The sequence below is a fragment of the Ictidomys tridecemlineatus genome, chromosome 9 (genome assembly GCF_052094955.1).
Source record: "Ictidomys tridecemlineatus isolate mIctTri1 chromosome 9, mIctTri1.hap1, whole genome shotgun sequence".
In the NCBI taxonomy this organism is placed as follows: Eukaryota; Metazoa; Chordata; class Mammalia; order Rodentia; family Sciuridae; genus Ictidomys; species Ictidomys tridecemlineatus.
In genome coordinates, this window is record NC_135485.1 from 115,356,773 (window position 1) to 115,428,861 (window position 72,089).

The window sequence follows — 72,089 nt, forward strand, 5'->3', positions numbered from 1 at the left end:
GTTTGCTAAATGGTCTCAACATGCTTATAGATTGTAGTTAGAAACTCAATGGCTTTGAAGAACAAAGTGTTAACACTGGATGGTATTAAATACAGAATTAATTTAAAAATAACATTGATTTACCATATTTTCAAATAATTGGCCTCTGATACTCCTTACATTTCTAGCAATTATTTTAATAAATTTTAACTAAAGTTTGAAAGTGTTATTTGATGTGTCATATGAAGAATATAGAAATGTTGGGGCCAGGGTTGTGGCTCAGTGGTAGAGCACTTGTCTAGCATGCGTGAGACACTGGGTTTGATTTCTGGCACCACATAAAAATAAACAAATAAAATAAAAGTATATGTCCATGTACAACTAAAAAAATTTTTAAAGAAATATAGAAATGTTTCAGTAACCCTGCAAATTGAATTATTCAAGATTTTAGACCATTAAAAATATTATTGAGAAAATAATATTTATAAAAGACAACTTTGTTTAATTCAATACATTTTTCTATATCAATACTGTCCGAATTAATAGGAACATAATTAGTCATAAATGAGAACCAGATATGTAATTTTAAATTTTAAGGTAGCTATATTAATAGAGTTGTAACAAATGGTTGAGACTAATTTTAGTAATATATTTTATTTATTTCAATATATCTAAATATTTTATTTTAATGTGAAATCAATATAATACATTAAACAGGTATATGGTATTCTTTTTCTATACTAATTCTTTAAAATCTAGTTTGCATTTTGCTTCTAAAGCATATATCAATTTGAACTAGCTGTATATGAAACACTTAATCATCTTTTTGCTAGTGATTGAATGTATTGGACAGCAGAGATTTATATTTTCTATAGTTCAATGAGTTTAATTTCTATCCTTCAATATATAAATGTTTCCGTTGTGATCGAACATACAAATTCACTCCACATTTTCCATTTATAACCAAGCACAGATATGGGAGAATATTTCTTGACAAGAGTGCTGTTGATAAAAATGTCAGAACTATTTTCTTTCAGGTTATAAATTTCTATCATGCAATAAACAGGTAATACAAAACAATAGTTTAGGCATTGGGACCACAAGTACGAATAGAAGTTCTTATTATGTATCAGATGAGATAGGACACACAGTAATATACCTAGTACACAATAAAAGTGTAATACTGTTAGATAGGGAATATAAATTAAGCCCAAAAGAGGAAAAGTACAAGTTTAGTTAGGGGTGCAAACTTGGAGCAGATAATTTCTTATGAAGAATTCTTATTTCAAAAGATTTCCAAGGTTTAAAATTTGAATAGCTTTGACCTAATTCTCTGTTCTCATCCAACCCCGATTTACAGAGGCTACCTGAAGAAAGTCACGTAACATGGAATACAGTACCAATTTAAAATCAGAGTCAACAATTTCAAATAGAATCTCAAGGATATAAAAAACTCAATCAGACAACACTCTCTCCACACTCTTTCAAACCTTCAAATTCTTGAACTCCAACTCATCTATTCACCCTTTTCAAAGAACATCTCTTCCTCTATTATGATAAAATAGAAGCCATGGTACTTCACACAAGTGTACGAACACACCTGAAACTCACACACCTATTTTATTTTTCTTCACATTTATTGGTGAAGATATGTGTGTGCCCTTTTCTGCTGAAATCTCAATTCCCCAACTTTGCTGTTCTAGTAAGCTTTACCTCTAACCTATTCCAGAATTATGTTCTAACAGTTGTGTAATTTGTACTCAATCTCCTCTCTGTAGCAATGCATTTTTAAACCTTTTCTATCTTATCTCCACCTATCTTTAAACATGTTAGGTTAAAAACAAATGAATAATAATACTAAATTCTTGCTTTAGTATTGCACTCTTTCCGACATCCAACAATCTTAACAAATAAATTTTTAAATAATTTCCATCTACATTTTTCATTTCTCATTTACCACACAATGCTTGGCAAACTCTTTTCTGCCCTCTTATTCCTTATAAAATGTTCTTGCTCAGGTCACAGATCACTTATGTTCCTTCCTCATTCTCCATGAAGACCATTCATTATCTTCATTGTCTCTTTCTGTCCTGAAACCATTTGTTCCCTTCCTTTTCATTCTACTAATTACTTACTTGACCATTGCTACTCAGCTGTCATTGCTGGCTCATGTTCTTCCTTATATCCCCAAATAGATTTCTTCACTTCAGCCTTTCTCTCAAACTATCTTCTCTCCTCATGTCATCTCAGAGTCTTTATCAGGATTATATACAGTGGTATGCCTTCACTTACCATAAATTCTAAATCTGTTTTCCTAATGCAAATCTTATCCTGCAAATCCAGGCCATATATCAACTAAATTATTACGTTTCTTTTTCCAAATTCTCTGTAGTCAATTAAGTTTTAACACAATCTGTTCATAACTTTTTATCTTTTTCCCTAAAGTTTTTACCTTTCTCTGTTATTAATTTTGCTTTCTAATCACAATTTAACAATTGTTTCTAAAACATATATAATTTTGACTTTTCACTCTTTGGATAATATCCATTATCTTCCATCCATTGTTATTAACCACATGCTTTTCTCTATGCCTCCACTATATCTACCATTATCCTTGTGTTCATTTTATTTGCAATGCCACTTTTCTAGTTTAGGGTGACACAATCTGATTAGAAGCCTAACAGCTGTTACATGGAAAGCACACTGTAGAAGTCTACTATTATAGGTAAGTTTCTATTAAAATAATCCGAGGGAAAAATAATGATATGATATCCACCTATATTTCACTTCCAGAAATGTGTCACATGCCCATCCTTAGCTGAAGGATAATTAAGGACAAGGAGGAAGTGATGTGGATATATTAGGATATAAGAGTTTCTCTGTCAATTTGTGTTTGTATGTGTGTGGCTTTGCATACCATAGGATGGTGAATAAATGAGCATAAAATTTTGGAGGTCTACTTCTCATGATTAAGTGTCAATCTAACCATATATATTCAAACCAAATTATAGAAATAAAAAATCTGGGCTCCCATATTTCACACCAAAGACTGAGAAAAAAAAGTATTGAAAGAAAGTGATAGTTAGATAGATAGATAGATAGATAGATAGATAGATTGGGTCAGGCATGTTGTCAATGTCTATTTCTGTAAGCATTAATTCTGTCACTTCTACCATCCTCTTTCTAAATAAAATTTAGGCTACCTTCTCTTCTTTCTTTAAGACAGAGCTCACACATAATCTTCACCCTTTCTTTGGCAACATCTGTCAATATAAAAATATATAAAATAAATATAAAAATAATAGCAATGATGATAATAGTGACTGTAATTATTATAATGCCAAATTTTAAAAATCCTATGTTCCAGTATGTATTGAAATTATAAAGTACCTGTATTTTCAGTATAGGATGATATTGATTCTATATATTCAAAATATATGAAATCTAAAAATTTAACCTTTGACAAGTATACATCAAAATTGTTTGTCAGGAAACTGTGCCTAACAATATCAGAATCTATAAAGAACAGATAATATACAATGTGTGTTGCAAGATTAATCCTTTTTCCTGTATAAATAAAAAGAAAAGATAATAAATAATGTGTTTTGCAAGAATAATCATTCTTCCAATGTAAAAACTTTCTTAAGTGAAAAATAAACATGATAATATTAAGATATAGTAATTAATTCTCTTTTGAAATATTTATCTGTACATAATGAATCCAAAGGTCTCAAAAGTGTTAAGAAAAAGATAGGATTGTTTGAAAATGAGAATCAAGGAGAGAGTATTTAGAATTAGGTTATAATACTCCTTCATTACCATTAAAAAGAATTTTTCAGCTGTTGGAAAATTAGAAAAAAATATCCAGATCTGATTTCGACATAATTGACAAATATATTTTCAAAAATTATAATAAAATTTTCTATTGTTTTACTTTAAATATTATAATTGACTAAATATTTGTTACTTCCATGGCATTTGTACTTTATGTATTTTTCTACTAATAATTTATATGAGAGTTAGAATGCAATTTGACTTTATATTTCATATGTGTTGTCTAATGTGATATGTTATTTTAAAAACACACTATATTTAGTAAGTGTTGACAAATTCAAATTACACATGATATGAAAATTGATAATTTAATTTTTCTATTGTTTTCATCTGGAAGTAAAATTAAAACTGTAATAAAATATTGTTATTGCTATTTTCCTCTGGAAGTATAATTAAATAATAGTAATAGAGTCACAAAATGGAAAAGATTAAAAAACAAAGAAGAGGAAGGATGTGAGTTACAATATAATTTTACATTAACATTTAGAAAACACGTAAAAAAATAATTTTTGTTAATAAATTCTTAAGACAAAATTATGTAATAACCAATCCACCTTAGAAGCCCCTGGCAGAGCCATGCATTAAACCCTCATATCACACAAAACTTAAGAATGCATAACGTAAGTAGTAAGTAATAAACACTGGTTCTGAAGATAAAAGTACTTCACTATTTAGAAAAGTACACCATGCGGAAAGATAAGCATGTTGAGAAGAAGATAAAAGATGAAAAGAAGAAAGAAGAGAATTTAACCTTTCTAAATGTCCATGTGGAGATGAAGAGTAAGAGACAAGAATCAAGTGTTCAAAGATACAACTCATTGTGAGGAGAGGTGTGTAGAATATCAATGAAGAAAACAGTCGGTATTTCATTTTCATATTAAAGCATAAGAGTTACAGACAGAAAAGTATAACTAATTAGTTCCATCACCAAGGCAAAGGGAAGATGAAAAGAACATATGCATTCACACACATTTCATGCATAATGTAATCCAAAAGAAACATGTTGATCCTATTGCAGAAATGAGAAGAGTGAATTTTACAAATAAAGATAAAAACTATCAAATTGAGGCTAAGAAATAATAACATCTATGACATTTCAAAAAAAATACCTCAAAATCTTACAGTAAAGAAAGGTTGTATATGAGGAACACAGACATTAAGTTTTGTTTATTTTGTTCATCCCTCACCCCATCTAGTCCATTCCTTCACGTCATAGCAATGACTGGAGTGTGAGAACACACTTCATATCATCTCTTGCAATTAGATTGTACTAGATTCTATGAATGAAGTACAATTGTAGAAAATTTAGAGGTACAGCAGTTGCTATCTTCCTGCAGTTGTGGGATCTGGCAGGCAAATTTTATTTGTGATTACTGAGCTCCACTTCCAGTGTCCATACACCTGGACCATGATTGTGCAGTTGCAGCAGTGAAAGTCAATACAGGAGAAGTTTTCTCAATTCTGGATTACCACGAGGGTCATATTACCTAGGAGTTAGTGGGGTGGTGATTCCCTGACTTTCCTGTACCCAGCCTTTCCAAACACAATTGATCATCTAATTCCCTTGAAATAGCGATAGGAGTTTTATGTGTTGAACTATGATTGATATAAGGAGAGCACAGATAGACCAGGAAAGTGCAAAGTAAAAGAAAGCAAGGGATAAAGAACTAAAGAAGAAAAAGATTGGTATTATGTAGTAGAATTACGATACCATTGTTTCAATTATGCAAGGTTAAGAATACAAGATGACATCTGCCTCACTTGCCAATTCTGTGCCATTGAGAGTTATAGAAGCTATTCCCAACTTCAACAGAGGAGGAAATATATTTTTAATTAAGGATATTTTTTTTAGAAAACACATTACACACTTGTTTTATGTTTGTAACATGAAGTCTCCACTAGAATGCAAACCAAATAAGGCAAAAGAATATTTGGTTTATTGATATATCCTTGGTACAGAGAAGAGTGCCTAGAATATGGTAGATACTCAATAAAATTTAGATTTCTTAGTATTTAATAATATAACTCTAAAATGAGAAATTTGTCAATCTAAAATAATTAAAATATTTCATGTAAAATGTCAATTATATTATATTATAGGAAGTAATTAATTTTAAGAGAATAGTTCATGCAGAAGAAATTATTTTAAAAGTTTAAATATTTAATGATCCAAAATGAGAACTTTGGAGAGCTAGAAATATAGCTCAGTGATACAGCGCATGCCTAGTAATATGCAAGGCTTTGAATTCAATTCCCAGCAGCTCAAAAATCAAAACCAAGAATAAAAGTTAAAAGTTCTAGCAGCCTGTTAAATAGACACCCAGAAACTCCTCCCGCTGCAAAGGCTTGAAATTTTAACATTTCTATAAATGCATAGTTTAAAATAAAATTAAATTAAAACTCTTTATTTTATTACTTTTAGATTAAAACTCTTAATGCCACTAATACAGTAGACCATAAACAAGTTCACTCAGCACATGACTGAAAGAATGTATTGGCTGCTCTGAGATGAAACAAATGATTTTCTAGCAGCAAAAGGGTCTTAAATGCCTATGACATAGGAGAAGGCTATGAGATCTCTGCACCATGGGAGATGGAAGTTGAAAGTAGATTTCACATAAATCAGGAATCATCAAATGATATCATAATTAGTAAAAAGGTAGAGAAAGAATAAACAAAGAAAAATCTAACTGCAAGGGAAGGAAGATAAAGAAGCACCTCTTTAACTACCTGCATTATTGGTTGGGAAAAAATAATCTCTAGATAATTTGGAACCATAACCTGTAAAACACATGGCTTTGAATTTGGAATTATATGGTACAAAATGCATTCTGTGATTTGTATATGATCTAACTGTGTCCCCCTAAACATTCATGTGTTGGGAGTTTGGTCCCCAGAGTGGCAGTATAGGGAGGTGATGTGACTCTTTAACAAGTGGGATTTAGGGCTGGGGTTTTGGCTCAGTGGTAGAGCACTTGCCTAGCATGCCTGAAGCACTGGGTTCTATCCCCAGCACCACATAAAAATAAACAAATAAAAAATATTTTTTACAAAGAATGGGATCTAGTGGAAGGTCCTTAGATCACCGGGGACTCTTCCCTCAGAAGAGATTAATGAACTTCACATACAACTCCTTAGTAAGTCTTGCAGGAGTTATTGTAAAAAGCTGATCCTAGCACCATCAGTTCTCTCTTCTTTCTTTTCTGGGATGTGATCAACTTGCTGATACATGCATTCCTGTCATTACCATCCACCATGACTTAACACAGCCAAGAGGACCCTGAATTGGCATAAGCCTACATAGGTGCCATGTTCTTGAACCTCTAGAACTATGTCCTGCATAAACCTATTTTCTTGCCTTAGACATTTTGTTATAGACATGAAAAGCTAAATAACAGTGTTTAACTTAAAATTTTCATAAATGTTAGTCTCTGATTATTGACACTGTCTGAATTCATGGAAAAACGAACACATAACCACTCTTCAGAAAAATGTTCTTCACCAGGATTTTATATGATCCATACATTAATTCATTTAAATGTGCTCATGTTGGCTAGGGATATAACTCAGAAGCAGAGAACTTGCCTATCACATGTGAAGCCCTAGCAATGCAAAAAAAAAAAAAAAAAAAAAAACAAAACAAAACAAAGCAACAACAACACCAACAACTACAAAGTAAAGTTGGATGAAATTGCTCATGTTATTATAATATTATGAAAAACATGAGTAAAAATCAACATGCCCAAGAAGTGTAAATTTTAATTCATATGTGTTTATTCACACTTGCACATGATTAAATGAATTGAATGTGAACTTCTTTAAAGCTTTTTCTAAAACTCACAGAGGTAATTTTTATAGCTTATTATTCAATGAAATAAAATTTCAGTTTATTAAGTTGAAGCATTTTTAATGTTTTATTTGGAACCAAAGTAATGATAAGCAAAACAAAAATTGTCTTTTTTTAAACTAAAGCTCAAACAAATTGAGGTACAACATTAATCCCCATCATCTGCATATCTAATTTCCTTTAATCTTACCTCCAGCCCCTCATATGGACCTACCATGTAGGCTGTCTCTTTTTAGAATATTTATGGTTTTATTTCAAGACAAAGATGAAATATTTTAATAGTAAGTCTTCTATATTCTTTTCAAAAAAAAGTAAAATAAAAAGAAATCTTCCCAATTTTTCAGAACCCTTATTCCTACAAATTTTGTAAAATAAAAAACAAATGTACAGCTTTTATAGAAAGTTATACCAGGAAAATTTTGTTGACCCAAGCTACTTTCATATTTAATTAGATGAGATTTCCAAACAGAAGTCAATTTATGTAGTGAATGTTTCTTCTTAGAAGGTGAATAGCTGAGAAATCTTGGTTTTAGCTTTATAGGGAAAGCAAATATTTATCTTATTTTTCCTTTTGTTTCTGTATCTTTTCTGTTTTTTTGATTAAGAACCAATTTAAACCTCACATCCTCCTTCTCCTTCTTCCTTCTTCCTTTTGAATGGGTAAGGGCTCTTGGAGAAATCCAAAAAATTGTAGCAATAACTTCTGCTACATTTTCTTGGTTTCCATCCTCTATCCATTCATTATAGATCTATCTGCCAAACTACTATTCATTTCTAATACTGCTTTTCCATGTCTCCACAATATAAACCCATGTTTTCTTTATATCCCAGCTTAAAATCTCCTACTTGTCATATTTCATAAATTTTCTTTGTATCTTGCAATATATCATACAAGTAAAACGGCAAAAATTAAATATTTGTATATTAATCCAAGTGTTTGTATTTTATTTGAGTAAAAATCTTTATGAAGCATGGAATTTTATTGGCATCAGTTTTCTAAATGTCATAAAAAATTTCAAGAATTTAGAGATAATGATTTATATTATTAATATTACTTAGACATTCAAATTAAGAATTATAACCTCCAAAAATGATTTCTATAGGTCAAACTAAACAGACCTAAATTTTTGCTTATATTAATCTGATACTTTAATGTACTTTGCAATCTTACTGATGATACATAGTTACACATTGCTGTTTTTTTCTAAATAGTTTTCTGATGATTTTCCTTAACTTCCTTTAGGGCTTCTTTACTCTATATAACACTCTAAAACACAGGAAAACACACACACACACACACACACACACTTCTTCTTTATGCTTATTCTGTAAGGAAAAGAAGTTAATCCTCTGTACTATATGAGCAGAATAAGTTGATGTGATGAAATCCTACTGTTACTAGTTGGTTGAAACATAATGAATCTATACCAGATCTTACAGTTACAGCTACTAAGATCAGTACCCCAACAACCCTGTGCTATCCAGTGTATCCATTTGTAAAGCAAGCTTACAAAGGATCAGCTACAACTTGAGGATGATAAAACTGTCCTTTTGACAACCTCCTAAGGGAAACTAAACCAGTGACATCTATTATTCTATCTATTATTGCTCAGGATTCCATATTATACAGAAGCAGCTAGGAGGTTATGGAAAGTGGATTGAATGAGTTTGTTGCTGATCTCAACTACAGAGGGGAAGGTTGAAGATTTCCCAAAGGCTACCTTTAGCAAATACTTCTTCTGGTCTAAAAATTATGCAAATCCTTTGTGTTTTTCTGGGACCTTTCTACCCAAAGACAATTCTCTGTTCCCAAGACTTAAATTTTTGTACCTAATGGAGAGAAGAAGGAGGTAAGACAACGTCTGTTACCCTCTTGATGGAGGATTTTTCTTCAAATATTTTCTTAGATTTTTTTTATCTATTTCTTGCAATATTATAGACCAAATATACATCTACTTTAGCTCTTCAATGTCTGTTTCTGAGGAGAATAATCTGAGGGGATTACTTGAACACAATGAGATATAGGGTCTATAATTATTGCACATATTTAAGTAACATTTTCTTTTTATAGTTGATGGATGTATTGTAGTGTTTTCAATCACTAACTGTAGGTCCATAAAAGGGCTTGTCTATGTCTTAAAAACATATGGGATCTGCTCACTAGATATTCATTGACTTGATTTCATTACCAGTTTTTGGAAGAAAGGCATCAAATTAATCTCCAAGGATATTTTCCTTCACAACTATTAGATTTCAATATAAATATTTGACATTATTTTAAATTCATATTTATTCATATTAACTCTTCTTACACATATATTTATTATAATGTAACTTTTATTAATATTAAAAAATTATGAAAAATATATAATTTACTGATGGAAGGACAATTACAGAATCTTGGTAAAATCACTTTGCTCTGAAGGAAATTAAGACAAAGAAGAAGCAAATTAATCAAGATCAAAACCCAGTTTCCTGCTGCTGGGTGCCCTTTCTGGTATAAGCTGTTACTTTTAGCATAGCTATCTGCTATCTATTTATTCCAAAATTGCTACCTTATAAGTAGGTGTGTTTATAGTTAAAGTAGCACTTCAGCAAAATATCAGCACCTTTTATTAAACAAAGTCCAATTAAAAATTTGAGAGAACTTTCAATTAAATTAACAAATTATTTATCACCTAAGCATGTTCATTGTTTATTTTTTCCAAATTACTTGAAAATATACTGTCAAGTGGATATGAAGAACTCAATTCATTGTTAAACTGTATTTGCAAGAAATGAACAAATTTCATTGATAAAATTAAGCTTTCATTCATATTTTAAGCCCATTTTTTGCATATTTCTATGATGAAGTCTTTTTCATAAATTAAAGCTTGTTCAACTTGCAAGAGTCCTGTGAAATCATAAGTGATCATGTTTTAAGCTATTTTAAAGTCCCAATTTTCCAGGTGGCATGTTTTATTTATTTTTAATTGAATCCTGTCCAGGAGAGTTAACAGTATTTTTGTTTTATTCTCTCTCTTTCTCTCTCTCTCTCAATAAATAAATATATATGTATATATATGTGTGTGTGTGTGTGTGTGTGTGTGTGTGTGTGTATGTAAAGGCTGGCTAAGATACACAAAAACAATTTTAGAGGCACTAAACTAATACTATGTTGGAATAATCAATAAATTTCTGCAATATGAACAACTTACACATATGTTTGCTATTATATACCCATAGCTTTCATATATTAAGGTGGCTAGCATCAAATTGACACAAAATCAGAATCCCAAGGATAATGTTTAAAAACTGATGAAATAACTACTCAGAAAAATGATTTATGTAATATATTGCATTATTATTTTGCAGACTACAGAATTATAATGTAAGCAAAATTTCTATACAAACAGTGGAAAATTTTAGGAATTTAAGAAATATAATAAATATTAAATTAAAAATATGTGAAGTAAAATATAAGATTTGTGATTTATTGTTACTGAAGTTCAATCTACACTCTCATACAACTGGTCTTGAATAGAATATAAAGTCATGTTGATTACTGGTTTGAAAACAATTTCCATAAGATTACGTGTAGAATCTTAAAGTTGATTTTGCATTTTTGGTATTGGAGAGATATTATTATTATACAAGTAGATACTTATCTTTAAGTAACAGATCAAGATTTGGCAAATATAGTGAAAGAAGTAAAATTAGAGGAGTGGGGGGAGGTGTGGAGGGTAAAAATCATATATTGGGATTTTGAACAAAAAATAACATTGATTTTATCAATAGCATTTGCTTAGCTAAATAATATTTTTTCTAAAATAAGGAAAATTTTATTAGAAAATAAAAATATAAGTAAGGAACAAATGCTGACTGCAATGTACTTCAGGATTTTAGTGGGTAGTTAGAGTTTTCAGGTGTCTAAAAACAGGATAAATAGAATGATCATTAATGTATAATTAAGTAAAAAATAAATCATATATATAGTAGCTATCAAATTTCATAACTTATTAAATCAAAACTATCAAACATCTTCCTGCATGATATTTCAAGAATAATTTTAGTGACCCTAGTATTTCTAAGATAAATTTGCTGTTCATCTTGTTTCATTCATATTAATGATGAAGAAGAACATGTGGAGCTCTGAGGTTTGTATTCATTATAAATTCCATTCCAGGAGGATAATGAAACATTTCTGGCAATATAATTCATGGTCATTTCACTTTTTGTGTGTTCAAAAAGTCACTTGGCCTGTAGAAGCAGAGCTTATTAGATCTTGCTTGAGTGGTTGTTACAAGAATACTATTCTCTAGGGTCATGTATACAGAGCTCAGTTGTATTCAATTATGCTCGATTATTTGAACCATAACTTCCCTCAAATATCTCACTGTTTTCCATGTGGCAGAACAAACTGAATCACAATTTTAGCAAATATGTCAGACACAGAGAAACACTAAATATATATGTATATGTATACTATTTAAATAAAAATAAATTTAAATAGTATCTACCATATTTTTCATAAATTGACATTTTTACTGTGTGTGATATCTATAAAACATAATCATGAGAGAATTTTTTTCCACAAAAATAAATATTCTTAAATTATTACATTAAAAAATCAATTCACATACACTTATTTCAATATGATTGTTGTTTCAAGTTTTGAACAAAAATGACAAAATACATAGTTCTTTGTTCCTCATGCTAAAATATTTTCACTTTAGCAATAATAAGAAAAAGAAAATAAATAGAAATATAAACTGTAAATGCTTTGAATTGCCTTGCATTGCTAAAACAAAACAAAAACAGAAAGTAAGCATTCAATTAGTTAAATGAAACACTGTATTGCTTCATTTAATGTTCAAGATAATCATGTATATTAGATGATATTCCTAGTACAAAAATGGAAGGCAAAGATTATATGTCACATATAAAATGTAAAATGTTTTAAAAAATCCAAATCATCTAACTGTAGAGTAACATAACAGGATATATATATATATGTGTGTGTGTGTGTGTGTGTGTGTGTGTGTGTGTGTGTGTGTGTGTATATAACATAAACAGAATATATATAAAAGAATATCGTTATCTACAAAAAAGTGCCAGACCTTTTATTATACATAAACATCTTGACTTAACAATGAGGTTATATCTTGATAAAACTTTTTTGTAAATTACCAATTAAGTGATTAAAGTAGAAAAAGATTTTCAGGCAGAATAAAAACAATACAGATCTTTTAAAGAAACAGCAAACAGCAAAACTTAACAGCACAGTATACTGTGCTCTTTACCCTCAAAACCTCATGGCTGAACTGGAACTGGGCTTCTTACCCCCTGTTCAATATCATAACACTACGGAAGTATATGTGGCTGGTCCAGGAAAAGAAAACAATCCAAAGTTTGAAGTATGGTATTTTACTGAATGCTTATTGCTTTTATATCATCACCAACTCAAAATATTATTACCTAGAACCACTGTTAGTGGGAATCATGTGTCTAACTTAATTCCTGACATCCATAAAAAAATAATTAGACTGCTGTAATGTGAGAATTGTAGTAGTCTAATATTTTAAGAAAAAAAATACTAGGTAGTATCTATTATACTTTGTTATAACCGAAACTTTAGACTAACATTTTTTTTTTTTTTTTGACAAGGTCTCATTGTGCTGCCTAAAGTTGGCATGGAACCCCTGGCCTCAAGAGGTCCTCCTATCTCAGTCTCCTGAGTAGCTGGGACTATAGGTGTGCCACTGTGCTAGCAAGGATGAGTAGTTTATAAATTTAAATTTTAGTTTAGGAATTTATTGCTCACAGTTTAGGAGTCTGGGAAGTCCAAGACCAAGGCAACATCAGATTCAGTGCTCACTGAGGTACTCTCTACTTTGTCATTAGTGCCTTGTTACTGCATCCAATGCAGAGGGGGCAAACAAGCTCCCTCAACCTCATTTATAAAGGATCCCATCTCATTCCTAGGGCTCTTCCCTCATGACTTTGTCACCTCTGAAAGGCACCATCTCTTACTACCATCACCTTGATTATCAGGATTTCAGTATATGAATTTGGAGGAGACAGATATGTTCAGACCACAGTATTGATTAGTTCATTCATTTTTTTTTGTAAGAAGCTGATATGGAAGACAAACTATTGGAAATTAAAAAAAAATGAACAGAGTGATATATGTTTGACATGAAGAAGATAAGTAGGAAAGGTAGCAGAATACAACAGTTACTAATAGGGCATTATGTAAAAATATGGATGTGTAACCGATGTGATTCTGCAATCTGTATTTGGGATAAAATTGGGAGTTCATAACCAACTTGATTCTAATGTATGAAATATGATATGTCAAGAGCTTTGTAATGTTTTGAACAACCAATAAAAAAATTAAAAAATAAATGAAAACATTAATTGACTTCTGAACTCTAAAAAAAAAAAAAGAGTTTAAATGAGGGCTGGGGATGTGGCTCAAGCGGTGGCGCTCTCGCCTGGCGTGCGTGAGGCCAGGGTTTGATCCTCAGCACCACATACAAAGATGTTGCGTCCGCCGAATACTAAAAAATAAGTATTAAAATTCTCTCTCTCTCTCCCTCTCTCTCACTCTCTCTTTAAAAAAAAATAAAAAAGAGTTTAAATTAAACATTACAACCTATCAAGTTAAGGCATTGACATTATCAAATAATAAAAATTAACCAATCTGAAGAAAATCAGTATGAAAATATTCTAATGCAGTCCTATCTAGAAGAACTTTGTGAGGTACGTAAATATTCCATATCTCTGCAGTGTTCAATAAAGAATCTATTAGTCACATGAACACTTCCAGTGTAGCTAATACAACTGAGGGTATGCATTTATCATAAAAGTTTTAATAGCTACATGTGGCTACTAATTGAACAGTGAGGTTCTAACATTGGGCCAAAACCAGTAGTTTCTTTGGAGTGTTTCTCTAATCACAAAAATTTATGGAATTTTTCATGAATTTTCAGGCCCTCCTTGCTTAGCGGTCATGCTAGTCTTCTCTGTATCTTCCTAGTTGTAGTATATGCATGGCTAAAGCTAGCACTTATGCTCTGCCGGTGCTGAAAATATTTTGACTTCCTGTAAATATATGTACATTGTTACCTTTTGTTCAAGTAAAAAATATAAAAACAATTCTGACACATTTTATTTTAATGTAAGAAAGGTATTGACAGGAAAAATAATTAAGAAGCATCAATTTCAATATATCTATAAACAAAAATATTACATTATAGCTTAACTTCATGTTGAAGTCACAGAGAACTGAGATATATATATATATATATATATATATATATATATATATATATATATATATATATATGCCTGATTCTGAAATTCGGTGAACATGAGACTTTGGACAGTGATTCAGCTGATCTAAATTATAACATTCTCATCTACAAAAAGGTGTTAATTAAAACTATTTCCTAAAGTTGTAGAGACAAATTTTTTAATAATACAAAGCACATAGTATGTCAAGCATTGTTATAGTTATTAGTATAAGTAAAATAACCTAAATTTACAAATATATTTAATGAAGTAATAAACAAAATGCAATGCTTTTTATCTAAAAATGATGAAATTAATGAAATATTTATTTTACATAAAAACTTACTGTATATGGGTATATTGATACATTTAAAGAAAAAAATGTAAAGGAAGAGCAAATATTTCTGTTCTAAGAATCATATAACTTCTTTAAAAGATCTAAACATGGGGGATTTCATCAAAAATATTTTATGATTTTACTTTTGTTAATTTATTGATATCTGAATTATGAAACTATATTGATAGAAGTATTCTCTAATATTATTTCATGTCAAAAATATATTATAATAATGAGATACCAGAAGGTCATGGTGGCACATACCTTTAATCTCAGTAGGCTGATGGCAGGAAGATCACAAGTCCAAGGCCAGCCTCAGCAACATAATGAGATCTTGTCTAAAAAATATAAAAAGGGCTGGGGTTATGGCTCCAAGGTTGAGAGAACCCCTACATTCAATCTCCACCTCAAATATAATAGAAATAAGTTAATAATAATAAGGCACATAAAAATATCTTAGTTTTGGATGCAGAAATTTCTGTCTAGAATTAAGATATATTTTTAAAAAATCTACATTTGTTAGATATTATAAAGGCATAAATGTTTAACTAAACAATTGTAATTTTTGCAAACATTTTATTATTTCTATATATCTATATATTCCTATTTATTTGTGTTTATTTGGTGACATTTTATTTCCTCTAGCTAAAATATTATAAAACATTCTCTAATTCAGAGATATTTCAAATATACTGCATAAGAAAACAAAACATTTTAAACCTCCTGAATCAAACTTACTTTAAGTCATAAAATTGGTGAACTCATAAATGCATTATTTTTAGGAACATTAATATTTGGCATATTTATGCTTCTGATATATTAGATACATTAGATTGAGAATAATAAACTCATTAGTCAGCTCCTGTTCATCATAAATGGTCCTCAGACAGCACAAACATTGCAAATAAATGTAAGTCATAATGTAATTACAAAGGATGGAGATTCAATCAACAAAGAATAAGTGAAAGGCCTTGAATCCAAGAGGTAATTGTGGAAATCTGTCCCTGATTCAGGGCAGAGCAGTAAAGGGATTTATTTTTTTCAAGATTTTTCAGAGTATGAGCCACCCCAAATCATGTCATTTACTTTATCTTCAGGATAAAGTATTATACCTGTTTTTTTCAAAGTGAAGACCCAAGAAAACTACTGAGGAAGGTAACCATTTTTAATACACTCACAGCAGTTTTCATAGCAAAGCCCAATTCAACAGGGACAAAGACATAGTAGGACTCTTACTCAATTTCAAGTACTTTCCCCATACATTCAAGCTAATGCTCCCTCACATGCATCCACCACATCAACAGTTGCAGTACAGTAGCTGCAACAGCTGATAGAGCTGAAAGAGCAGAAAAAATAGATGTTACGTGTAAATAAGGAGTTTTTAGGAGATTTCCATTACACTAAGAGAGGAAAAGAGTGTTCCAGAGGAATTCAAGCCTTGTAAAACTAATTACAATAAATATTAAATACAAAATGGAAAGACAGTGGAATGAATCGGACATAACTTTCCTATACATATATATGAATACACCACAGTGAATCTCACCATCATGTAGATCCACAAGACTGAGGTCCTAATTAGAATAAAACATATTCCATGGTTGCATAATTATATGAAAATGGACTCCATTGTCATCATTGTCATGTATAACTAAAAAGGCCCTATAAATTTTTTTAAAAATTAAAAACAGTACAACATCCAGCCAGATTGGCATAAACTTCACCAATGCAACTCTATGTCATGGATTGAAGGCCACTTATAAATACTACCTGAGCTTCAATGGTAATAGATACCTTACAAAAATCTATTCCCACTCCTCCTTGCATCCCTTTTGATATTGTTGTTATTAATTTCACTTATTATAATATGAGAAATTATAATATAATATTAATATGAGAAATATGTTGCTACTTTTATAGCAAATAGTTATAAGTTAAAAATTAGGAAATTATGGGGCTGGGGATGTGGCTCAAGCGGTAGTGCGCTCTTCTGGCATGCGTGTGGCCCGGGTTCGATCCTCAGCACCACATACAAAACAAAGACATCGTGTCCGCTGATAACTAAAAAAAATAAAAAATAAATATAAAAGTTCTCTCTCTCTCTCCTCCTCTCTCACCTTCTCTCACTTTCTCTTTAAAAAAAATAGGAAATTAAATCTTATTTTGCCTTTCTTCTCTCATGCTCTTTCTTTAAAGGATCTGTATCATTTTTATTCTACCTGAAAATCTTTTTCTACTTTAACCATTTAATTGGTAATCTTAAATTGTTATTGGAGATTACCCAAAAGAAAACAAAGAGAGTAAAAAAAAAAAATAGGCTCGCTCTTCACACTTTTGTTTTCTTTGCTATACAGAAGCTTTTAATTTCATGCCATCCCACTTCTTGATTTTTTGTTTTATATATTGCTCTTTAGGGGTCTTGTCAAGGAAGTTGGTTTCTGTGCCAACATGCTAGAGTGTTGGACCTACATTTTCTTCTAGCAAATTCAGAGCTTTTGTACTAATTTCTAGGCTTTAATCCATATTTAGTTGACTTTCATGCAGGATAAGAAATAGGAGTCAAATGTTATTTTTCTATATATAATTTTCAGTTTTGTCAGCACCATTTGTTTAAAAAGTTATCTTTTCCCCAATGTATGTTTTGGAAACTTTGTCTATGAACAAATATTTATATAGGTTTGTCTCTGTCTGTTCTATTATTCTATTCTATTCTATTCTATTCTATTCTATTCTATTCTATTCTATTCTATTCTATCCTATTCTGTTCTATTCTATTCAGACTTTATGGCTGTTTTGGTGTCAGTACCATACTGTTTTTTTGTTACTCTAGCTCTGCAGTATAATTTGAGATTCAGTATTGTGATGCTTCCATCTTCATTCTTCTTGCAAAGGATGATACAGACATTTCTCAAAAGAAAAAATACAAAAGTTCAACAAATTCATGAAAAAAATGTTCAACAACTCCAACAATAAGGAAAATGCAAATCAAAACTGTACTGAGCTAGGCACGGTGGTGCACATCTGTAATTCCAATGGCTCAGAAGCCTGAGGCAGAAGAATCATGAGTTCAAAGCCAGTCTCATCAACTTAGTGAAGGTTTAAGCAACTCAGCAACTCAGCAACACCCTGTCACTAATAAAATACAAAAAGGGATTGGAATGTGGCTCAGTGGTTAAGTACCCCTGTGTTTAATACCTGGCACTAAAAAAAAAAAAAAGAAAAGAAAAAGGAAACCATATTAAGATTTTATTTTACTCCAGTCAGAATGGCAATTATCAAGAATACAAATAATAATAAGTGTTGGCAAAGATGTGGGAAAAAATGGCACACTCATATATTGATGGTGGGAGCGCAAATTAGTGAAACTACTCTGAAAAGCAGTATGGAGTTTCTGCACAATAACTACGAATAAAATTAATATATGATTCATCTATGTTATGGTATGTATATGTATCCTTGGTATGTATCCAAAAGATTTAATATCAGCATAGTATAGGAATATAGCCACATAAATATTAATAGCAGCACAATTCACAATAGTGAAGCTATGAAACCAATCTAAGTATACTTCAACAAATAAATGGGTAAATAAAATTATATATATAAAGAAAATTATAAATTACATGTGTGTGTGTGTGTGTGTGTGTGGATGCGCGCACTTGCGCGCACACACACACACACACACACACAATGGAGTCTTTCTCCACCACAAAGAAGAGTAAAATTACTACATTTGTCAGTTAGTAGACAGATCTGGAGACTATCAGCTAAATGAAATAAACCAGTCCCCCAAAAGTCAAAGATGAAATGTTTTTTATAATATGTGGATGCTAATGTAAAATAAAGAAGGAACAGAAGAAAGAGAGAAATGTGAAAAGGGGGAGAAGAAATTTCATCAAGATAAACAAAAAATCAGCAAAATAGAGGATGGGATAGAGGGGAAGAAAACAGGACCGGAAAAGTGAAGAACAGTAAAATAAATCTGACCAAATTTTTGTACCTACATATGTGACTATACCACAGTGAATCCAAATATCAAGTATATTCACAAAGCAGCAATTCAAACAAAAAACAAAAACCCTAAAAAAATTGCAGAAAAATCAGTAGAGGGATGGGAGCAGGGAAGGGAAAAGTAGAGGAGGGAGGAAGTGCTGGTGACTGAATTAGAGCAAATTACATTCCATGCTTTTGGGATTATGTCAATTTATATCCTAATGTTATACATAACTAAAAAGAACTAATTAAAAAAACTACCTAGCACCCCCCCAAAAAAAACCAATAATAGAGGAGTAGAACAGAATATCCAAAAACTGTGGAAGAATTATGAAAGATAATATATCCATAATGAAAACAACAGAAAAGAAGAAGAGAGAAATAACTTTAATGTTATAATGGTTTGAATTTTTTAAAAAATAAAGCCATCCACAAAGTCATGGATGAAACCCAGAGTAAAGAAATTAAAACTATATATGCCATGTTCAAATTTCAGCAAAACAAAGAGGAACAAGGAACAAGAGCAATAATAATATCAGATTTCTCTTATCAAGCCTTGAAGGTAAGAAGACAGTTGTGTAACTATTTAAAGTATTTAAAGAAAAAAAATCATTAGCCAATAATTCTATGTCCACTGGAAGTATCTTTCAAATAGAAGGAGCAATAGACTTTGTCAAAAAAACAAAAAACCGAAAATATTAACTGCCACAATTGTGTCTCAAGTTTAGGTTTGTGCAGAATAAAGTTGGGAAAATGTCTTCAGATAGAATAGAAATGATATAGATCTATTAGAGAAAGAGCATCAGAAAAGGAATAAAGGAAGATAAATTAAGGTTTAATTTTTATAAGGTTAGGGATGTAATTCAGTAGTAAGAGTACTGGCCTAGCATGCATGAGGCCCTGAATTCAAATCCCAGGACCACACATACACATACAAAAAGAAGTGTTTTTAAGCCCATTAAAAAAATTAAATTTTCAAATTCTTAACTGATAACTATTTGAAAAAACAGTAACATATATTGGGTGATTATGTAATATAAATAAGTGACATGAATAACAGATTTGCCATAGGAATGGAAGAAGGAGTGAAAACAGACTATTTTATAAAGTACCTGCATTATTTTTAAAACTCAGGTAGTATTTATGAGTGTCCTTCAGTTAGTGACACATGTATATTAAAAACTCTATGGCAACAAATGAAAATTGACTAGGAGAAAAATCATAAAATTAAACTAGAAAATTAAATTAAAATTAGAAAAGATAGAGTAAGCTGGAACAAAAAAGAGCAAATTTAGGAATTAAAAACCCATTCTGAGTATGGTAAATATGAAATAAACCACAAAAATAATCAATTTAAACATTAGTAATATAAATCTATCAATTAAAAGACAAACTGGAGGAGTAAGTAAAACATATTTGGCTATATGTTTTTTTTTTAATGAACAAACTTTAAAAATAAAACCACAATTAGGTTAAAAGTAAAGGGAAGAGGGACTGGGATTGTGGTTCATTGGTAGAGTGCTGGCCTAGCATGCATGAGGCACTGGGTTCTATCCTTAGCACCACATAAAAAATAAAATAAAGGTATTGCTTCTATCTACAACTAAAAAATAAATATTAAAAAAAGTAAAGGAAAGAGGAAAAAAGCTTTGCTAAGAAGCTACAGTCGCTATAAAATAAATATTTTTAAAAAGTAAAGGGAAGAGGAAAAATAAGTTATGTTAGGAAGCTACAGTAGCTATATTAATTTGAAAGAAATTTGACTTTGGCTAAATGAAAATTATGAAATATAAGATGGCTATGACATAAAAAGTTGGCCAATTCTTCAAAAAAACACCATATCTTCCATGTGTATCTACCTACTAAGAGTGTCAAAATAAGTAAGACAAAAACAGAACTATAGGAAGGAATAGACAAATCCATAATTTTCCATCAGTCTTCAAAAACTCCCTTCTAAAAATGAATAGATCAAGCAGACAGGAAATCAGTGAATATATAGTTGACCTGAATTACCCTTCAATCAACTTGATCTAATTAACATTTATAAAACACTTCAATGGTATTTCTTCAGCAGTAAAATTCATGTTTCTTAAGATTGCATGAAGCATTCACCAAGAAAAGAAGACAACCAGGGCACATGTTAAAAAATTGAAAGGAACCATGCTAAGTGTATCCTCAAATCACAATAGGATTAAACCAGAAATAATAGCACAATGACAACTAGAAAATCCTTGAGTATTTGGAGATTAAACATTGTACTAAATAACAGAGTGTGAGGAGAAGTCTCAAGAAAAACTTAAAAATATTTGTAAATAAATAAGAATATATTACAAACTGTAGAATACAGTAAAAGCATTATTTAGTGAATACTTTAAAGCATTGAATGCATGCATTAATATTTTTTATTAAGAAAGCAATATTTCACTTTGGGATTTTAAAGTCAAAAAAGAATTGAGTATTTTCAGTTCAAACACTAAGAAATCAATCTAAAATCTTCTAGAAAGAATAACATTTTTCTAAAAATTAGATTTGTCTAAATAATAATAAAAAATAGACTTATTTTTAATTCTTAATTAGTGCAAAAGTAAAAATAGAAGAAAACATTTTAAATTTAAGTAAAATGTCTTATTGATACATACCAACATAAACAACATAGAAATTTTACTTATTTATAAGGTACATTTGGTGCTTTGATACATGAATACATTGTGTAAATTTTAGGTCCGTATAATCATATATATCTTCAAATATTTATCATTTCTTTATGATAAAAAAAAGTTTTGTTTCTTCTAGCTTTAAAAAATATATGGTATAACATTGTTAGCCATAATCTGTACAATAAAGCACCAGAAATTTTCTTGCTCTATTTAACTATAACTTAGTACTCATTGATCAACATTTCTCTATCCTCCTGTCCTTAGTAACCATTATTCTATTCTCAACTTCTCTGAGATCAGCTCTTTTAGATTAATATGAAATATCAATTAGTACTTGTTTTTTTGTCCCTGATTTTTTAAACTCATATACTACATTTTCTATCTTCATTAATCAGTTGATGAACACTTCAGTTATTTTCATTTCTTAACTCTTATGACTAGTGTTGTGATTAAAATAGGAGTAAAGATGTCCTGATTTTATTTCCTTTGAATATATATCCCCTTGTAAGATTGCTGGTAGGACTATTTTCATTTGGGGGGAATTCTCTATATTAAGAAAACACATTATATATGATTTTATGAATAATTATACATAATAATTTTATATTATTTAATAGCATATCCATGGGGCTGGATTGTGGCTCAGTGGTAGAGCACTGGCCTAGCACATGCAAGGCCCTGGGTTCAATCCTCAGCACCACATAAAAATAAATAAATAAAATAAAGGTATTGACAACTCAAACTAAAAAATAAATATAAAAAATGGCATATTCTTCTTAAATTCTTAGAAGAGATGTAGCAATATCTGGTGAAATGCTGGAAAAATGTAAAAAATTAGACTAGCTCTTGGAATTGGAATGTAGCTTAGGGTTAGAGTGCCTGCTTAGCATGCATGAGGTTCTAGGTTCAATCTCTAGAACACACATACAATATAAACACACACACACACACACACACACACACACGTAAAAAAAAAAAAAAGAAAACATATTGTGACTGTTATGTTAGTACCTAAGTAAAAGATACAAGTTTGAAAAGTGTTTAGAATAAATAAAACAGAGATAAATGGAACTCAAAGGAAGTATAACAGAGGGGGATAGGGAGAAGAAAAACTAAAGAGATTGTCTTCATTTCCAAAGGAAAAAATAGATATTGGGATTTACTTAACAGATAATGTTAACCAGTGAGGAATTTATAAGTATCAGTAAGAAATTGCCATTTAAGGTTTTTAAAAATTTGGATACATGTGAAAAGGTCAGACTGAGCAATTAGCAAGGTATACTTAATTAATATTGATTAAATGACACATTATTTGAAGTAACAAGGACAATTAGATATGACACTGGTATTTTAAGATTGTATCAACTAGTGATTTCATAGTCACCTTAGTTTGTGTAAGTGCAGTCTCTGATATTCACATAGTAATATTGCCTACTAGTGTCTTTTTTACAATGCATTCTCTTTGCTAAGTGACATTTGACTATAATGTACAACACTGTAGGTATAATATAGGTAACTTGTGTGCTCCCTAAACACATGTTCTTGAAATGAATGAACCTAAGAACTGAATTGTCTAGTTCAGCCAGTTCAAGCATATATTGAAACTATAATAAGAAGTAATTTATTATAACCATTCATAAACACAGGTTAACTTAAGCACACCTATTAAAATTTGTCATGTAGGACTTTACAAGTTTCTTCTTTATTTGGAAGAAATGCAATCATAAGGACAAAAAAGATTTGATTTTCTAAAAAACTTTAAATGCTTTTTGTATTTTCTGGGATCTTTATTTTGAATATCCAACAAGATAACACAGTCCATAACATGCCTAGGATTTAGCTAGCTTTATCTAATTATCTCTGGTCATTAAGTTAATACACAAATTAAGACTGCTGAAGCTCAGTAAGAAAACTATGAGTTTTTATTATATTTTATGAGTAATTAATTTTTATTTTATTATAAAATATACAATGGAAATTGCATAAGCTTATTACTTGTTTAAATATATTATAACTCAGTATCTTGTTTGCACAGCAACATAGTTTTATGTTTTACAATAGTTTGTGTAAATTACTAAATATAAGAAAATGCTTGCCTATAGTGCAGAACAGCATTCAGAATTTGTTTTACTATGACAAATAATTTTATTATATGGGATTTTTTTTTACTGAAATAACCAGACTTCTAAATCTATATCTTGTGTCAACTTAATTTAAATTCTATAAAGATTTATTTCATTTCCTAAGAAGTTGCTATATTTTCATTTCTACTGCTCCTCCAGCATTAAGAAATGATTTTTAATTAAATATTTCAATCTCAAGGTTCTGCATATTTTATAAAATAAATGCAAAGTAAACTGTGAGTATGGTGGGTTTGATTATTGAGAAAATTCTTCCTAAGTACTTTAGTAATTTTATTATAGTAATATCCACAGCAAGCTGATTTTTTTATCAAAAATAAAATGGAATTAAATAAACTCAAAATTACTGCTCTGGTTTGGCTATGAGGTGTACCCACAAAGCTCCAGAATTAATATGGGTATGTTTGGAGATGAAATGATTGGATTGTGAGAGCTCTAATCTAATCAGCCTATCCTAGTTTGAATGAACTGACTGGATGATAACTATAGGCAGGTGGTGTATGGCTGGAGGAGGTGGGTCACAGAGGATGTGTCCTTAAAATATTTATCTTCCCTGTTGTATCATCCACTTTATCTTGCTCTCTCTGCTTCCTGACTGTCATGAATGGACAACTCTCCACCATTGCTTTGCACCATGATGTTCTTCCTCACCTGTAGCCCAGGGCAATGAAGTCTACCATCTATGAGCTGGTACATCTGAAACTGTGAGTTCCCAAGTTCTTTCCTTCTCTAAGGTGTTCTTGTTGAGTGTTTTGGTCATACCAATGAAGAGTTGACTAACACAATTACTATAATCAAGTTGGAAAACTGAAAAAAAAATTAATAATATTCTCAACAAAAGAGAGACCTTATTAAAGACCTTAATAGAAATAAAATTGCTTAAATATTTTTTAAATTTTTTTTAGTTCATTATACATTAAAACTATACTGAATTGAATAGTAAACGTTAAAATATTTCCTGAAGTTGTGATAGATTTTCCTGATATTTAAAATATTATGATTTGGATAATGAAAACAAACTTCAATATTTGTAAGTCTCAATCACATTAGCATTTTAGACTGCAAAGTTATTCATAACACAAAAAGCCAGGAATAAGTCTGAGCACCTCTAAAATAATAGTGAATTAATAATGTAGAATATTCATATGATATATTATTGTAAATCAGTAATAAGAAATGAAATAAAATAAATCATGTTCATATAGATAGATCTTTGTAACATAATTATATGTGAGAAACACAAAAATGTGCTTATACAAGGTGTTAATTTTGCAAAGTTAAAAACAACTGAGGCACAAGTGTGCAGTTTAGGAATAATTTAAATATATAATAAAAGCATAGAGCTATAAATGTGCTCAACACATGGTTAGCGAACTTTTCCTAAAGAGCCAAACTGTAACTCATTTAAATTGTAGATCAAATGAGCTCCACTGCAATACTCAATTCTGAATGCAGTCACATATAAGACAGAATAAAACTTTATTTATAAAAGCAGATAAGTAGCCTACAGGCTGATTTGATGACTTGCTTATTCCAGGGAGTAAGTGGAAGATAGGTTGGTGTTCATCATGAATTCTTTATTCTGAATATCCTATGGATGTGGTCCTTTGGGTACATATAAATTACCATGCTTAATTCACAAACTAAAGTGTTCCATGAAAATGTGGATTAAAAGAAAGGGTCACGAGCATGGGTTTATGATAATTTAGTGCTTTGTCTGAGGTTCAGAAAAGAAATTGCTCTAAACTCACTGTACAATGCTTAGATGTAAGTTTTAAAACAATCAATTGTTCTCCTTTATCTTTATACATCTCAAGATTCTCAGTAGATTCTTGAAATTGCAGATAGTACTAAGTCATCTATGTATATACACACTGTTTGTTCCAATATATAAATAGTATATATGTGAAGTTTAGTCACAGTATGAGATTGGCAACAATAACTAATAATAAAACAGAAAAGTTATAAAAATACTGCCATAAAAGTTATTTCTATAACTTTTAGTTTAATAGATTTGGAATGTGATAGATCATGAGTACCCAGAACTGCAGAAAGTAAAATCATGGAGAAGGGGAGTCTATGATAAACTGACTTCAAGTAACTGAATATATGACAAAATAAATTTTAACATTCTCCAAAATCTTAAAACAAAATTCAGAAACCAACAATGTTAAATCCACAATATCAATCATTCAGTTAAACAAATACTAGGCATTCAAAGAAGCAGAAAAATACAATCCAAAATGAGAATAATCAATTACTAGGAATAGATTAAAAAATGATTAAGTAGTATAGACAAAGGGTAAGTTAATCAATACGTTCCTTATGTTCAACGTGGAGTAGGAAAACATGAATATGTCAACACATAAATATAAAATTAAAACATACTGAAACCCAACTCCTAGAGACTAAAAGTATACCATTTGAAATGGAAAATAAAGTAAATATATTAAATAGAATTTATAGCTTATGTGGTGCTGCAAAGTGACATAATAGTATAAAAAATATCTAAAATGAGGCATATAGGACAATAGAAAAATAAATGAATAAACTGATCACCAGTAACCCGAAATTATCAAAAATTCTAACTATATAAGTAATTAGAGCTTCAGGAAGGAAGGTAGTAGTAAAACAAAACTATTTATTTGAAGTGACAATGGCTAAAATATTTTAGTATTAATTAAAAAACTATTAACCAGTATATCCAAGAAATTTAAGTCAATTCTAGCAAAAGAAACCAAGACTCATCATAGCAAATCATAATCAAATTGCTTAAAAGAAAATCTTGGAATACCTTAAAGGCAGATAGTAGGAAATTATGAGTAAATATAATAGTGGAAATCACAGAATTTTCATGCAGTGCTATGCAAGTTTTCAAACAATACATAGATAATTGCAGCTTTGGAAGAAAATGGAATGAAAATCTGAAAAAAAAATAGCCCTCTAAACTTACTATCCTAAGTAATTGAAAAAGTACAGTATTATTAGCCTTCAAAGAAACAAAAACAGATACAATGCATTGTCATCTGACTGTACTCTGGGAACTGCTAAGGAAGTTAACATATTTAGGCAGAAGAAAAGTAATAACAGATGGATTATGCTTTCAAAATGACAAATAGAATGTAATAAAACTGGTAAATACATAGGTACATGGAGAAGACATTTTCATCAAATGTAATATTTTAAATGAAAATCTATATTATAGAGAAAATATAATAATTCATTAGTACATAGAACATTAAAGTGTTTGATCAAAACAAAGGTTGTGAGGCAAATAAAAATGTTAAATTCTTTAATGAAAAATAAGATTTTATAGTATTTTTTAAGGGATATTTGTGATGTTAAACTTGTGTATGGTAAAATATAGCACAAACAAACACTAAAAATGTGTATCTAAAGAGTCTAGTACACATAAAACATATATATATATACATATATATATATAAAACAGAGAAAGGAAAAGACTTATGAAATAAATAAAAAGCAAATAGATCATTGATTTAAATGTAACCAAACTAATACATAAATTAAAAGCTATAAATACTGCAATTCACAAGGAGAGATTATTAGATTAAAAAACAAATTAAGAACAAAACACATAAAATTTTCAAAAATCCATAAAAATAGTGTTATTATTATTTACAGCTAAAATAAGTTGAAAAAAATATGATGGAAAAAATATTGTATGCCATCACAAATAAAAGTAGATAGACTGTATTAATATGAGACAAAGTAGAATTCTCAGTAAGAAATATTTCCAGGGACAAAAAGGAAAGTGGCATTCCATGACAATAGAAGGAGCAATTCATCAAATGGATATAACAATGACAGAGCTTTAAAAATCGTGAAGCAAAAACTGGTAAGACAAATTTAAATATTAACAATATATGGGATACTTTTATATTCTTCTCTCAGGATAGGAGAAAATAAACACACTAAATTTCCATAAAGATATAAAATTTAGCAGCATTGTTCAGCCCAAATTAATATTAATATAGAATTATACCGTATAAAATCATAATAAACAAATTTTAAGTATACATTATATCATCACCAAGATAAATGATATTCCAGGTCAAAAATTACTCTCAGTAAATGTAAACATTACAATTGTACAAAGTATGACATGAAGAAGCAATAAAATTATAACAGGTACACCTTTCCTATTATTGGAAAGTAAACAATACACTTTTAAATAATATAAAGATTAAAGAAAATATCAACAGAGTAACTAGAAAATGTTTTTCACTGAATGAATGAAAATTAAAGTACAGCCAGGTGTGATGGTGCACACCTGTAATCCTAATGATTTTTGAGGAAGAGAAAGGAAGATTGCATATTCAAGACCAGCCTTAGACTGTCTCATAATAAAAAACAAAAAGATTGGGATTGTGGCTTAGTGATAAAGGGCCCCTGGTTGCAATCTGGAATACTGGGGATAAAAATGGAAAAGAATATATATACAACATATCAAAATTTCTAAGATATTAAGCTGTAACTAATGGACCATTTTAGAAAGTTCTTATTTACATTATTAAAAGAAAAGTCCCATCTATGATTTGTGCTTAATATTTTGAGAGATTGCAGAGGGGGAGTTTCCAAAGTAAATCCAAAGTTGTAAAGATAAGAGCATAAATCCATGAAATTGAAAACACAAAACAGAGAAAATCTATAAATACCATGGCTATGTTTTAAAAAGAACGATAAAAATAGCCAGAATGACCTAATGTATGAAAGAAGTCAAATGTACAAATGAAATTCACAAATTCCTTAAAAATCACACATTTCCAGACTAAATAGCAGAATGATTAAGCAAATTAAATAATCTTTTATCTATTTCTTGAATATCTTCGATACCAAAGAGGCAGATTGAGGAATCTGTAAAAATATTTATTGTTTTTTTATTTAATAAAACATGGAGATTTTGAAGATTAATTTGTGGAAAAATATGCACTAGTGTGTTTAAATATGCTTGTTCAACAAAATTTACTGTGTGTTCATAAAGTAGTTCATGCAAAGCTCAGATATTTTAAATTTATTTTTAATATCACAAAGTATGAGCAATCAGTGGAAAATTGATTGAGCTTAATGTTGTTTTCTGCCTGAACTAGAGACATTCTTCTTTCTACATTCAGATTTTAATTTCAGGGTTGCTGTTCTATGATTACTACCATCCAGAGTGTCATATGGCTTGTGCATGGGAAACTTTATATGTCAAAATTACTGCATCTTAGTCAATGGAAATGTGTATTGCAAAGATATTAACAGTCTGCTCTTTGATTTGGAACAATAGCTGGCTGAGTCTTAGTTTTTAAATTTTGATTCTATAACAGGGACCTTACAAGATTTGAGAAAATGTTGCTGTGATTCTGTTTTCTCAACAGAAAAGTAATTGCATCCTCCAGGATCATTACTGGAAACAAAAATGGACCCACTAAAGTTAAATATGGTTTTTTAAAAATGTGAACAATTTTTTATTTAAAAAATGTATCTCACAGAACTTTAACAATTTCTAATGAATCCTAACACTTGTATTTTTATAAATTTTTTCATGAATCTTGAAAGAAAATGGGAATCCTGTTAACAAATTCTGGGAACAATATAAGAAAGAAAAAAACTGTGCCCTTGGTGGTAATATTTTGGATACTTAAATATGAAGTATGAGTGGACTATCAAAAGTGATTAAGTGAAGGTATTTTAACTTAATTACTTTTCTGTTTTAGTCTGTGTAGATTGTTGCAACAAAATACTTTAAAAATGGGTAGTTAGAATAACTGAAATGTGTTTCTCACATTTCTAGAGACTGAAAGTTCTAGATCAAAGTATCAGCAGAATTCATATCCTATGATGCATCTCTTCTTGGGCTACAAGTGGTCATTGCAGGTGGTTATTTTCTTACTGCGTCCTCACAGTATCTTTTCTTGGGGCGTGAGTGTGAAGAGAGAGAGACAGAGAGAGAGATGGGGTTGGGATAGGGTAGAGGACACAGAGAGAAGGAAAGAAGAGAATTCTCAAGTGTCTGTTATTGTGAAGGCCTAGGACTTTCATGAGGGCACCACATTGTGATGTCATCTGAGCCAAAAGTCCTCCAAAAGGATTCATCTGCAAACTCCATCACACTGGACTTTAGAGCTTCAACATGCATATTTGGTGTGGCGGGGTACACTTCTGTCCATATCATTTCTGGGAGTGCAGTATCTATAACAGAAGAATAAGAGAAGAAAGTATAAGAAAAAAAGTTATATAGAAATAGATCTATCTTACTAACAAGGGCCATTAGACAGACTGAGAAGTTTGGTTTATCACAATCCTCCAGAGTATAACAGGAAGATAGAGCAGAACCTGATACTTAACCTTATCAGTTTCGACTACCCATGCACTTTCTTGGACTATACTCTTTTTCAGATCTTAGAGTCCATCCCTTGCCTGTCTATCCCTCTTTGTCTTGATATTTTAGTAAGTTTAACAAAGATTTTAAATAAGCAGCTGTAAGTCTCAGACTGGAATGGGGTAATCACATAAGGGTAAGACAGTGTTTGAAGAAAGAATTGTCCAAATTAGCAGTAGCCAGATTGCCAAAGTGGTATTGTCTAATAGACAAATTTACTAGAGATGTAAGACATTGATGCCTATGTAGACAACAATGGTGAGAAATTAATCAACAGTTCTCAGTGGTCTCAGAATGGTGGTCTCAGCAAAAGAAACAATATGTTTTACCTGTAGAGACTAGACAGTAGTAGAGATCTCAACGTTAGGAGTATATTAGTGCCAGTTTAGAGGCTTATTGATATATTAATCATATAATCAAACAAATGTATAAGAAATGTACTTTACTTTCAAAGTTTTATATTATTTTCTGAAAGAAATATTTAATACTTCAAGGTACTTGTATTTTTTTTTTTTACTAAGGGAACTACAAATTATAAAGATCTCTTAAATTGCATTTTAAACTTGTTTAATATTAAAAGACTTGAGTCTGGTGTTATCAGATTAAGAAACCAAAATATAGGATATCTAGTTGTATTTAAACTTAGCTGTAACTGCTGAGTTTTTGTAAATCTGATGAAAAATCAGAATATGAAACATTTAGGAACTCCTGGCAATCATTTTAGGACACAAGAACCCTAATTATAGGAAATGTTCTGATAATACAGGATGCTTGGCAACCCTATCTGTATTTCACGGTATAACTTTAAAAACCCAGAGTTAATGGTTAGCATTAATTTCAAAAATAAGAAACAAAAACCAGGCATTGTTTTTTTCAACTGGACAAGAATCTTAGTTTTCATAGCATTTTTGTTCTTTATACAATGACTTTGTGAATGTGATACTGTAATAAACAGAAATAAAATGCTATGAAAGTGTCACTGATACCCAGGGGGTCACAACCCATTTTTGTTGCCAATTATATTTTGGAACTTTTATTGTGTTTTAGATTTTGAGTATGATAAATCAATGACCAAAATAAAAAAGGGGGGAAAGGCACAAGTAGAATTAATATAGTCCAAGAAATTTTGATTGTATAAATTATAAAACTAGAACTACAGTTGGTTTTAGAGCTGTGACTGTAAGAGAGTGAGGTGACATGACAAATAGATCTGACATTACTTGTTTTGTAAGCCATCGTGCATGTCAGAATTCTTCTGGCAAAAGCATAAAATCTGAAGTGGACTTGGGACCACAGAAGAAAATAAAGTGTGCCTTTAGTATTTACAATAAGTGAGAAACAGACATTTTATGTACCCTTTGTTTCACACTTGGGAAATAAGGCTGAAGGCTCTTTATACTCCTGATGGTATTGGAGTGCTCCCATTGAGGGAGTCTCCTTTATAATTACTCCACTATCTGGATGTTGCTGGGTATAGTAAAGGTCAAGCTAATATTGGTCATAAAGGTTAAGAAGCAGACACTGCTGGAAGTAGGAAGAACAGAAAAAAAAATATTTCACTCAGGAATATGGAATTTTGAACCCCAAAATATATATAATACAGAATGGAATTAAAACTTGTCTAAGAGGGAAAAAATAACAATATGCGACCATGGAAAACAACATTAGAAAATACACATTTATTTTACCTATGAATGACCTTTTTTTAGGGAAAGCAGTTGAAATAGTGTGCTTAGAGCAGAAAGGCACATTATGTGCAACAATTCCATCATTTCCCTGTACTTAGAAGTAATGACACAATTATCTGTAAATATATGTTTCCAAAATAATATGTGTTCACAGTAGAAAAAGTTTGAAAATAAAAAGCAATATAAGGACAGATGCAAATGTTACTTTCCAAACAGCTTCCAGTGGCTGTATTGTACTTTATCATACTAATCAATTCCATGATTCTTAAAAATTTTGTTATTGTAAATTGTAGTATAATTATTTTAATAAACCTGTAAGGAAGTTTTGTTATCATCATATGCATTATTTAAAGGAAGAAACTGAATTTCAGATTTTAGATTTAAAACTAAGATATTTGTTCTGTGTAAAGCCCTTCACATTTGTAACTTACTGATGATTAATTTATATTAACTTCTTGTGAAAGGAATAATTGAAATGAATATATGAGGAATTATATAGAAATCTTGGAAGATTTTGCCTATATTTCTCCAAAGATTAACTATAGGAAATTATTCTTTTATTATGTTTATGATAATTGATTAAAGTTCATTATACTTACCTATCATGTAATTAAAAATTAAGGAAAAAATAAAGATGAAAATAATGTTTCCCAAGAACTGGAAACAAACTTGTTTATTATTGGATAAATTTTTATTTATCTGATATTAACATATTTTTGTGGTTTCCTGGTGATTTTAAATCTACATGTGTATATATTACATATATACATATAATAATATATATTATATAGAAAAATTATATATACATATAATTTCTAATATTTATAGCAAGGTAGCTCATGGAAAACTAGACACATACCCATATACCTATTGCACCTTGAATGAGCTGCTGAACTTAGAAAGCAGCACATAACTCATCATCTAATATGATGTATGATCCAAGAAAGAGAAGAAGCCTGGGCATCAGCAGAAGTCAATGATCTTGACCCAGTAGAGGAGGAGGACATGAAGTCAGTGGTTTTCACCTTGTTCAAGAGTTTATGTTTCAAAAGTAACCAAAAAAATCACTCCATCAAATTCTATCAGCCTTTCTTCATTCAGATTTTAAAGACAGCAGTGAGATCAATTAGGATTGTTTTGGAGACAGTTCTGTAGGAAATGGTAGTGAAGATGAAGGCTGATATTTCAAGCCAAAAACACCTAACCTAGAGAAGCCCAAGAATATTAGGGGCCTCAGTTTGTTCTGAGGGGTCTAGAAGTTTACATATCTGTTTAGTATGATTTACATGATTTACATGATGGAGGCAGTAGGGAAATGCTTTGGGGAGAACAGTAGAGCAAGGTCAAGGATACCTTTTTCCTCAGCCCTTGATGACACAATTAATTTTAATTTGTTCTTAATATTAAGGCTCTGAGGTTAACAAAGAAATAAGTGTGCATGGTTTTGTATGTGGTTTATGTGTTTGTGTTTATGTGTTTGTATTTGTATATATACCATTTGCCTGTGTTGTCCTGGATCTCCCATACTAGCTCAAAATAACCAATAAGAGTTATTGGAAGAGGAAGGCATAGATGCCCAAACCAAAGGAATGAACAATCTATTCAAAGAAATAATATCAGAAAACTTTCCAAATATGAAGAATAAATTGGAAATTCAAATTCAAGAAGCCTACATGATGCCAAATGTACAAAATCACAACAGATTTACACCAAGGAAAATTATAATAAAAATGCCCAACATACAGAATAAGGAAATAATTTTAAAAGCTATGAGAGAAAGAAATCAGATTACATATAGGTGAAAGCCAATTAGGATAACAGCAGATTTGTCAACACAGATACTGAAAGCTAGAAGATCCTAGAACAACATAAATTAAGCTCTGAAAGAAATGGTTCCAACCAAGAATCTTGTATCCATCAAAATTAAGATTTAGATTTGAAGATGAAATAAATACCTTCCAAGATAAACAAGAGTTAAAAGAATTTATAAGTAGAAAACTGACACTACAAAACATCCTTGGCAAAGTATTCCATGAAGAGGAAATAAAAAACAATGATGAAAATCATCAGAGGGAGAGTATACCCTAAAGGAAAAACTAATCAAAGAAGAAAATTAAGTCAAGTTAAATAAAAAAATAAACAAATTTGGCTAGAAATACAAACCAGGTCTCAATAATAACCCTGAATATTAATGGCTTAAACTCAACAATAAAAAGACATAGGCTAGCAGGCTGGATTTAAAAACAAGTCTCTATAATATTCTGCCTACAGGAGACTCATATGATAGAAAAAGACATACACAGACTGAAGGTGAAAGGTTGGGAAAAAACATACCACTCACATGTACTGCTGAAGCAAGCAGGGGTTTCCATCCTCGTATCAAATAAAGCAGACTCAAGTGAAAGTTATTCAAAAGAGATAAAGATGGACATTACATACTGCTCAAGGGAACCATACACCAACAAGACATAACAATCATAAATATATATGCTCCAAACAATGGTGTAGCTATGTTCATCGAACAAACTCTTCTCAAGTTCAAGAGTCAAATTGACCACAACACAATCATCTTGGGTGACTTTAACACACATCTCTCACCACTAGATAAGTCTTCCAAACAAAAGTTGAATAAAGAAACTATAGAACTCAAAAATAAAATCAATAAATCAGACTTAACTGACATATATAAAATATTTCAACCTGCATCAAGCTGATTCACTTTCTTCTCAGGAGCATACAGATTCTTCTCTAAAATAGACCATATATTATGCCAAAAAACAACTCAGCAAATACGAAAATGTAGAGATATTAGCATGCATTTTATCAGATCATAATAAAAAGAAATTGGAAATCAACAAAAAAATAAAAATAAAAATTTCTTCATCACCTGAAGACTAAACAATATGTTACTGAATGAACAAAGGGTTACAGAAGACTTGAATAAGGAGATTAAAAAATTCTTAGAGGTAAATGAGAACATAGACACAACATTGAAATCTCTGGGACACTATAAAAGCAGTACTAAGAGGAAAATTCATTGCATAGAATTCATTCCTTAAAAGAAGAAAATTCAATAAGTACATGACCTCACACTACATCTCAAAGCCCTAGAAAAAGCTGAACAAATCAACAGCAAAAGCAGTAGAAGGCAAGAAATACTTAAAATTAGAGCTGAAATCAATGAAATCAAAACAAAAAAAAATTTTTAAAAATAACAAAACAAAAAGTTTGTTTTCTAAAAAAATAAATAAAATTGATAGACCCTTAGCTATGCTAGCAAAGAGAAGGAGAAAGAAACCTAAAATTACCACCATAGGAGATGAAAAGTGTAATATCACAACAGACACTACAGAAATGAAGAGGATAATTATAAATTATTTTGAAAACTTATACTCCAACAAAATAGAAGACACTAAAGGCATAAACAAATTTCTTAAGTCATATAATTTGCCGAGATTGAAACAGGAAGATATACACAATTTAAATAGACCAATATCAAGTGATGAAATAGAAGATGTCATCAGAAGCCTACCAACCAAGAAAAGTCAGGACCGAATGGATACACATCCGAGTTCTACAAGACCTTTAAAGAAGATCTAATACCAATACTCTTCAATTTATTTCAGGAAATAGAAAAAGAGGAAACACTTCCAAACTTATTCTATGAGGCCAATATCACCCTGATCTCAAAACCAGGCAAAGATACATTAAAGAAAGAAAACTTTAGACCAATATTTTTAATGAACATAGATTCTCAATAAAATTCTCAATAAAAAAACAAAAATTCTCAATAAAATTCTGGCAAATTGAATACAAAAACAGATCAAAAAGATTGTGCACCATGATCAAGTGGGATTCTTCCCAAGAATGCAAGATTGGTTGAACATATGGAAATCAATAAATGTAATCCATCACATCAGTAGACTCAAAGATAAGAATCATATGATCATTTTAATAGATATAGAAAAGGCATTTGACAAAATACAGCACTCCTTCATGTTCAAAACACTAGAAAAACTAGGAGTTACAGGAACATATCTCAATATCGTAAAGGCTGTCTACACTAAGCCTCAGGTCAAAATCTTTCTAAATGGAAAAAACATTAAAGGCACTCCCTTCTAAAAATGAGAAAAAAAAAACATGGATACCTTCTTTCACCACTTCTATTCAACATAGTTCTTGAAACACTGCCCAAAACAATTAGACAACTAAAGAAACTAAAGGGATACATGTAGGAAAAGAAGAACTTAAATTAGAACTATTTACTGACAATATGATTCTATACCTAGGAGACCCAAAAACCTCCACTAGAAAACTTCTAAATCTAGTAAATGAATTCAACAAAGTAGCAGGATATAAAATCAAAACCCATAAATCAAAGGCATTTCTGTATATCAGTGACAAATCCTCTAGAAGTAAATGAGGGAAACTACTTCATTTACAATAACCTAAAAAAATAAGATACTTGGGAATCAACTTAATGAGAGAGGTAAAAGATCTATACAATGAAACCTATAGAACCCTAAAGAAAGAAATCAAAGAAGACCTTAGAAGATGGAAAGATTTATCTTGCTCTTGGATAGGCAGAATTAATATTATAAAATGACCATATTTCCAAAAGCACTATACAGAACTAATGCAATTCTGATCAAAATCCCAATGGCATTCCTCATAGAAATAGACAATGCAATCATGAAATTCATCTGGAAAAATAAGAGACCCAGAATAACTAAAGCTATCATTAGCAGGAAAAGTGAAGCAGATAGCATCACTATACCAGATTTTAAACTATACTAGAGAGCAAAGTAACAAAAACAGCATGGATTGGCACCCAAACAGACTGGTAGACCAATGGTACAGAATAGAGGACACAGAGACTAACCCACAAAACTACAATTATCTTATATTAGACAAATGTACAAAAACATGCATTGGAGAAAAGATAGTCTCTTCAAAAATTGGTGCTGGGAAAATCCATATGCAACAAAATAAAATTAATCCCCTATCTCTCACCATGCACAAAACTCAACTCAAATGGATCAAGGACCTAAGAATTTAATCAGAGACTCTGCATCTAATAGAAGAAAAAGCAGGCCCTAATCTTCATCATGTGAGATTATGCCCCAACTTCCTTAATAAGACTCCTATAGTGCAAGAATTAAAACCAAGAGTCAATAAGTGGTATGGAATCAAACTAAAAAGTTTCTTCACAACATTAAAAACAATCTGTGAGGTGAATGGAGAGCATATATCTTGTGAGCAAATTTTTACCCCTCACACATCAGATAACCTCTAGGGTATATAAAGAACTCAAAAGATAAGCACTTAAAAAACAACCCAATCAACAAATGGGACAGACATTTCTCAGAAGAGGATATACAATCAATTAACAAATATATGAAAATGTGTTCATCATCTCTCAAAATTAGAGAAATGCAAATCAAAACTACTCTAAGATATCATCTCACTCCAGTCAGAATGGCAGCTATTATGAAGACAAAGAACAATAAGTGTTTGTGAGGATGTGGGGAAAAAGGTACACTTACACATTGCTGGTGGGAATGCAAATTGGTGCAACCAACTTGGAAAGCAATATGGAGATTCTTTGGAAATCTGGGAATGGAACCACCATTTGACCCAGCTGTCACTCTTCTCAGTCTATATCCAAAGGACTTAAAATCAGCATACTACAGGGACACAGCCACACAATGTTTATACCAGTACAATTCACAATAGCTAAACTGGAACCAACCTAGTTGCCCTTTCATAAATGAATGAGTAACAAAAAGTGGCATATATACACAATGGGATTTTACTCATCAATAAAAGAGAATAAAATCATGGCATTTGCTGGTAAATGGATGACATTGGAGAAGATAATGCTAAGTGAATTTAGCCAATCCCCAAAAAACAAATGCTGAATGTTTTCTCTGATATAAGGAGTCTGACTCATAGTAGGGTAGGGAGGGGGAGCATGGGAGGAATAGATGCACTCTAGATCAGGCAGAGGGTGGGAGGGAAAGGGAGAGGGCAGGGGATTAGCAAGAATGGTGGAATGTGATAGACATCATTATCCAAAGTACATGTATGAAGGCACAAATTGATGTCAACATACTTTACATACAACCAGAGATATGGAAAATTATGCTGTATGTGTGTAATAAGAATTGTAATGCAATCCATTATCATTTTTTACACCAATAAAAAATTTGAAAATTAAAAAAAATTTCAGGAGTTTTTTCAAGCTATTGATTGGTAGTTTGGAATCAGCCATGCTGGGAGTATTTACATACCTAACTGGAAAAAAAACACTATAGACCAGCAAATCTGTAAATTAGGCTCTCTTTCTTCCTGAACAACCCCTATCCATTACTCTTATCCATTATTTTAAAAGAATTGAGTCCAAATAGCACACTGACAAGCTTATGGCCTCATATATAGGTAGTAGCAGAGAGATAAACCATAGAATACTGTCCCACGATGCGGGATTCATCAGAGATGAATTGGTTAGCTTATTTTTGATGTTCTAAATCATCAATCATTTATGGTGTTCTCTTGATATCAGTTTATACTAGCAGCAATGAGCAAATCCAGTGTCTGGATACTGATACTGATATTGATACTGTTCTTCAGTAAAATCAATGAGGTATTCTTGGAGAAATGGTTGATTCTAGGTTTGGGACATGGACTATAAAAGATAAAACAGAAGTACTGCCAAAAATAAGAGCTAATAAAACAAAGGGTGTGGGGTTATAGGAGCCAAGTGGAAGAATTTCCATTGGCCAAAGCTGGAAGCATGTGAGAAACAAAAATAATAATGGAATTTAATTATAACACAATAAATACAAAAATCATGGAAATAAATATTCCACAAAGAAATCTAAATAAGTTATGTAGATACTCTCAAGGAAATGGAGTCCTTTTTAAATGTGAGCTACTCATAGTGACTTCCTGTCAAAGAGTACAGTATAGAAAGGAGAGGGAAAAAGTTAATTTACAATTTAAAAAAATGAGGAACCATATCTCAGAGAATCAAGGTTAACATTACTAGTGACTAACACATGTTAACACATGTGCATACAACCTCATTAAGAATGGTGCTTTTCTTTTTTGATAAATATAGTCTAATTATGAGAAAAACATAAGAGAAATGCAAATTAGGAGGTGTTCTGCAGAACAGTCAATACTCAAACTTTCAAAATTATTAAAAGCAAGGAAGTCTGAGAAACTGTCAAAGGGTAGGGAAGCCTACGATTCATAATAGTTACATGTAATGCATCCTGTATGGAAATCTAAAGCATCAAAAAGGCATTATGCAAAAACAGTGGAAATATAAATATGTCTGAACTTAGTTAAGAACCATGTTATCAATATTATAAAATTGCTTGGAACAAATACACCATAATGCACAGTGTCAATACTAGAGAAATGACTGCAAGGGATATATAGGAACTCTGTATTAATTTTTCAAATTATATGTGAATACATATTATTGTAAAATAGAAGGTTATTTAAAATTTATCATTTATTATCATTTTAAAATTTTAACATTGAAGTCTAATTGGAATCTTTTATTTAAATAAAGTCACTTTGTGTTCTTTATTCAAGAAAATTAATTTGATATCTCATCAGCTTCTACAGAACTGAGTTGTGGTTGGAATCAAGAATAGAGAGCAGATTAATATTTTCTAAAACCCTAGTGAAGGAATTTTAAAATCCATCCAAGAAACTAAGCATATTAAGCCACTCAAATGAATGCAGTTGGCAATCCCATATCCATAGATTCTGCACTCATAAATTTCACTAACTGCCAATAAAAATGTTTGAAAAAATATTGCATTTGTTCTTAATATGTATAGATTTTTTCTCATGATTATTCCCTAAATAGCACAGTGTAATTACTGATGTAGCCTTGTCTAATCTTTTTCAAGTACCATAATAAATTTTAATTGCATTTAAATGTACATTAAATTTACAGTTGGATTGCATGCCTGTAATAATTTTTTAAATACAAAAAACCTTAAAAATGAATCAGATAAAAGGAATATTACTAAGATTTTTATTGATTGGAAAATTAACCCATATATCTGGATTTCTAAGAATATCTTTCAAAGAGCCAACACAATTATTTGCTATTGAAAAGGCTAGCACAGACTGTTAAATCAGTTAATTATTCTGAATAAAGAAATTTAGTTAAATACTGCTATTCATCTAACAGTACTAAAAGACATCAAGATTAATCTATAATAAAATTAAATACATATGCCAAAAAATGACATAGTATATATCCAAGAAAAATTTAAATTATATTTTATGAGTTGATAATTGCAAATCTTCCTAAACTAAAACTCAAAATGGAAACATTTATATATACTAAACCTTACTCAGAAGGGATCCTACTATCTCTGTTTTTAAATGAGGTCCTCTTGATCATCTGAAATAGGAAATTGGGCATAGCTATGCCATAATCATTGCAGTCTGTAATTACAAAAGGGAGAAAAGAATATAGGTTTCAGTTCCATTACTTCTCTAGAAACTCCAAGGTGCAATCAGTCAAAAGAAGTAGAGTGTTAATAATTTAATTAAGAGTTCTCAGTGAAAATGGAGTTCAACAAGATTGGCAGCTTAGAAGAGTTTAATTTAGACTTGAATCAATTGTCACAGGGTTGAGAAAGAGCATATTTGTGACACTGAACTGTACTAAATCCTCATTATCCTGTAATAGCTGAAATGAGTTCAGGAAAAGAAATTTATATATATATGTAAAAATACAATTTACTACAATAATTGAACCTCCTTTTACTTATTGCAGACTTATATGCTAATTACAATATTGACTAGACTCAGGCTTTGAGAATTTTTTTGTTCAATTTCATGTATTCTGGATTACATTCTGGAATATTCTGAAAAGCATCCATCAAATGTTTGGTTATTTATGTATTTATACCTAAGCAGTTTAATTATTAATAACTTTTTATTACTAAATATTTGTCATATTAGTCCCTTTAGAACTGTTGTTAATAAATTCACTTACTTCTGTCAACAAAATTAGAACTATCTAGCTGATGAGAGGATGTTATGAGATAGCTTCAAGAAAAACTTTATTTGTTAGAATATATATTAAAAGCAAAAATTTAAAAAAAAAAAGGTCTGCAGATGTATCAGTTGCTTTCAGTTAGAAAAATGTCAAACACCAGGATAGTCATCTTTCTTTGGAAGAAATCCAAGACAGAATGATATTTAAAAGTAATATTCTTTGATATGGATTAATTTTTCTTAGAAATGTAGAAGGTGTAAGAATGTGACAAAACTTTTCTGGTATATTTCCACTGGTTTTCCAATGTTCAACAGAGTAACAGATCATTTTTAAACCTCAATTCTAACTACAAAACTAAATCTCTGTTCAATAAGTTTATCAGAAAAGTGTTACCTGATTTGATATCTCTGCTGAAGTTTAAAACAACTTGTGAAATTAATAAAATTTAGCATTTGTGATGGGAAAGTGCTTAATTCTACTAGAAATACTGACCTCCAAGCCACTAAGACTGAAAAGGTATGATAACCCCAGGATTTCCCGTCACTGAAGCCATCACTGTGAATTAAGTCAGATTCTTTAATGCTTTGGATTTTGTTAAGAAACAGTAATTATACCATAATATATTAATTGAATGATCTGTTCTTTCAATTCGTATAATAGTTTCAACTAATACAATTTCAGAATATTTTCTATGAATCCCCATTAAGAGGTTTAATTTCACAAAGGGGAAGTCAGACATGTGTCCACAGTTATCTGCTTGGCGCAGAACACAAAAGCATGCAATATTGCAACTAATAATAAGAATTGTCTTCCTATTTCCATTCATAGCCTAGTTATGCAAGCAATGGACACATTCCAGTGTTCACACTGGAGCACCAGCTAAATGACCATTTCTCCTTAGTAACACAGGGAAGAGGTATGGTTCAGCATTAAGATTGTCTAGCATGTGTGAGGCCCTGGGTTGAATCCTCAGCCCCAGAAAGAGAAAAGAGATAGAGGGAATAACACATACTGTATGATCATAACAAACCTCCTATATATATTCACTATTAATTTCTAGTTTGGAATTTCCCTTTTACATGGTGCTAAGTAATATCTTTGCTCTTTTAATTATCTCTGTTCATCATCTTTATCTTCTTTATCTTGTGTTTAAGTTTTTGTTCTTTATATATATGTAATCCCAAAACAACTGTGATGGTGAGACAGTAGTTTAAATAATAGAAAACAATGTGTTTGGGAATATTTTTGATATTTAAAATTAGTATTAATCTCTTGTAGTTTTTAAAATACAAAAATTCTATACCTCCTATTCTTGCAATAAATTAAAAAATATTCTTCAATCACTAGAACTCATAATAAATAAATTTATATTTAGAAAAACAGTTGATATGTTTAAATGCATAGTATACATCCTTATTTTTTGCTAAAAATGTTTGCTTTTAATGAAAGAAATTGAGATGAAAACCTTACTTAGAAGATATACAATTACTAATTTAGTGAACATAATAAATAGAACATACCTAGGTCAAGAAAGAAATGAAAAGAAATAGGAAAGAAAACCATAGTAAAAGTGACTCTGGATCTTTAAAAAATTGTTTAATTTTCTTGCTACAGCTAGAGAGAGAATAGAAGAATCAGTCTTATACTGAGAAAATATTGAACTAAGGATGGTGTATCACAGTGATTCAGGGTACATTCTCTGAAAAAACACTGTCTGAGTTTGAAATCCATTTCTACCACTTACCTCTGTGATATTTGTTGTTTTATGTAGCATTCTGCATTTCAACTTTCTTATCTATAAAATAATTATAATACCCCATAGAGCTATTGTGAAAAAGGAAAAGATATAAAGCAGATAATATGTTAACAGTGCTTAGCATATCACAAGTCTTCAACAAAAGAGCTGCTATTATTTCTATTATTATTAATATTTGTGTGTTTGTGATGCTGGGGATCAAAACCAGGTTTTTGCACACGCTGGGTGAGTGCTCTAACTACACCTTAAGCTCACTCTCATTGTTTTTCATGAGTTTTTGCCAATTTAATTTTCAAATTCCTTATGCTAATAATATAAGGAAAAGCACAAATAAGAAAATACATAAAAATTAGAAACTATGTAACTATTATATAAGTACTCAACCTTCCTGCATTGAAAAATTTCTATACAAAAGCTACATTTTCACATTTCTAAATAATTAGATTACAATTATTAGATGCAGTAGCTGAAGACTTGAATGAGTGGTACAACATGGTGACTATCCTCAAAAATATTGTATTGTATACCCAAAATTCACTGAGAGTAGATCTTAAATGCTCTCCATACACACAAAAAAGTAACTGTGAGGTAGTAGATATACTAATTAGCTTAATTCTAAACATTTCACAGTGTATAGGTATATATCAAAACACCATGTTGTGTGCAATAAATGTATAGAGGTTTGATTTATCAATTACACTGAGTGATTGGATATCAGTATATACCCAGCTGGGTCAAAAGAATTGACTTGCAAATCACTGCACAGGAAAATGTGAAATGGATAGATTTGGATTCTATTATCAGATTCTTATCTTTATGAGATCAGAGGCAGCATTAAGAGGAAAAGAGCACAATGGCTAGAGCTTTCTATTGTAGCAACACAGATATGTTTGTGAAGGTTACTACTCAGACACTCTTGTGATGTTTCTGTACCAACTTGCTTGCAATAAATCACTTTCTGGTAGAAATACCTACATTAGTGTCTATGTTCTCTATCTCTTGAAAGACACGGCCCAAGAAAATGCCAGAAGCAGAATGGATATAGTTACTGTCATAAACAGCAAATCTACTCAGTAATACCTCATAAATAGGTGAAATATTATATCTTAATCAAAAATAAAATAAAATTTATTAAAAAATGAAAAAAAACTGGTTTGGATGCCATCTCTGTTTTCTTGATGAAAGACAAATCTTCAGGATTTTACATGGACAAAAATACATGAACAATCTAATAAGATCCTCTTGGACATGTAACAAAATATTTTCTTATAAAATAGTGTCATTCAACAGATGAATGGATAAAGAAAATGTGACATATATATTTTCCCCCAAATGGAATATGACTCAGGTTTAAAAAAGAATGAAATTATGGCATTTGCCAGTAAATGGATGGAGTTGAAGAATATCATGCTAAGCCAAGTAAGCCAATCCCCCAAAAACCAAATGCCATTTTTTTCCCTAATATGCGGATGCTAAATCAAAATAAGGGGGATGGGCACTAGGAAAGAATAGAGTTACTTTAGATTAGGTAGAGAAAGTGAAAGGAGAGGAGGGAAGGGGATCTAGGTATAGGAAGGATAGTAGAATGAAACAGACATTATTACTTTATGTAATAATATATATATAGATATAGATATAGATATATAATTATATATATGATTGCATGACCAATGTGATTGTACAACATGTAGAATCAGAAAAGTAAGAAATTACACACCATCTATGTATGATACATCAAAATGAATAAATGCTTTCTACTGTCATGTATAACTAATTAAAACAAATTAAATGATTTGTAAAAATAAATGAAACAAATTTAAAACAAAGCACAACATAAAAACTTTCATGCATGGGGAAATGTATATAATTGGAATTATTATAATGGAGGGTGCAGATATTTTACCAACTTATAGACCTGAGTCAGTTCATGGACACAGTGCATTTAGAATAAAAAGGGAACAAACTTTATTTGAGGAAGGACATTTTAACATTGCCAGATATATGATAATGTTTATTTGTAGTGACTTGCTAAAGAGAATATGCATATCAGTGAAAAGAAAATACTCAATTTAGAGGGATTTTGATTTATATACATTAAGTTGATATTAATTTGGGGGTTATAGAAAATTCTTGAGGTTTGGCAAAAGATGAATGGCATTTTGGTTTAGAGAAGGTAAGTAGATTATCATGAAAATAAATGATGATACCCTGATTACAGATATTTCCTGATATGATTTCTAAATTGGACCAAATTAATGTGGTTAATGTCATTTTTTCTATATTGATTCATATTGTTTATACAAAATATTGAGTTTCATCATGACATACTTTCATATACATAAAATGCAATATGGTAAATTTCATTCCCCAATAGCTCCATCAAAGACCCCTACTTCTCCCTGATCTCCTTCCTCTACCCTAGCATAGTACCTATATTTTTTTCTCAACGTTCCACATATGAAAGACAACATATATATTTTTTTAATTCTTTTACTCTAAAATGTAGTTTCTAGTTTCATCTATTTTCCTGAAAATGAAATTTTTCTTCTTTGTGGCTGCATAAACATCCAGTGTGTGTATATACAACATGAATCTTTTCATATGCTCATAGACAGTAAGTCTGATTCTACAACTTAGATATTGTGAGTTGTGCTGCAGAGAACCTGGATATGCATATACGTCTAAAGTATGCTGACCTTAATTTTTTGTTTTGATAAATTCTAAAAAGTGATACAGCTGGATCATATCATTGTTCTATTTTTAGATTTTTAAGGTAACTGCATGTTGATTTTTACATGATTGTACATTCCCACCAACAGAGCAAAAGTTATTTTCTCTATCCTTGCTAATATTATTATTTACATTCTTGATGATTGCCATTCCAACTGAAGTAAGATGGAAATTAAGTGTAGTTTTGATTTGAATTCCCTTGAGAGTTAAAGAGTTGAATATTTTTTCACATAACTATTGGTCATTTGTATTTCTTTTGAGAAGTTTTAATTGAGTTTATTTGTCCATTTTTTATTGATTGGGTTACTTGTTTTTATCGTGATTTTTTTAGTTCTTTTTATATATTCTGGATATTTATTCTATATTAAAAGAGTATTTGGCATAGATTTTCTCCCATCTGTACTTTGGCTTTTGACTCTTTGGTTTCCTTTGTTGTGCAGACTTAAAATTCTATGCTATGCCATTCATTAATTATTGTTCATATTTATCAAGATGTAGGGTTCCTATTCAGGAAATATTTACCTCTGCCTATATGTGAAGAGTTTTTCCTATTTTTTCTTCTAACAGATGCAACATTTAACAGTTTTTCGTAATATACACAGGTAAATTTTTGATCCACTTTTAGTTTACTTTTCTATAGAGTGAGAGATAAGAGATATAGTTTTATTCTACAAACACTTAACTGATTTTCTTAGCAACAGTTGTTAAAGAAGCTGCCTCTTCCCCAAAATATATCTATGGCATCTTTGTCAAGAATCAGAGGATGAGTTTGTTTTTGAGTCTTCTATTCTGTTACATTGTTTTACATGTCTGTTTTCATGCATAGTACTTAGTATGCTGTTTTGATGCTATAACAATATAAGTTGAAATTGTGTACTGTGATGCTGTTAGCATTCCTCTTTTTGCTCTGGATTATTTTGACTGTCCTGGGTCTTTCTTTCTTTCATGTGAATTTTAAGATGGTCTTCTTCCATTTTTTGAAGATTTTAATTGGTATTTGATGGGTTTACATATAATTTGAAAATGGTCATTTTAACTATTTTAATTCTTCCTATCCATGAAGAGAAAGTTCTTTCCATTTTCCAAAGTCATATTAATTTTTCTATAATTTCCATTGTAGAGGAGTTTCACCTTTATGGTCAGATTTAATTATTTTAAGCAATTGTGAATTGAATTAATTTCCTAATTTCTTTTTTAGCTGATTCATTAGTGATATATGGAAAAGTTAGTTATTTTTTGTTTATTTTGAATCTTCTTGCTTTTCTCAATTTATCAGTTTAGCAGTGTTCTGCTAGAAACTTGAGGGTCTTCTAAGTATATCTGCATATAGTGATAATTTGATATATTCTTATTTGTAACCTCCTATTTCCTTTTCTTGATTGATGTTCTGGATAAAATTTCAATCCCTATATTTAATATGAGTGGTAAGAGTGGATATCCTTGCCTTGCTCCTAATTTTAGAGAAAATTCTTTCAGCTTTTCCAATTCACTATGATATTGACTTTGGATTTGTCATACGTAGCTTTTATTATGTTGAGGTAGATCCTTCTATTCTAGTTTCTTCAGGGTTTTTATATAAAGGGGTGTAGAATTTTCTTAGATTTTTCTGCATCTACTGATATGATTGTGTAGCTTTGTCCTTGATTCTATTTATGTGGTATATTAAATTTATTGATTACATCTGTTAAATAATGTTCACATCCTTGAAAACTAATCAACTTAATTATATACATAATGTTTTTATGTGTTCTTGAATTGACTTTCTAATAGTGTATTGAGAATTTTTTCATCTTTGTTTATTAAAGATATTGTTATATAGTTTTCTTTCCTTGAACTGTCATTATCCAGTTTTAGTATCAGAGTGATATATGCTTCATAGAATGAATTTAGAATGATTATTTGCTTTCAATTTTATGGGATAATTTTAGGAGTATTGGCATTAGCTAGTCTTCAAATATATACAATAAAATTAAGTATCAATCACTCTGATCCTGAAATTTTCTTTACTGAAAAGATTTTTATTATTGCTTCAGTCATTTGATATTAGTCTGTTTAGGTTTTCTAAATCTTCTAGGTTCAAGTGAGCCTAGATATAGATCCATTTCTTATAAATTTTCCAATTTATTGAAATGTAAGTTTTCAAAACAATCCCTGGTGATCCTTTGTATTTAAGTTGTGTCTGCTGTAACATCTGCTGTAACAAAAATAATTATTTTATTCTTCAATTTTATTAGTTTGGAATTTCTTTGCCTTTCTTTTGATTAGTTTTGTGAAGTGTTTATCAATCTCAACAACTTTTTTTGTTGGTCTTTGTATTATACTTTACTCTCCATTTTGTTAATTTCAGTTCTACTGTTTATTATTTCTTTCTTTCTCCTGTTTTTAGAGTGAGCTTGTTCTTATTTCTTAAGGGATTTGAGATGGGTCATTAAGTTTACCATTTGAGAAATCTGTTTCTTTTTCTTATGTAGACACTCATAGCTAAATTCTTCCTTCTTAGCACTTCTTTCACTGTATCACAGATTCTAGTATATTTTGTCTCAATTTTCATTTGATTCTAAGAATTTTTAAGTTTAACCCTTAATTTCTTCAGTGACCCACTCATTATTGAAAGTGTACTGTATAATTTTCATGTATTTGAACAGTTTGTATTGGTTTCTAATTTCATAACATTGTGAATGTATGGACTAAAATATGATCTATTTTTGAGAAAGTTCCATGAGATGTCTAAACAAAAGTGTATTTGATTGTTGTTGGATAGATATTTGGTAGATTTCTGTTAAGTTCAATTTATCTGGGGCTGAGGCTGTAGCTCAGTGGTAGAGCGCTTGCATTGCACACGTGAGGCCCTGTATTCGATCCCCAGCACCATATAAAAATAAATAAATAAATAAAAAGAAGATATTGTGTCCATCTACAACTAATTTTTTTAAAGTTCAGTTTATCTATAGTAAAGTGTAAATCCAATGTATCTTTCTTGATTTTTTGTTTGGGTGATCTGTCAGTGAGTTAGATATATTGAAGTCCCCCAATTTTATTATAAAAAACTTTATCAGTACAATTGAGGTTAACTTTATATCATGTAACATTAGTTTTATAAAATGAGATGCACCAATATTAGTGCCATTATTATTTATAATCCTACTATTTTCTTATTAAATTCTTCCCTTCACCTCTGTATAACAACCTTCTTTGTCTCTTTGGACTAGTTTTGGTTTAGAGTGTGCTTTGACATGTGTTAGGGTGATGGTGCCTGCTTGTTTTTGGATTGTGTTTGTAACAAATATCATTTTTAATCCTTTCACTTTCAGTCTGTGAATGTCTTTGCCTGTGAGGCGTGTTGCTTGAAGAGAATATAAAATTTATTTTTAATACAATAGGGCAGCCTGTATCTTTTAATTGAATAATTAAGATGATTTGCATTCTCTTTCATTATAAATATGTATAAATATGCATAGCTATATATTAACTTCTTCTTGTTCTTGTTTTTCATTTCTAAGTCTTGATTTATTCTAATTCCCATTTGTCTGTGGACAATTCTAATGAGATTTCTTCTTTTCCATGCCCTCTTGGTTGTGTGTAGGATTTCTTTTATTTCCTTCTGCAATGATAATTTAGTGGTCATGAAATCATTTTGTTCCCATTTATCATAGCAAGTTTTTATTCTCTAATCCTGAAGTATAGCTTTTCTGAATATAGGGACCTTGGTTGGCAGTTGTTTTCTTTCAGGACTTGAAATAGATTCTAAGCCCTCCTGACCCTTGGAATTTTGCTTAGATATCTGCTGTTATTCTGATTTGACTTTATAATTGATCTATTATGTGTCTTTTGCAACTTTTATTCTTTGTCCTTGACTTTTGACACTTTAACTGTAATACATTTTGGAGAGGTTCTTTTTTTAATCCTATCTATTTGGGGTTATAAATGCTTCTAGTCTATGAATGTCCATCTTCTTCCTGAGGTTTAGGGAATTTTATATTTACAGAATATCTTATGTCATTGACCTATACCTCACTTCCTCAAGACCTACAATTCTTAAGTTAGTCTCTTATTGTTGTCCAAGGGTTCTTGTATATTCTAGTAAAGCTTTGTATTTTTTTTTATTTTATTGCTATGAATTTCCCAGTCTTGAAATTCTGTCTTCTATTTTTTAAAATCTATTGGCGAGACTTTAAAAAAATACTTCTTTTTTAGATATAGGTGGACACAATGTCTTTATTTTACTTTATATGGTGCTGAGGATCAAATCCAGTGCCTTGTGCATGCTAGGTGAACGCTCTACCTCTGAGCCCTATTGGTGAGATGTTTAACTGGGTTTTGAAATGTGCTCCCCCGCCCAGGATTTCTCTTTGATTCTTATGTCATCTGAAAAATAACCTCTAACATGTTAAAACACTTTTATGCTTATAAACATGCTATATAACAAAAAAATGGATCAATAGATAAAACTTGATTTTATTAATATATTTATATGCTTTGAATTTATGCAATAAACTCAAAATCACTGTAATCACATTTGTTTATGTAAAAATATCACACATTTGAGCAAGAGACTTGGCATCTTCCAAAAAAAGAAAAAGGGAATGTTTTCAGATGACATAAGGCATGATAAAAATTTCCTTTGGGAGTCCTCAGTGTACCTCCAAAAATCTGGCAATCTAGGAATCTCATTTTATAAATTCTAGGTATAAAATATGGGTCTAGATTACTTTTGTTCATGCGATATTTAGTACTTCCAGAAACATTTGTTGAAAAGAGTATATTTTCTTTGTTGAATTATCTTTGCTTATTTCCCATTTGCATGGGTCTATTTCTTATGTACTGTTATGTATTTGTCTAGATCAATGGGAAGATTTGACAACATAAAAACATTAAGTCTTCCTATACATGAACATGGATATGTCTCTGCTTACATATTCTTTAATTTTTTTCATCAGTTTTATAATTTTCCTAATATAGATTTTTATGTACTTTGTCAAATTTTTAACTAAGTATTTTTTTTAGTGCTAATGAAAGTGGTATTGTGTTTTAAATTTTGAACATGTATTTTTCATTGTTGGTATGTAGAAAATCAATTAATTTTTATGTTAATAACTTATGCAACTTTGCTATTATAATTTCTTACTAGCTCCAAGAGTTTTATTGTTGTCTTTGTTATTGATTCTTTGAAATTTTCCTTAGAAACGTATTATATTCAAAGGAGGATAATTCATTTTTTTCTTCAGATCAATATACATTTTCTTTTTGAATAGCACTAGACAGGACTTTCAGCATGATGAGGAAGTTTGTCTTGTTCTCAGTCTTAGGGAGAAACTATGTATTTTCTAATCATTAATATAATATGAACTATAGATTTTTGTTAAGTGTCTTTAACAAGTTGAGAAAATTCATCCTTTAACTCTAGTTTCTGGACAGATTTTTCCGTGAATATGTGTTGGATTCTATCAAATTATTGTGCATCCATTTGTATGGCTATATGTTTTTTTTTTTGTTTTCCTTAGCCCATTGAAGATGCAATTTGCACCAATTGATGAATTTTCAAGGTTTCACTAGTTTTGTTTTAGCCAGTTTTTGTTGCCATCACATAGTACTATAAATTGATATCTAATAAAGAACAGAAATTTATTAATTACTGTTTTGGAGGCTTTAAAGTTGAATATCAAGGCACAAAGAGTGTCTAGTGAAGACACTGGTTCTGTTTAACAGATTATCCTTTCTAGCTATGTCCTCAAATAGTGGAGGAGGCAGGACAGCTCTCTGGAAACTCTTTAATAGGGACACTGATATCATTCCCGAAGGTTCTGTCCTTGCGACCTAAACCCTCCTAACAGCCCCAACTTTTAATATAACAATGGTGCTTTCAAAATGAATTTAGGGAGTACATTAACATTCTAATTATTAAATATGAATGGATGGGATAGATTTTGCCTGATTATGATATTCCATTATTTTTAAACAGTTTTGAATTCTTTTTGGCAGTATTTTTCAAGGGCTTTTGCATCTGTGTTCATGAGAGATACTGTTTTATATTTTTACTAAGACATCTATTTCTGACTTTGGATAATACTGGCTTCATAGAATTAGTTGAGATGAATGCAATCCGTTTCTAATTCTAGAAGAGATTATAAAAGCTTTATTTAATTTCTTGCTTAAGTGTCTAGTAGAACTAATTAATGAAATCAATTTGGGCTCAGTGATCTTGTTTTGAAGGATTACTATTAATTATTGATTCAATTTATTTAATAGATAAAAACATTTTCTGATTTTCTATTTCTTCTTGACTATGTTTGAGAAAATTATCTCCTTCAAGAAGTTGGTTCAATTCAACTAAATTAAAAACATTTGGCCATAGAGTTGTTCATAATATTCTTTTGTTGTTGTTGTTCTAATTTGTTATACAAAACAGTAGAATGCATTTTGATACATCATATGAAAATGGACCATAACTTCTCATTCTTCTGACTTTACATGATGTAGAATCATACCAATCATGTAGTCACATATCTACATAGGGTAATAATGTTCAATTCATTCTGCTGTCCTTATTACATCTATACTACCTCCGCTACATTCACTCACCTCTGCCTAATCAAAGTACTTCTATTTTTCCCTAGTCCTCATATTGTGAATTAGCATTCCCATATCAGAGAAAACATTCATCTTTTTTTTTTTGTTTTGGGGGGATTATCTTATTTTTCTTTTAGCATATTCTCCAGCTCCATCCATTTACTGGAAAATGCCATAATTTTATTCTTCTTTAAGTCTTAGTAATAATTCATTGTGTATATATACCACCTTTTGTTCATCCATTCATCCTGTTGAAGGACATCTAAATTTATTCCATAGTTTGGCTATTGTGAATTGAGAACTGCTATAAACATTGACGTAGCTGCATCAAGAAAGTATGCTGATTTTAAGTCCTTTAGGTATAAACTCCAGAATGAGATAACTGGGTCAAAAGTGGGTCCATTCCAAATTTTCTAAGGAATCTCCATATTGCTTTCCATAGTGGTTGCACCAACTTGCAGTCCCACCAGCAATGGTTGAGTGTATCTTTTTTCCCCACATTTTTGTCAACAATTATTGTTGTTTGTAGTCTTGATAATTGCCATTCTGACAGTAGTGAGCTAAAATCTTTGAGTAGTTCTGATTTGCATTTTTCTAATTGCTAGAGATGCTAAATATTTTTTTTCATATACATGGCAACAGATAGTATTTCTTCTTCTGTGAAGTGTTTGCTGAGTTCCTTAGCCCATTTCCATTGGATTATTGGTTGTTTTGATGTTAAGTTTTTTTAAGTACTTTATATATCCTGAAGATTAATACTCTAGCTGAGGTGGAGGTGGTAAAGGTTTTCTTCCATTCTGTAGGCACTCTCTTCACAGTAATGATGATTTTCTTTGCTGTGAAGAAGCCTTTTAGTTTGAATCTATCCAATTTATTGATTCCTAATTTTCCTTCTTGTGCTTTAGGAGTTTTGTTAAAGAAATCAGGTTCTAAGCTGACATGGTAAATTTGGGGGCCTATTTTTTCTTCAATTAGGTGCAAGGTCTTTAAGGTCTTTAAGTCTATTGATGTGATTGATCACGTTTATTGATTTCCATATGTTGAAAGAGCCTGCATCCCTGAGATGAATCCCACTTGATTGCGGTGCACTATCTTTTAAATATGTTTTTGTACGTAATTTACCAGAATATTATCGATAATTTTTGCATCTACACTCATCAAGAATATTAGTTTGAAGTTTTCTTTCTTTGATGTGTCTTTGTCTGGTTTCATATCAAGGTGATTCTAGCCTCAAAGAATGAGTTTGGAAGGGATCCCTCCTTTCCTATTTCATGGAATAACTTGAGGAGTAGCAATATTCTTTTATTAGGTTTCTAATGTCCTTGGGAAAGAGGTGATGAATTCTCTTTATTTCTGATATTATTAGTTTGTTTCTTCCCTTTTTTCCTTAGGTTGGATAAAGGTTAATCAATTCAATGGATTTTTTAGAAGAGCCAAATGTTTGTTTCGTTGATTTTCTCTATTGTTTACCTATTTTAATTTCATTAATTTTCACTTTAATTCTTATTGTTTTTCTTCTACTTGCTTCTACTTCATGTTACTTTTCTGCCTCTAGTATATTATTGATTTCAGATGTTCTTATCTAATATATGTGCTATCACTGTATCCAACAAATTCTGAGAATTTTATTTTCATTTGCCCTTAGTGTAAAATATTTTTTTTTAATTTCCTTGAGATTTTCTCTTTTATGTAAGTGGTATTTAGAAATGTATTATGTTATCTTCAAATATTTGGCAATTTTCTATCTATTTTTCTGGTATTAATTTATAGTTTAATTCTATTGTGTTCTGAAAGAAACTTGCAGGATTTCTGGGCTTTTAAATTTATTTAGTTTGTTTATGGCCCATAATGTAGACTATTTTGGTGAACATTTCATGTGATCTTGAGTAGAATGCATACTCTGCTATCATGAAGTGATGTGTTCTATAGATGTCAATTAGATACAGGTAATTGATTATGATCTTTAGTTCAATAATATCTCACCCAATATTTTACCTGCTGGGTCTGCTAATTATTAAAAGAAGATTGTTGAAGTCTCCAAGTATAACTAAGGAATTAAAATTTTTAAAATATTATAATGCTGGAATAATCTATTTTTTCCTTGCCATTTTATAGTTTTTGCCTCATGTATTTTGATTCTTTATTGTTGATACACTGTTTTGTTACATGTTCTAGTAGAATTAACCTCTTCATCATTATTTGATGCCCATTGTTATGCTTGATAATTATTATAAAGTCTGCTTTTCTTAAATTAATATGGCTACTCCAGGACTCTTTTTATTAGAGTTAACATGACACATCTGTCTCAATATTTTACTTCAAATTTGGGTGTCTTTAAAGTAAAATTTTTAAAGACAACTATAGTTTATTATTATTATTATTCACTCTTTAATCTTTATCTTTAATTGGTGCTTTTGGGTGATTCACATTTGAGTATTATTGATATGGTTGTATTAATATTTACCAGATTTATGTCACATTTTCCCTTTTTTGTATCTACTGCCTTTGTTCTTTATGACTTTGGTAAAAATGATTTTTATTGAAGTTACTCTTTGCTATGGAAAGCAAAGTAAATGACTTAGTACTCTGAATACATTTCAAAATGTTTCTATTTATCCTCTCTTGGAAAGCAAAGCTTTTGAAATTTTATGTAAGCCACTCTGATATATTATTTATATGTTCCAGATATAAGTTGTATACAAATCCATTTAGTGTTTAATTTAGAACTTTATATCCTACAAAGAACAACTAGGCCAAGTTGAATAAAATTTTATTTTCCAATATTAAATAAATCATGAAATCATATTCCAAAATCTGAAAATTATAAAAAGATAAATAATTTAACTAAATAATTACCAAAGTGACCAATTTACTTTTTCTAAAATACAAAATCCAAATTTAGAGATTCATATTCTATTTTGGTGGGATATTTGTTTATTTTTTTACAATGCCCATAACTTCATACACATATGGGGATGTACAGCACTGATTTCCCACATTGTTCCTCATAACTTTTCAGCTGATTTTTCTGGGGCTTTCAAGTTATACATTATTTAATTTTATAATTTCATCTAAAATGGAATGTTTAATTTAATAATGTAAAATGCATGTAATAATGCAATATGGATTTACACTATATAGTACAATAAACTTGATTAAATGCATTTGTTAGTATGTCCAAAATGTTTCATTAATAAAAATTATGTTTTTCTCTTTTCTTGCAATCATATCTCTTTTTCCCTCCCTCTCTTTCCCCATTATCTCTCTGTCTCTCTCTGTCTCTCTCTTTCTCTCTCTATCTCTTTTCTTTGTTCTATATCTCATTATTATATTTAATCACCTAGATTTTATGTTAAGGAAGTATTCATTCATTTCATTAGGATGAAATTTTAAAATATGGCATGCATCAGATTTTATTGAAACAAAAATAATTGCCTCTTCTTCTATAAAAAAACCTATAAAATCAGGAATATAAGTATATAATCAGATAAAACCAATATTAATTTTTAAATGGCATTATAATTCACTTAGATATAGAAACAATTTACTCACATTCTTTTATACAAATAATTTCTTTTACCTATTTAGAAAAGTGAAGGATTAGGGTACTTTCATACTATGGAGGCAAAAAATCTAGAGCCTACCTCCAATCTAATGATATTGAGATAAATGGTTAACTTTAAAAAGAATCATTTTACTTATTATATTTTCTCTCATTCAGTGTAAATGATATTTCTTACAAATTATTTTATTACTCAGCCTGTCTTCAATTACCTGAAATACAAACTTTACCATGGAGATTTATATCAACTACAAAATGTTACATATTATTGTGGAGAAATTTTTAAAATGTTGCATACTTTGAGGAATGGGATACTAGGAAAAATGTTAGTTAATAAAATATCTACCTATTATTGGTCAATTAATTTATAAATAAAGTTACTGACTACTTTTCCTTTCTTTGTTGTGAACAAAAGGAAAATAACTTCAATATTTTTGTAGTTGTTTGTTTTAAGATGTCTATGTTAATTTGCTGTTTTCCTTCATCAAAAGCTGAAAAAGTAAGAAAGAAACATATTTTAACAGTTTTTAACTTTAAAGTATTCTGAGTTTAGTTTATACTTTACATTAAATGTAAGAGTGACTAAGAGTTCATCATGTGGCCCAACTGGAGCTTATGTGTCCATTCTTTCTGAATTAACTTAAAAAAATCCCCTCGATTAAAATATAATTTATAAACTGATTATCTTAAAATGTCAGCTCTGACTCTGATCATTCTCCTGCAGTTGCAATTGACACATTCAATTGTTTATTTGCCATCTCAACATATATACTTATGGCAATCTTAAATTTATTTTCACCAAATCAAAATGCTTTATTCCCTTGTTCCTGACCATCTACAGTACAGGACTCATTATCACATTACTGCATCAGTGTTGCCCAGCATAAAATCCCCCAAATTGTTCTCAATTTCAGTCATTAGGAACTTGCTGCTCCAAGTGTGATCCTGGCTTATCATCATTCGGAAACTCGTTAAAAATGCAAAATCACATTTCCAGTTCAATTTTACAAATTCAGAAACTATATTGTTACAGGATCCCCAGGTGATTAATATAAATATTAAATTTTAAAAATATTAACCCCCCTATACCCAATGAATCAGTTATTATCACTCCTTCTAAATCAAAACACTGAAGACAATTATTTTTTACCATCTCCATGTTTGCCAATCCAATTCTTCATTATTTTGCATCCAATGTACTTCCCACATCTTTGTTTTCTCTTCATTCATTTTTTTCACAGCAGCTCACAGAGCATTCTTTTGAAATTATATATAAAATTATATAGGTTTCTATTCTGATTGCATTTGAAGCTCTTCTGTCTGCCAAGTTATATTCTGCATGATCTATCCCTAGCTGCCTTTACTGCCTACCACTCCAATCTCATTTGTTATTCTTCAGCTTCAGTAACCTGTTGTGGAAACACAGCCATGAAGTATCAGAAGATAAAATGCTTGTTTCTACTGTGGCCCAGTAACACAGCAGAAGTTTTTATCAAAAGACATATAATTTGTCATGGTGCATTCCTGTAATCCCAGCTGTTCAGGAGGCTGAGGCAGGAGGATAGCGAGTTCATAGCCAGCCTCAGCAAAAGTGAGGTGCTAAGCAACATGGTGAAACCCTGTCTCTAAATAAAAATACAAAATAGGGCTGGGGATGTGGTTCAGTGGGTAAGTTACCCTGATTTTAATTCCCAATACTCACCACCTGCAAAGAACAAACATATAATTCTTCACTATCAATGACAAGACCTAGTGGTCTACTTTATGTTTCTTCCACAGTAATTTGCACAAACTTGCACTGGAATAACCATTTTTTAATCAATAAGACACAATAACAGGGTCAGCCAAATCATATAGACTAAGATTTAGGAGCCTCTAATACTGCAGCATAGAGCACTTTCCTTACTGAGTGTCTGTTGGGGATGCAAATCAAGTCAAGATGGCACCTGGCACTTGGCCAGGAGGAGTGGTTTGTGAAGTAAAGCCAGCGAGCCATTAAGATGATGAGGATCCCTTAATGACTGACTGCTGTATCTAGATGATGTTAATTAAGTTAAGCTGTGTGTAATTAGTTGGGTATATGTACCTCTGCTGTCCCACAGAGAAGCGGCTCCTGCTACCTTGGGTGCTTGCTACTTTGAGTTCTCACTCAGTTCCCGCTGAGTTCACTCGCAATAAAGTAGTAGTTCACTCGATTCAACCTTCAAGTTGCTTGTCACCTCTCAGTTATTTTGCCCAGCCGGACTACAGCAAGCATCAGCCAAAAATGGCAGCTTTTGTGTCTACCAATATGTGGTTCTGAACAAAACACCTGTGGGTAGAAAACAAACTCTCCAGGAAAAAAGAAAGAAAGAAAGAAATCTACCAGGGTCTTCATCCTTTGTGGTAAGGAAATGCAAGATTCTGTGATTTTCTTTTATTTGAAGATTATATTTCTAACTAGATTTGAACATGAGGGCCTAAAATATTTACTGAGTAGCAAGCTCTAAAACTGCATAAGATTTATCTTTTCACATCTGGAGCACATGTATTACCAAGATGTTTGACATACTATCCACTTATTGCTTCTGTCACCAAACAGCACAATGCCATCATTATAATATATTTGTGTTATGTTCTAAGTAATGGCCAGGTGGTCCAGATCTTTCTGAACTTTTACTATTGAGGGAAGAGGAATTAAGAGACTTAACAGAAAATCTTTAAGTTAATACAATTACCCATATCACACAAAACTTTCCAGAAATGATTTACACCTATTATTTTCTTGATGGGGAATATAGACTAGCTATTTCATTTCTTTAATGATCGTAGATCTATTTGGATTTTTAAATGCACTTTTGAAATTGAGCTCCGGTGAGTTAATTTATCTTGGAATATGTGCATTTGGGCTATATTGTAAGTATTTTTCAATGCCTATGTACATTATATCATAATTATTGGGGCCATTTATCCCATTTTACAATAGCTAGTATTTATTTGGTCTCATAAATTTCATTTTTGGTCTATATGGGCAAACATTTGCCTATTGTACTAGACTTTTTCAGGAATTAAGTTTTAGCTTTGTAGATCATTCTTACTATATCTTCAATTTCATTAACATTTGGTCATATGATTATATTTCCTCTTTTGAGTTTTATTATACTATTTAGTAATTTTGTTTGGAAATTTTGTATTAGAAGTGTGTTTATTAATTTTTAGTTTTGCTAGGCATGGTGGAACATGCCTATAATCCCAGAGACTCAGGAGTCTAAGGAAAGAGCATCCCATGTTAAAGATAAGCCAAGGCAACTTAGCAAGACCCTCTCTCCAAATAAATAAATAAAAAGGACTAGGGATATACCTCAGTGATAGTATTCCCCGGAGTTTTATCCCTAGTGCCATAAAAATAAATACATACATATATAAATAATTTAGTCCTTACTTTTGTCTAAGATAAGCATTTAAAAATAAGAATTTTTCCTGTAACTAGTGCTTTAATATTCATTTATAACTACTTTTAAATTATCCACTATATTTTCTCTTTTGATTTATGAGTGTTTTACAAATGTGATTGTAGAATTCAAAATAGCTAAGTGTTCATATTACTGATCCCCTTATTGACTTCAAAGGTATTGTGATCGAAGAACATGATGTACATATTATTTTTCAAAAATTTATGTTATGTCCTCATATGTGGTCAGCAGTTTAATACTTCAGGTTTGCTTGAGAAGATGATCTAATATCAATTTTATGGAGGTAGGCAAATTAGTTGATTTCTAAGAACTGGGTTCATTTTTTTAAAAAAGTTACTACACATTTGTAAACTTTTCTGTATATGAGATATTTTTAATTGCAAGAAATATTTCAAATATCTCAGATATTTAGGATAGATTTCTCAAATTCCTCCTGCTATCTTATGTGGTACATAAAATCTAAAAGTATTAAATTAGAACTTTTATCATACAAAATGATCTTAGTAACATATTTATATTAAGGTATATTTTGTCTGATATAAGTGAAGCCATATAAACTTTATTTTGATTAACAATTACTTGTTTCTTTTTTTACCTTTACTTACATATTTTCAACTACTTGTGTTTAGGTTGGTCTCTTATTCAGAGCATAAGGGTGAAATTTTAAAATCCAAACTGCTACCACTATTTAAGCACTATATTAATATATTTATAATCATCCTGATTATATATACATCAAGTGGGATTTCTTACTTTTTGGAATTTTATCATTCATTTTTATTTATTTATCCTACATTTTTATCCTGAACATTTTTATTCTGCATTACCTCTCAAAATATTTGGATTTTGTTTTATTTTCATTGTTTTCTTATTCAGTGTTTTTCTTTAATATATTAAACTTCCTTTAAAATTTTTTAATATAATTCTGATAATGGTATACTCAATTATTATATATTTGAGAAGGTTTATTTATTTTCACTTTGCTTTCAAGTGATGTTTTGCTAGATATACAAATCTTAATTGGTAATGATGTTCTAGAAACATTCTACCCCAAATATAGAATTCTATCTTCAGGTTTTAATTACTGAGAAATCTGCCATCAGTTTACTTATTATTCCTTGATGCATATTTGATCTTATATGTTTCTCTAGCTACTATGTATGTACTTATCATTTTGTTGTGCTGGCACTGAGTAATACCTCCAGGCATTTTCTGACTACTTTTAAAACCCCTCTCTTGAGTATGGTGTTTCTCAGCATTCCTAAAAGCCTCTATGTATTTATATTTTTGTTCTTACCATATGAGTTTTAAACTGTACTTTGAGAAATTCTTTGTGGGTTTATATTTTAATACCTTCAGGAAAAGTTTAGATGGTTATATCTTCAAATATTTCATGTCTGCCAATTTCTCTTTTCTACTTTGGGATATCTGATCAGACACACATATTAGACGTTCCCATTCTATTTTTCATATCTCCACTGTTATCTAATAATTTTGCTATCTCCCCTTGTCTCCCTATTTATTAATTTTATGAATCAAGTTTCTCTCCCTTCAAAGTGTTCTGATATAACATGGGAGTCTCTAATTCTATCCTACATGTACTACTGGTCTGAAACTTGTCTCCTATCTGTAGCACTGATCTTGTGGAATTCCCTTAGGATGATCTCACATTTTATAAGTGCCTTACTCTTTTAGTGACAAGTCTCAGCTCACAAACTCTTTGTATGATTTGATTTGGGGAGTTTCTTCCAAATATCTTGTGTGGCCATACTTTTGCCAAATTTTTATGATTATTCTTTCCATTTTTTGCAATTTTAACTTCAGCTAAATTTATGGAGGTATGATGTACATATCATAATGTCCAGTTATTTTAAATGTTCATTTCTATACTTTTGGGAAAGTAGTGATAGTTGTGTTAACATCATGATAATCAAAATACCCCTTCCATCACATCAAAAATATCCCAGTTCTCCTTCATATTTTCACACTCTTTCCTCACTCACTAGCCCATGGCAAACAATGATTCAATACTTACTACTGAAGATTTAGACTTTTGTCTTGTATAAAACTGCATGTCATTCACCCAGAAGATCTAATTTTATTTGAGGTTGCACCTTGTCCTACTTCCTAAAAGGATTATTTTTATTGTCTCTTAAAACTTTTCAGTACTGCTGAAGACAATTACCTCTGGATATATCTATTAACTTCTTTTTAGCTGAGAGCTATCGAATGGATTAAGTCCAAAATTTATGTGCTGCCTTAGGTAGGATACAAAAGTAATGAGAAAAGAATATGCTTTCTTTCCAAGGTTATTCACTGCACCCTTGGGTCTGTCTCTGAAGGGGTGTGTGTTGTGTGTTAATGTGTGTGTATGTGTGTGTGTTTTAAAAAAGACCAAAAGTTTTTTTAACTTATTTTTATTTTTTATTTTTTTATTGATTTTTTTAAAAAATAAATGACAGCAGAATGCATTACAATTCTTATTACACATATACAGCACAATTTTTCATATCTCTGGTTGTATATAAAGTACATTGACACCAATTTGTGTCTTCATACGTGTACTTTGGATAATGATCCTGATTTTAGCTATCTTTAATTTTATACTTTCTACATGTACATTGGAAGTAAGATATCTGTAATCTGCTTGGAGTCAAACCATATAGACTTTTAAAAATGTAAAAATGTCTTTTACCTAATACTACATTCATTAAAAAAAAAATGAGGTTTGGCACTTATTCTCTAACTACTGTATTGTTTTCTTGGCTTGTTTTATTTTCTACCTTTTCTTTATTCTTATACATATTAGTTTCTGTGAGAGGGAAGTGTAGAAGTGTACTTTGATTCAATCATACTGCCCCAAACCCTCAATTCAATAACTTTGAAACCTCAAACACTGAAGTAGAAGGAACATAGTTCTATCTGGAAATAATAAATTATGAGATAATTGTAATGGAGATTATGTTAGATAAATCTTTCATCAGAATCTAGTTTTCTTATCTAATCAAAAGATTTTATTAAAACACACCACTCTTGAGCTGGGGATGTGGCTCAAGCGGTAGCGCGCTCGCCTGGCGTGAGTGTGGCCCAGGTTGGATCCTCAGCCCCACAAACAAACAAAGATGTTGTGTCCGCCGAAAACTAAGAAAAATAAATGTTAAAATTCTCTCTCCCTCCCTCTCTCTCTCTCTCTCAATCTCAATCTCTCTTTAAAAAAATAAAAATTTTAAAAAAAAACATTCCACTCCTGCCTCAGTAATCCAAAATAAAAAGATATATCTTTATATTACTCTCTAATTAATCTCTAGGCCTGTTTCCATATTGTGCTGTAGTTTCCTGAAATCAATTACCTATTGAAACCTCTTATGGTTAAAATATGGTTTGAATGTGGACCCAGAGTTTCATGTGCTGGCAGCAGGGCTTTTGTTATGACAATGTTGCTATCATGAGGCCTTTAATAACTGGGGTTAGTGGAAGGTGATTAGTTAGTTCTGCTGCCTTCCAAAGGGCTGAAGCTCTAGACAGAGCCCAGTTAATTCCTAAAAAAAAAAATGGCTTGTAATAAAAAGAGCAATCCTGGTTACCAAATTCCTTTGGTGTCCTGACTTTCCATGTGATCTCTTCTTCTCATACATTCTTCCACTCTGATGCCACCCATTAAATTGTGATACAGCCCTAATCCTTATCAGGCTCAAATAAATTCTTGCATAATCCTCTTGGATTTTCAGAGCTATTAGTTTAGTAAACCTCTTTTGATTATAAAGTGCTTAGATCAGCTATTTTGTTTCAGTAACAGAAAATGAACTAAAGCTTTATTAAACAAATGCTATATGCCATGAACATACTATTGTAAAAAGCTTTATTAAACAAATCCTATATGCCATGAACAATATGGCATATAGGATTTGTTTAATAAAGCTTTTTCATTGAAAGAATGAAATACTCTAGTTTCAAAGAAATTTTTACCTTTTATATTTTGTATGTTTTGAAATTATTATCATGATCATAAAATAGATGTAATTACTGCCAAAGAAATACTAACTTTTAAACTGTACTTAATAGAAATATAAAAATATAAATTCTCTCCGAATTGTATGCTGGCTCTGAGAAGGCAATTATCATTTTGATACTGGGAAAGCTTATTATACCAGAAAATATCACAGAGGATCCAAAAATTGCACAACAGATCATACTAAATTAGAAAAATGTAAGAAGAAGCAATAGGAGAGACATTATGTAGCCACATGAGTAACATTTTTGTGACTGCACTACTGAGGATTAATTGACACTTAGAGGATATTTAAATATCACTATTGCACCATACCTATGCAATATATGCAGATTTTTAAATACTTTTAATATTTATTAATATATGTGGATTTCAGCACTTACAACTGATATGTTTGTAGCATTTATAGGGTCTCTATAGACACAGAGTTGTAGTTTAGTGGAAGAATACTTGCCAAGTATGCATGAGGCTCTGGGTATGATCCTCAGCCCAGCAGAAAACTAAACATATATAAATATAAGGCTTGCATATTGATAATGCTTTGAAAAGGATAGCAACAGGAGACTTATGGCCAATAATTAAACTGGTTTTTCTCTTTTTCAATAGGTCTAGAACCAGGCTCCACGGAAGTTGGAATGATGGATGTCACCATCACACATGGTCCTTAGAATCCTCTCTGCCTTTCACAGCTCTTTACCAAGTTACCTGAGGAGTGGATTCTGTCCACAGAGAAATCTTCAAAAGCATGTGTTGATGATAGTAGGGTTCCTAAATAAGATAAAGAAAAGTTTCCCTGTTCCTCCCTCTCACCATATTAGCCAAAAACAAATGTGCTGTTTGAAGTCATTATGTGTATTTGGACCCTGCTCATTTCCCCCGTTTATCATAACTAATGACATTCCTGAACCTCACAATAAACAAACTGTAACTGTTCCATCTTATTATTAAGATAGAATAAATGGCTGGGTATGGTGACACACACCTATAATCCCAGAGGCCATGGAGACTAAGGCAGGAGGGTTTTAAGTTCAAAGCCAGCCTCAGCAAAATAGTGAGGCCATAAGCAACTAAGTGAGACCTTGTCTTAGAACAATAAATAAATAGGGCTAGGGGTAACTCAGTGGTTAAGCATCCTTGGGTTCTATCCCTGGTACCAAAAAAATAAAAATAACATGTTACCTGTTTCTGTTGTAGAATGTTATCCCATGCAGAAAAGCCATCTCTCTTTTCTGTGTAATCAATTAATGATATTAATATTTATACATTCACATACATTAATACAGCCATTATTCATTACAGATAAATATGACAATATTTGAAAAAAATAAAAAAGAACAATAGAGGTGAAGAATGTTTTTCTCTGTCCTTACTCTAAAGCCTTGTACTCTATAAATAAACTAGAAAATTCTGAAATTGCTTCTTATGGAATGTCACATATCTATGTGGGATTTGCTGGATGAAATTTTAGAAAAAAACAACACATAGCCATTGTGCTCTTTTAAACACTTTCTTTAGATACAATGTGTTTCCCCCAGTGTGAAGGCTTATCATAGGGTTTTAATGAAGTGATGATCTGGTTAAATTCTCAGGCAAAGCATCTCCGCTCCAGCTCCAGCTGAGGGCTAAAAAACAGTTTCTTTATAGTACTTTCCAAACCTTTATATAATAAAAATGTGTCAAAAACACAGAAGGTAAAAAAATCAAATCTGTAAAAATAGGCATTGTCACTAAACAGTTTTTCTACATCAATGTAACCATGTTCCCTGTGGGGCAACACAGGACATTCAGCAGGAAACTGTACTCTTATTAAGGTATTATAGATATGGTCATTAAAGGCAGCAGAGGACTCATGTTCTGTGGAGGAGTGCTAGCCAAGATGTTCAGCAGTTTTCATCTTACATTTTAAAAAGGAGCATGTAAAAGTGACATGCATATACTTTACAACTTGCCCACAGGAGCTTCATTAAAAGCATTTACCATAAAAAAAAATCTTGATAGCAGCCTTTTGTTGGAAAAGGTAGCTGAAAGCTGTCAAAGTCTGGTCTTTTGTGGGGCATAATGAGCTACTGCCATGGCTCTATTGTCCTAACCAAAGATGGTTTTCAAATGATTCCTTAGGAATATAGTCCAACATTTGTCAAATGTGGCTGTAATTTGTAAATTGTGTTCTGAATGTTTATATTATCTCTAACTTAAATGCTATAAGCTCTTCTTCCTTAGCTCAGCCCTGATAAGAAGAAAATGACAACACAAAGGAGACTGAGATGGTCTTACAGAAAGACATTACACTCTCTGCTGCGGTTCTCATTTGAGATAGTGATTTGCTCCATAGATTCTATTTTCTATTGCTGTACAGTTTGAGTTTAAATTGTTGCATCTTCTTTGCAAAAATGACCAGTCTCTTTATATTTTTGTTGGAATTATTCTTTATATTCGCAAGTGCCACTCTATCCTTTCATAAACCGAATATTTTTCCCTTTAAAATGAAAACAAAGATTTTATGTTAACATTTAGGGCTTCAACATTTGATGTGTACTTAAAATGGGGTATTTCAAAACTATTTATACCTCCTCAATGTTTAGATGTATGTAAATGCATGAATATGTATATGTTACTGGTGCAAGGGGCAGGGCTCCCCAGGGAGTCCCAGGTCCAGATTCTTGGCATCCCCAGCAAAGATCCCAGAGAGACAAATTTTGGCAGGAAAGCAGAGATTTATTTGAGAGCAAAAGTAACATTGGCGGAGAAGCAAAATTTCACTCTGGGAGGGCAGAGTGGGCTGAACTGAGAAGTAGCTCATGGCTCTATCTACTGAGCAGTTGTATGGGATTGTGCTAATTCTCCCCCCTTTGCCATGGCTGGATCTGGTGTTGATTGGCACCTTGATTGACAACTAAATTTTACATAATTTCTTTTCTACAGTCCATGCATAAGTTTCTTTTTTCCCCTAGAAAATGCATCAAACAGAAGCAAATCACAATCCTAATGATATTTTAAATGACAACTAACTTTAAGATTATCCCTTAGGCTATTGCACATGGTCTAGGAGCTTTCCCTGGTCTAGGTTGCCCAGTTTCCCCTCAAAGGAAGAAACTTAAAGTAGAATGTGGGGTAGAGGTCTGAAAGCCCTAAGGGGTGGTCCTTTACACACACACACACACACACACACACACACACAGGATAGATAAATATAATCTTACTTAAGATGAAAGTTTAAAACCTGCAGGTATCCTAGTGATTTTCACTGTGAAAAACAAATTGTGAATTTTCAATTCCAATGTATGACCATGCAGGAATTTTTTTTCTTATACTCTAAGTGTTCTCCCTTTTCCCTCACTTTTTCTTGGTCATTTTTGTAAAATTAGCCTTATGTACTGTCCTTGGCTTGCCATGGTGACATCTGACCAGCTCAATAATCCCTAGCAGTGCCTTGACTCTACAGAGGAAATGACAATACACTGTTCCTGCCACCCATTTTCTGATCCTTGTACTACCCTATTCTCATTTTTCTCCACCTCCAGATTAGACATGGTGCATTTTTATGACCACTTCCTTGAAACATCCTCAGCAGCCTACATAATCTATTTTGACCATAAAACTGTTTAGAGAATCCTCAGTCTAAGAATCCTCCATCAGCTCTGTGCTTGCTGACTGGACTCATTTTAAATCATGATCACCAGATTTAGGTGAGCCCTTAAAGGACCTGGCAACCCTCTTAAATTTTGTAGTACATTAAATCTGAAGAGGTATTTTACTCTTTCTTTTCTTTCATCAGAATGAAACATGATCACCACTCTTATCTGAACATGAACTTTCATTCATTTCTCAGAGAAACCAGAAATAATCACAAGAAAATAATTCTAGGTAAGCCCAGTGTCTCATTTCCAACTGGTTCACCATTGGTGTATATTCTCTCTTAACTTCTGTGAATATGGATATATTGCTCCAGTTGTTCACTATGCACTTTGTTGCACTCAGAGAGAGTCCAGGATTCCCTTACTTTCTCATTGTTTCATTTCCCTTCTCTTTACCCATTTTATTTCCTCATTTTATATTTTTACATAGAAAATCATCCTTACACTATAACTGCACCATCTGCTGCACCACCATATAGGAAAACTGTTCATTATTTCCATGCAGCTTTTTGTTCCCTCACAATCCTTCTTGAGTTCAATAATTTTCACGTTTGTTTCCCAACAAAGTAAATCATCACTTCTACCCACTTAACTAAAGGTAATCCGCATCTTTAGTTTACATTTTACTTAACCTAGCAGTCATATTACCTTTGACAGATATTTGTGAATGATTAACGAATTTCTACTCGAGATATCTGACTAGAATACTGGGATCTCAGCCCAATGTTCTATCACATATTAAGGTAGTTATTTGACATCTTCAGTCTAATGGATTACACTTTAGAAGTACAAAACTTTATTTTTGATCTCTATGTTCATTTACCTCTCCCACAACCATCTTTATCTTATGTAGTGACAACTTTATCTTTCCAAATATTCAGAGAAAATAAATCCTGAGTTTATTAGAATTTATTTTTTCTTTTTATACTTCACATTGAAATCATCTTCAAATATTTTCTCTGTACTAAAAAAAAAAAAAGGAAATTACAGTGTTCTTCACACAGCCACCACCAACAGTCATCTGACTCATCCTTTTTTTCCCCCTGTGCATTATCACCATGACTTCACAAAGTATCTGTACTTTTGGTCTCCTTTTCCTATATCTCCTTTTAATATGAAAGTCATAGGAGAAGATGTAAACTAATTCTTTATGCTCTTGCACACAAAACATTTCAATGGATTTGCATCTTACTTGAAATGAAGTTCAAAATCCTTAACTTTGTCTATGAAGTTGTTCAAGGTCTGACTGCACTATTACTCTGGCATACCTTTATTCAGCACTATTTTGGGATCCAATCAGGCCTCCTTACTGTATATCAACCATATTAAGATCTTGTATATCTGCCATCACAGTTGGTTGTCTTTTTCTCGAATATTCTTGCTTCGAGAAAGATAGATAATAAATTGATACTATTTCTTCCCTGAATCTTATGCTCCCAGGCCTTCTGGGACTCTCCTATATATGACAGAAATGGCATTCTTTATTCAGTTAGTCTTCTTCCTTTTCTTTACTCTAACCATACATTTATGGCCATTTATCATAGTATCTATTTTGTTTATTGTTTATCTTCCCCATATAGGGGAGAAAGATTTTTAATGTGTTGCCAAATGCTACTTCATCTAACATATTTTATTTTTTCTTCTTAATTTTTTATTTCTTTTTTTAATTAACTTTTTTATTTATATGTGACAGAAGAATGCATTACAATTCTTACTACACACATAGAGCACAATTTTTCATATCTCTGGTTATATACAATGTATATTCACACCAATTCATGTCTTCATACCTGTACTGTGGATAATAATATCCATCACATTCCACCATAATTTCTAACCTCATGTCCCCTCCCTTCCCCCCCCACCCCTCTGCCCTATCTAGAGTTCATCTATTCCTCCCATGTTCCCACTCCTTATCCCATGTATGAATCAGCCTCCTTATATTAGAGAAAACATTTGACATTTGGTTTTGGGGATTGGCTAGCTTCACTTAGTATTATCTTCTATAACTCCATCCACTTACCTGAAAATGCCATGATTTTATTCTCTTTTATTGCTCAGTAATTTTCCATCGTGTACATATGCCACATATTTTTATCCATTCATCTATTGAGGGGCATCTAGGTTGGCACCACATTTTAGCTATTGTGAATTGTGCTGCTATAAACATTGATGTGGCTGTATCCCTGTAGTATGCTGTTTTTAAGTCCTTTTGGTATAAAACAAGGAGAGGGATAGCAGGGTCAAATGGTGGTTCCATTCCCAATTTTCCTAGAAATATCCATACTGCTTTCCACATTGGCTGCACCAATTTGCAGTCCCACCAGCAATGTATGCGTGTACCTTTTTCCCTACACCCTTGCCAACACTTATTATTATTTGTTTTCATAATAGCTGCCATTCTGACTGGAGTGATATAAAATCTTAGAGTAGTTTTGAATTGCATTTCTCTAATTACTAGCAATGAAATGTTGAATATATGAGGGGCTGGGGTTGTGACTAAGTGGTACAGTGCTTGCCTAGTATGGGAGAGGCCCTGGGTTTAATCCTCAGCACCACATAAAAATAAATAAGTAAAATACAGGTATTGTGTCTAACTACACCTAAAAAATAAATATTAATGAAATGAGTGAATTAATGTATCTACTCTCAAACATTTCAATAATAATTTTCTCAACCGGTATATAAGACATATATTTTAACTTACATTTTACTCACCATCGGTGAATAGAGTTTTTGATGATGATGATTTTTACGTATACCTAATACCACATTGGAAGTCAGTATTCAGTTTCATATACTTTTTTTACTACATCATTAACATTAATTTAATTCTAACCTTTCCCTTATTATATAGTTTTTGTTATTCTTAAGATACAAATTGTACTATACATTCATAATTTCCTAAAATGTATTAACTCTTTTTTTTTTTCAAATAATTTCCGTCTCTTTTCTATTATTGCATAATGGCAGTAAATATGAGTTGACAATATGTTTTTGGTTTCATTTTAACATTTTTTTTCATTTAAATCAACTTGATTTTGTTTTGGGACATTGTGACTCATGATTCCAGTACACTCATTTTTATTAGTTTTATTATAAAATTGCATATTTTATTATACATAGGGTATTTTACCTTGAATTCTTTTTTCTTATTTTTTTCTAAGTTTATTTATTCATTTATTTATTTTTAGTGGTTTTCCTGGCATGTTTCTTCGGTTATAATAATTAATTTCTTTTTGTCACCTATTTAATTTTTTTCAGGTCAGAATCATATATTTAATTACATGTTGTTTTCAACCATTCTATATCTATTTACACTTAGATGTATTTCATGGCTAATATTGAGATATATTAGTTTATTTCAAATTATTCTTGAACATTTCGATATGAATGACATTGGTCTATTGTTATCTTTCGTCTTTTTATCTTTTATTCACAATTATTTTCTTCCACATAAGTATTATAATTAATTGTTCATTTGTAGGGTTTTATATATTATTTTTACTCTATATAAAATCTATTAAAACTATATAACTTACTATTATAAAAAAATATTTCTGATGGTGGTTTGGTTTGGATTTGGAATTGCCCCCAAAACTCGTATGTTGGAATCATGATACCTAATGAAACTAGGTTCAGAGGTGTGGTTTTTAGACAATCATTGAATCATGATTGCTCTGACATCATCAGTGGATTAATCCACTGAGGTTAAATGAAACAATAGGATCAGGGACCTTGTTGGAGGAAGTCAGTCACTGGAGGTGTGAAGTGTTTATCTTCACTCTGGCCTGCCTCCATCTCCCTTTCTTTTTCTCTCTCCATTCCTCACTATCCCACTGCTTCTGGCTGCCATGAGCTGAGCAGCTTACCTCTGCCGTGCCCTTCTGCCACGACAGTCTGCCCCACATCAGGATCAGAGCAATGAAATCAGCTCACCATGAACTGAGCTGAGTTACCATCCAAAATAAACTTTTCTTCTAAGTTGTTCTTGTCAGGTATTCTGATCACAGCTCTGCAAAGCTGTCTAATACAGATGGTATAGTAGTTTTGTTTGGATTTTGCATCAGGTATGCATGAATGAGAACTATCTTGTTTATCTAGTCAGTATCAATTTGCAACATAAATTTTTCAAATCTCAACATAGGTTAAAATTTACCTTATAAGTATGATAAAATGGTTCTGCTACTCATAATTAAAGTTTTGTTTCTCTTTGTGGTTGTACAAATCAATCAGGAAGTCAAAGATGAATTTTTATTTATCCTGATGAGGACAAAAAATATAAATTATTGATCAGCCAACTTACTGTGATATGGAAACCACTTGAAGGCCGAGATGTGGGCTACAATAGAGAGGAATGGATTACTTACATTGCCATTTCAATATTCCATGTAGTGGAGTCTTGGAGTGAGTTCATGTAAGTAAAGTTAATAGGCTAAGAAGAGTTACTTAGGGTCATTAATAAATCATTTCTAATTAGTGAATGTGAAAATATAAGGGAAATGAAAGATTGATGTTACTTCTTTATTCAAAACATTCCACAAAGTCCTAAATTTCCTAATGTTGAAGAGTTAATTAAATTAACCTATGTGTATGATTTAAGTATGTAATTTGGTGTGGTTTTATTTCTGTGGCTACCTTTGGCATCAGTAAGAGAATGTATAGAATGTGAATTTATAAATCATTGTTTACTTCTCCTTAAACACACACACACACACACACACACACACACACACACGTGGTTTAACTGCTAATATTTTTATCCTAACACATTTTATATTTCCTATGTACTGATCTTGGTTTTTTCCTCAGTTAGCTGCGATGTGTTTTTAGGTAGTTTATTCAGGAAACCATATGTTCTCTCAATCAAAAAGCAGGTACACTAAAAACATTATATAAATTAACTTCAGTTCATATGTATAAGATGCATATGAAACACAAAATGAATGGGACTTAAGTAAGTCCCATTCCCAAGATAACTCTTTATAAATATATACACAAATCTAAACAAATATAAACATTTCTGGTCCTAAGCATTTTGTATAAGGGATATTCATAGTCACTTATAAAAGGATTTTTAAATTACATTGAGCCATTTACAAAATGGCTTTCTGTCATTTCTAAATTCTTTCTTCTGCCCACCTAGTTGTTTTAATAATAGTTTTTAATAAAAACAGATCTCATTGATGTTTAAGTAGCTTT

At 31.0% G+C, this 72,089-nt stretch overlaps 1 non-coding gene across 1 annotated transcript; it reads right to left on the reverse strand.

Annotated features, from left to right (window-relative positions):
- Positions 1–14,604: 14,604 nt before the first annotated feature.
- LOC144366991 (U6 spliceosomal RNA) lies at positions 14,605–14,709 on the reverse strand. Its single transcript, XR_013426213.1, has one exon. It is a non-coding gene; the product is annotated as a U6 spliceosomal RNA (small nuclear RNA).
- Between the last annotated feature and the right edge of the window lie 57,380 nt (positions 14,710–72,089).